We start from the raw sequence: 60,948 nt of genomic DNA, 5'->3' as shown, positions 1-60,948 counted from the left end.
CGGGGAGACCCTTCCTCCGGGAGCAGGGGGGTCCGCCGTGGGGGGGGTCCCCGCGCTGCGTTGGTGCTTTAAGAGGCTGGCAAAGCCGGCGGCGGGCTTCCCAGCTCCTCTTCATGCAAAACTTCCCCGGCCCAGGCTCTCCTCCTCCTCTTTTTCCCCCCTCCTCCTCCCCCTTCTCCACCTCTTCCTCCTCCTCCTCCTCCTCGCCGCGGCTGCGGTGCGCGGAGAGCGGCGGGTCCCGCCCGGCTGCGGCTCGCTCGGCTCCCGGGCCGGGCCGGGGCTGGGGGGCCCGGGGCCTCCCCCGCCGCTCGCCGCAGGGCCCCCCCGGGCTGCCCGCGCCCCCGGGCCGGGGGCGAATCGCGGCACCGGGCACCGGGCGGAGACGGGGCCGGCGGCGCCGCCAACTTGGCACTGCCCGCGGGTAAGTGCGGGCGCCGAGGGGGGAGCATCCCCGGGACGCCCGGTGCCCCCGCACCTTCCCCCGGGGCTGGAGTGCCCCCCGCTCCCCCCGCGCAGCCTCGCCGCTCCCCCCCATCCACAACGCTCCGGCGAATTTTCCGCCTTTCCTTCTTATTTTTGGGTTGGGGGGGGCTGCGACAGCGGGGGCTGCAGCCCGGAACCCCCGGCGCTCCCCCCCTCTCCCACTCATGGCATTATTCATTGTCGGGGACTGCGGAGCGCTGCCCCCTCCTCGCCCCGCTGCTCCCCACCGCGAGGAGGGCGCCACTTGTCCCGGTCCCCAGCCTGCCACCTTTGTCCCCAGAGGTGCCCACTGCCCGGCGAGGGCTCCGGGAAGGGAGCCGGTGGGCTCGTCCGGACGGAGGGGGCTGGCAGGTGTTAGGGCAGGAGGCAGCGGGCAGGGGAGGGGGCCGTGACCGTGGCCGAGCTGCCGGCGGGGGCTGCCCTCGCCTCGCCGCAGCGGGCAGCGCCCGCAGAGCCGCCGCAGGGCAGGGCAGGGGGACAGGAGAGCGGCGGAGGGCTGAAGGCGCTTCCCCTGCCTGCTCGGAGGGGCTGTGGGGGCACGACCCTTCCTCGGCACAGGAGCGATCGCTCGGAGACACCCCTGGGCCGGGCAGAGCCCCTCTCCAGCACGGGGTCGGTTTCCCCTCCCGAACGCTCCCCGGGCGAGCGGATCTGAGGCGTCGGGAGCCGCTGGGGAAGTTGGCAGCCGTGAAAAAAAAAACGGAGAACTCTCCCACTGCCTGCCCGGGTGCAGCCCCGCCAGCCCTCCTCCTCCTCCTCCTCCTCCTCCTCTTCCTCCTCCTCCCCTCGGTGTGATGAGTTTGCCGTGCTCTGCCAGCCGAGTGATTTTCCGTGGGCTGCTCCGGCGCTGGGGGATGCCCGCTGCCTTCGGCGGCGGCTGCGACGGAGAGGCTGCGGGTGAGTCACTGCCTTTGCCATCGCCATCGCGCTGCAGGTGACCTGTGGCTCGGGGCTCGGCGGGGGCGGCACGAGGCAGGGCTGGCGGTCACCCAGGAAGCCACCGGCAGTGCCCGTGTGCCCCGGGCAGGGCTCGGAGAGGGACGGGAGGGATGGAAGGATGAAGGGAAGGAGCAGAGCTGATCTGTTGAATGCAGCGAGGAGCTCGGGAAAACGCCACGAGAACTGCCAAAAGAAAAAGCTCGTTTCCTTCAATGCCTTTGTGCCCTGTAAGCAGCGTTTATCGGCGCCAGGCAGCGGGGGATGCGCTGGGCACGGCTGCGGGGGAGGAGAGCTGGGACAAGACCCTTTTCCCTGTGACCTCCCAGCACTGCACCGGGAGGCTCGGTCCGATGGGATGTGCAGAGATCCCGCCTGATTTTGGCCAGCCTGGCCGAGATGGAGGGGCAGGGCTGGGGCCCTGGTGAGGGTGGTCCCCCTCTGATGGCAGAGGGTCCCCATGGGCAGCGGTGGCTGCAGCTGCCCCAGGCTGAGGGGCTGCAGGCAAAGCCATTTTGAGGACGGCATCTGGCACCGGGTTAGGGGTGCTGAGCTACACCCCGGGGTGTCGGAGCAGCATCAAGGGGATTTTCCTGTGGGAACCCAAGCTCGAGTGGAGCCATGGCCTGGCCCCACATCCCAGGGGCCAGCATCGCCCTGCGGAGGAGCCTAACGGCTCCCCGAAAAAGAGCATCACGTGCTTCAACTTTGGCATCAGGCAGGAGGAGGATGGATTTGTCAGCTCAGCCACCCCCTTCCAGCTCTTCCCAGAAAGGCAACGGCTTGAAGAAGTGGCAGCTCCTAATTATAACATATGTGAACCTGCGCCCGCCGTCGTCCCCGGCTTCACGCCCGCTGCGGGCACCGCCGGCTCTTCCTCCCTGGCGCTGCATCTCACTGAGTGTTTCCTCCCTGCAGCTCCCTGGATGGCCCCGCACCGAGCCCGGCTCAGGATGGGGGTCTCTGGAGTCACTGCCAGGGACGTGTGGGCAGGGGCTGGCACTGCCAGGACTGCAGTGTCGGGGTGTTGGTGTGATGGGGAGCGGGGACACTGCGCGCTGCCGGGGGCACTGCCGGGCACCGGCAGTCAGGCCGTGCTCTCGCTCGGAGCCAGAGCCGTCCCAAATTGCAGATGGCGATAAAAAATTAATTGCGGGATTCTGCTGCACGTGGCAGGAGCGGGGACGAGCGGTGGCTCCTTCCCTCCCCTCCAGCCGCTCCCGCTGGAGCTCTGTGCTGGCTGCCGGCAGAGACCTCGCGCCGCCTGCCCGCAAGGTGAGCTGCTGTTCTCTCTCCGCTTGTTCCGGGGCTGGATCCTGCTTGTCTTCCCCCCCTGCCGCGCCATCCCATCCTTCAAAGTGAAGGATTAGCCCTGGCCCGCTTGGCAGCGGGAGGGAGGCGGAAGGAGAGGGCTCGCTGCAGTTAAGGACATATATAAATATGGTTTGATAAATATTCCCTGGATCTCATCTGCGCCCTTTGGGAGCACTTTTGTTTGGACTTCAGCATCCTTCAGGAGATGCTCCAGGGCACTGAGGTGGGTGGTCGTACCCAGCTTTTCCCCACCGTGGGGCTCTGAGCCGGGTGCTGGCAAGACCTGGTTGCAGAGAGGACGAGCTGGCACCTTGGTGATGGGCTCGGGCTTGTGTGAGCGTTGATGTTGGTTCATGCATCAATCGAGGGGTTGCTGGGGCAGGGGCTGCACTTTGGCGCTCACTGGGGGGATTTGGATGGCACAAGCCGGGGTCTCTGCTCACAGCTGCCTGCTGAGCCGTGGCCTTGTCTCTCCGAGTGAACACCAGGGTACTGGACCTGAATACTTAAGGTTTTGCCTGTCAGGAGAGAACTTAACCTGGCGTCCCCTCCCTCTGTCCACATCTCAATTCTGCTCTACTTCATGGAGCTTTTGCAATTAAAAAGACCAGGAGCCAAGCGAAGTACCCTGTTAGCTGCTTGCAAGCGGGAAGAGTGAGTGTACACTAATTGGGATATTGTGCTGCCTGCTGCCTGGCCCTGCTTGCCGGAGGAAGAGCAGGTGGGGAAAGAAATAGCCTTGATTTTCAAAAAGATACTGTGGAGCTGGTAGGAGTGAGTGTGGCTTAAGCTGGCACAGCCCTCCCAGTGCCAGGGCTGGGCTGGAGTGTCTGGTGCTGGTGGAGCTGGGTTCTTTGGCAGCTGGAGATGGGGATGTGCAGGTGAGTGCTGGGTGCTCTTGGCTGATTATTGCTGCTTCTCCTGTGCTGTGTAACCAGCTCAGCCTCTGCCAGGTTTAACGAGCCCCAGAAGATACTCTGGCTCTGAACTGGGAGATGATGGATCCTGATGCAGGCAGAGCTCTGGGAAGTGGGGTCTGCTTGGTGAGGGGTCTGTCCAGAGCATGTCCCACCACAGTCCAGCCAGGGCAGTGCTTGCGGGGACGAGCAGAAGGAGCCACAGAAGTGACGCCTGGGGTGGCCAGTTGCTCCTCAGGGCAATGGAGAGGGATTTGCAGCAGGAGATCTCTGTGGTGTGGAGGAATTTTTAGTCAGAGTTTGATTTCACGGAATCACGAAATAGTTCGGGTTAGAAGGGACCTGAACGCTCATCCAGTTCCAACCCTTGGAATGGGCAGGGACGCTTTTCAGGGACACTTTTCACTAGACCAGGTAGCCCCAAGAGGGGCTCACTTGCCCAGCTGAGCCCTCTCCTGTTCCTTCCAGAGCCCTCCGTGGCCGGCGATGCTGGTGGCCCAGTGGCCACCACTAGAGGGGGGCAGGATGCCACCGTGCTGCCCGGCCCCATGTCCGGGGTGCCGGGACCCGCAGGGTCCAGCAGCAGCACCCAGCACCGTCTCCCTCCGCCCTGGTTCGGGCAGGGGGTGACCCGCGCCCGGGCTCTGGAGAACTCGATTTGGTTGGTACTTGTGCCACTTCCCGGATCCGGATCGGGCTGCGGCATAGCCGGGATGAGGGTGATGGGAGGGCTCCGTCCTCGTCGATGCTGCACTGGTGGAAGTAGGAGATGCAGAACTGCTCCTTCCTTGGGGGCTGGGGTAAGCACCACGCTGAGTGATGATCCCACCCTGTTCTTCCCTCCCTCGGAGTGCCCCTGTGGAGCTGTGCAGGTGGAGCAGGAGCCATGCAGGTGGAGCAGGGGGTTGGCTCTGGCCCCTCGCTGCCTGGAGCCTGTGGATAAGGCTGTTCCCTGCTCCATGAGCACCTGCTGTAGGCAGGTGTCTTCTTCCAGATGTGCACCTCCCTCCAGATGTGCCCCTGGTGGAGCAGCTGCTTTGGGGAGGCTCAGGCATGGTGGAACCTAAGTCTGGGCTGTGTGGCAGCAGTGACTTGTGTGTGGCTTGGAGGTTGCTGGGGGCAGATGGAGGGGACAGGGATGCTCATCTGTCACCCTTTCCTGGGCCGTTTGCAGCAGGGGCTCATCGGGAAACTCCAGCTCCATCTCCCCTGGTGATTCTGTGAGGGATCCGAACCAGCTCCCTCCTCCTTTCCCCATTATTTGCGCTTTCTTCTTGCCTGCCGTGATATTTTTACCTTCAGTTCGTTCAGATTATATGATCAAAGGAGCCACAAAGGGGAGAGAACAGAGAGGGAAAAAGCTTAAAAGAAGAAAGGGAAAAGCAACGGGCTCTGGGGGCACTGCCAGCTCTGCGGGAGCTGCCGCGGGCTCTGAGGGTTTTCCTGGGAGCAGGTCCGTGGTGTGAGCATCCCACCTTTGATGGGCAGAAATGTTGCAGCTCCAGGGATGAGGGTGGGAGAGGTGACCTGCTTTCGGCTGGTGCGGGGCTGTGGAGGCAGCTGTGGTGTCTGAGCATCCCTTCGTCTCCCCATCCTCCTTCTCCCCAGCACTGGCAGAGCCTGACCCACTCCCAGGCCGTGCCAGGAGCCACATTCCCCTGCTCCGTGCCCACTGGTGATGCGTGGGGTGGTCCTTGCAGCGGGGACAGGAGCGTGCAGAGGGCTGATCCCTGTCCCTGATCCCTGGATCCGAGCAGGGCCGCACTCCCAGGGGCTCTCCCAGCAGACTGGGGTGGGGGTTTTGCTGCAGCATTCCCAACCTCCTGCCTTTGGATGCACAGAGCTGGGCACCTGGTAATTCTGGTTCCTTAAAAGCCTGGGCTGTCAGAATCGCTTTAGAGATGGGCCTTCAAGAGGCTTCGGCGGGCGGGGAGGTGCATAATTTATGGAGGAGAGTTGAAGCCAGGGTCCTCCCGGGTGGGATGGAGCGGGAGCACCCGCGGGGCCGGTGAGGTTCTGTCCAGCACCATGGGCTTGGGTGCCAGCTCTGGGCTTGAGCTGGGATTAATTTAAGCTGTTTCCTTGGTCTCACTGTTGCTGCCCGTCCTGCCTGGGGAATGCATTTGCCTGCTCGGCTCCGTGCTGCTTTTGGTGTCTGCATTAATCACGCGCTGCCCTCAGCAACCATCAGCAGCTGCTGGGAGGTGGTGGGGATGGGCATGAGGGGGAACCTGCCTCGGGGGGAAACTGAGGCACGGCCCATGCTGCTGGGGTAGCTCAGGTGCTGTCGATATCTGCTGCTGGAAGCCATCAATAACGGAAGCAGCTGCTGGTTCAGGAATCAGTGGCCTGAAGGGAGAGCGGCAGGAGCACAGGGCTTTGGGTTGTGACTCGGACCTGGAACGCTGGGTTTTGGCTCTAGCTGAGGATGCAGACCTCAGCCTGTGGGGCTGAAGACAAGTGGGCTTGTAGGAGGTGACTGAAAAATCTGTTGGGAAAAGTAGCGGTGTTTTAGGATAGGCAGGGACCAGGGCTGGGGGTGTGTGTGGGGTTTGCCCTGCTCTGAGCACTGTCTTGGCACTTGTCCCACCCTCACAGTTCCCTTAGGAAGGGACAGGTTGGGACAACATCTCAGGGTCTCCTCTGAGCTGGTCACTGACCTTTCCTCCGTGGGGCACAGTGTCCCCAAGCCCTGACCAGCCCCTCTGCCTGGATGCAATTTGGGCTAAGCCCAAACCTCTAGAATGAATCAAAGAACCAGTGAATCCCAAATCTATTTTTTGAAATAACCCCTGGTACTAATTTCCGCCAGCTCTCTGATGAAAGCCTGGAATAGCTGATGTCCTCTTCCTGCTCCTGCCTAATTTTCTCTCTCCCCTTTCCCCCTGTCCCTCCAAGGTCTCTGGAGGAAGGACCCGAAGCTTTGCGTGGGCTCGTGTCTCTGCTGCCGCTTCTCCTCCCTGGTGTAGCCATGCAGATCCTGGCACCTTCCTGCTTCCTGACCTCCCGCTGTTCCCCTGGGGCCGGCAGCAGCGCGAGGAGCCGCTGACGGTGCCGGAGCGGGATCCCTCCGGAGCCATGCCACCCGCCCGGCCCTGCCCGGCCCCCTGAGCGCCGCGTTCCCAGCCCGAGCTCTGCCCCAGCACGGCGTTGGCGATGAGCGGGGGTCACTTTTGCATGGAGCGTTTGTCCTTCTGCCTCCTCCTGAGTGCCTGGAGCTGGGGGTGGGCGCCCGGGGGTGCTGCCAAGCCCAAAGGCCAGGGCTACCCGCACATGAACTCCATCCGCATCGACGGTGACATCACGCTCGGGGGGCTCTTCCCTGTCCACGGTCGGGGCGCCGAGGGCAAAGCCTGCGGGGAGCTGAAGAAGGAGAAGGGCATCCATCGCCTGGAGGCCATGCTCTTCGCCCTGGACCGCATCAACAACGACCCCGACCTGCTGCCCAACATCACGCTGGGCGCCCGCATCCTGGACACGTGCTCGCGGGACACGCATGCCCTGGAGCAGTCGCTGACCTTTGTGCAGGCCCTCATCGAGAAGGACAGCACTGAGGTGCGCTGTGTCAGCGGGGGGCCCCCCATCATCACCAAGCCAGAGCGGGTGGTTGGCGTCATCGGCGCCTCGGGCAGCTCTGTGTCCATCATGGTGGCCAACATCCTGCGGCTCTTCAAGGTAGGGCTCTGCCAAGTGAAGAGAACCCCTCGGCAAATCCCCTGCGGGTGCTTTGGCAGCGTTTCTCCACAAGTGCCTCTTCCTCCACAGCTGGGGGGAGGCAGAGCCACTGTTGTTAAAATGCTTCTCCTGCCTCCCCCAGGATCCCTGGGGATCCCTTCCTCCATCCCCCTCCAGTGACGACACTCGGAGCAGGAGGATTTTTGTCTCATCTCCCCTGGCTTCGTGGCGCTGCTGCGCCCGCCCTGTGGCGGGGGCTGGAGGGGAGGTGCCTGAGAATGGGTGGGTATGGTGCTGGTTCTGAGGGATGCTCCCTCAGGGGTGTGGGTTATACCTCAAAATGTAAACCACACCTGAGCCAGGCTGCTGGGCGGCCACAGGGTGGTGGCAGGGGTCAGCTGGGGCCTCTCTGCTCCAATCCAAGGGGACATTGGCCAGGCTGGGGACGCTTGTCCAGTGCCACCGACCCCAGGGGTGCACAGGCTGTGGTGGGATGAGTAGGGGTCTTCCTCCTGCTCTGTGCCAGCCACAGGAATGCGGAGGAGTTGATAATTCCTTTCCCCCTCGTTGTACATTTATTTATCCACAGCCATGTCCCTGGGCTGTGGAGTGTGTGAACGAGGGCCCCTCTGCAGAAATGAGGGAGAAATGTAAATATTATGCATCTCCAGTGGTAATAGGGACCCCATCCCATCTTGGCCTTCTCCCAGCACCCTGAAACCCCTGTGCTCCGCAGGATTGGTGCTGTTTCCCCCCCTCTCTTCTCCCTCCTCCTCCTCTGCCAGCCCAGCGTGCTGAGAGCCAGGTGCCCTCCTGGGAGGGCTGGAAGCTGTTAGTGAAGACGGAAAAACCAGATCGCTGATGGAGTTTGATTTTTCTGGGTCCCTTTTTTAAAAAAACGTGTTAATGTTCCAGGCGACGAGTGAGAGGACTATTCAATAATTAAAATAATATAAATTAGAGGGAGTGGGAGGAACTAAAAAGCTATTTGCCAAGACAAAAAAGATTGAATGCTAGCTCTGGAGAGGAGGAGGGAGACTGGCAGTCGGGAAGGAGGCAGGAGAGTGACAGTCAGAATAGTTGGGGGCAACTGAAACCTTTATAGATTCTTTTTTTATTATTTTTTCCCCTCACCCTTCTCCTCCAGTTTTGGTCCTTGGGCAAAGAGCTGTGACTTGTTCAGAAGGATGGCACTGAGCTCAGGAGCAGCCCTGCCCCAGCTGAGCAGCCAGGTGCTGCTGCTGGTGCATCCTGAGCCCCAGAAACTTTAATCCAGAGCTGATACCAGCCCAGCAGGACAGGGAGGAAATGCAAGTGTGGGGATGAGCAGGTGGAAACCTCAAAACCCCTTGGGAGAGGAGAATAAGGAAAATCCCAGCCTTTCCTAGACAGCAGTGAATCCCAGTGAGGGGGTTGGTGCCCTCCTCAGTGGCCTCAGCACAGGGACACTATTCCCATGGGATTGGGATCTCGTCCCACCTGTCTGGGCACAGCCATTCCTGCAGCAGGCAGGGGCTGGGGGTCTGAGGGTTCCGAAGGCTCTTCCCCCCACCACGACCCAAGTGCTGCTGCTGCTCTTTGTTATTCAAACACTGCTTTTATGGCAGGGACATGCTTAAAATGAGAATAAGGCGACTTCCATTTCGCGCCGCCACTGACCTTTAAGCGTGGGTGACTCTGCTCCGAGGTTCAGCAAAGCGTTGGCTGCCTCGGGCACAGGCAGCTGCCTCTGCCCATTCTCTGGGGCATGGCACTTGCGGGGGCTCTGCTCCCGTTTGGCCCCGTGTTGCTGTGTCACTCCTGTCCCCCTCGGTGCCCCCCCAGCACGGGGACGCTGGAAAGTGCTGGGAGCTGGGGCAGAGGGACCTTCCCTGTGGGGTGTTCCAAGTGTCCTCCGAGTGCTCTGGTTTCTCAAGTGCTCAAGTGGTTCTCAGGGAGGGCTCCAGCACATCTGGAGGGCTCCAAAACATCTGGGAGGGCTGTAGCATCTCCAGCAAGCAGCATGGAATGAATTAGAGTCCACCAAGGCAAGGAGTCCACGCAAGTCCTGCAGAGCCCTGGCTGGGATGGGAGCACAGCAGCCCCCCCAGTTTTCTCCCTTCTCTCCTGTGACCATGAGCGCACTGCAGCTGTTCCTGGCTCAAAATGATGCTCTCCCTGCTGTGGTCCCTTTTCCCATTCCACACTCCCTCCTGTGCACTCTCCCTGCTCCATCCCCTCCACAGCCCCCAGCCCTCCCTGCTAGGCCGGCCTTGCTCCTCCCTGCCAGGGCTTTTGTCGCTCCTGCACTACATAAATAAATAACGGGTCCTTCGTTAGCTGCCGCCTCCTAATTAAAGCTGTACATCAGTGGAACAACTTGCAGATGCGGCATCCTCTGTCCAAGCCGGTTTCATCACTCCTCGTCGCTCTGCCTGCAGAAAATCCTTTCCCCACATCCATGCTCTCGGCTCCGTGTGATAGCATCTCTCTGGCGTCACTGCCAGAGCGCTCTGGCACGTTTCAGCTCCTTCCCACCCCTTGCTGCTGCCTCTCCAGCCCCAGCTCTACCCACTGGCTCCTGCACTGCCACAGCAGTGATGGCATCAAGGAAACCAGGCCCTTCTCCTGCAAATGGGATCCTCTAAAAGCTGCTTTGGGGTCTGAGGTGTGTTTTTTTCATCGCCACCCAGAAAGAGCCGTGTGTTGAGGTGGAGCTCAAGCACTCAGCGTGGGGTGAACAGCCAGAGGATGGGTTTGACACGTGCCAGGCACTTTGAGGCGACTGTTTCCTCCATGGCAGCTAGTGCAGCCGCTCTCTGCAGCGCAGGGCTGGTGTACAACATGAATAATTCACCTGAGGACGGCGCTGCCCGCCCTGCAGCCGGGCACTCGGCACCTGCAGGCCCACGAGGCTGCGCTGCCTGGGGCTGGCGGGTGCAGAGCTGGGTCAGCCCCTGGTTCTGAGCCCCCCTGGCAGTGTTGAACCCCCTGGCTCGGATCAGGGTGCCCCGAGGCCTTGGGGGCAACGGGATGGAACGATTCAGCACACGCTTCCCCACTTAGCGGGTAAATAACCTTCACCAAGCGGCCGGGGGACGCTCTGATTAATCACCCGCTGCTGCCACTTCATCTCCGTGCTCTTCACTGGGCTTATTGGAACAAATTGCAGCTGCCTGGCTCCCCTGGGCTGCCCCCCGCTGTGAGGGGTCCCTGGGCACGGCTCGTCGAGGATGAGTGGGACGGGTGGTTGCAGGTCTGGTAGGGATCAGGGACAACCTGCACCTGCTGGGCCTCCTGGAGTTTTATTTCTGCCTTTTCCCTCTCTGGGGAAATGCTGAAGGCTGGATCCTGGCCCTGACCCCGTGCCCAGGGAAGGGGCAGCAGGATGGGGCTGCAGCTCGTTCCATCCTGACACCGAGTTCCGAGCAGCCCCGCTCAGCCCCTCACTGCTCCAGCCCCTGCGGTGCTTTACGCTCTCCCTAATTAAAAGCTGCCATCCAAACGGCTCAATGATGGAAATTCTAATTAAATCAATTCCATCTTGTTGGCGAACCGGGGGTTTGCATAAGATATGCATGAAATTAATAATTATGGGGAGGGAATTAGCTGCTCTCGACCCTATTTCTGGCATGGGGGGGGGTTGGTGCAGGAGCCCCTGCTCATGGGGTGCTCCTGACCAGTGTGCCCAGCTCTGGCTCTGCAGTGGTTTTGGGGTTTTATGTTGGTTTTTGGTTCTTCCTTCCTGCCTGCTCAGGCTGATGTTGACATCAATGGTTTAAGCTTGAGCTGGGATGTGCTGAAATCACCACCTTTGCCTAATTCTTCCCAGTCTGGGGGGAATTCTGTCTCCTATCAGTGGAGAAAACTGTGAAACCACAGCAGCTCCTGAGCCCATTAATGATGGGTACCAAATGCAGCTTTCCCAGTGCATTTGAAATCAATCCCAGCAATCTGTTGACCCTGGAGGAGCAGGATGACACCCCCAGCCTGGATCCCACCATCTCTCTTACCTCCAGGGATGTTTCTCCAGGCTGGGGTGCTTCTAGACAATAGTTTTTGATTCAAAACAAGAGAAGGAAGAAGGTTTTACCCCCTGCCCTGGGATCACTCCCCACTCTTGGTGGGACAAGGAACTCTTGGGGTGCAGGAGAGCTGGCCCTACTAAATTCCTCAACACAGTGTTTGTCCCAGGCTGGAGATGAGCCAGACAAGGGACCACCAGTGCCCAAATTTGCAGCTGAGATATGTTTCCGGCTCCCTCTTCTCACTGCATCCTTCTTTCTAAGAACCTTGAATTCCCTGCTTGCATTTTGCTTTTATGTACCTAAAAGAACTTTTGTCTTTTATCTGAGAAAATAGCTGGTGCCAGGAGTTGGGCTATCAAAAAGGCAGAGAGGGGAAAAGGCAGAAGAAATCTATGAAATGGTCATTTGGGAACTGGTATTTTATTTTCACTTTTATCCAAGGTAGAGGAGCAAGAGAAAAAAGCCCTTTCCTTTTGTTTATTAAAATATAGCTTCCAGTCCATAGCCTGTGGATCAACAGGTATTTTCTGGGCTTTGTTTTCCAACTGAGGCTAGAGCAGGATGGGCAGGCCAGGGCAGGCTGTTGGAACTTGGGTGGGACAGCGGTGCCGTGGGGAATAGCTGGGAAGTCTCCATCGCCAGTGCCCTGTGGAACAGGTGAAACCAAAACACTTGGCAGGGGGAAAGTCATTGGGAAAGGACCCTCTGGGAGGGCAGGGGTGCATCCCTGCTCCCAGATGGCCTTTGCCCTCATGGGCTCAATCCCGAGTATCCATCCTGCAGGCTCGGCAGGGAAGAGGAGGGATTGTGCTGGGAGCAGCCCCCCTGCTCCCCCCGGGATGAGCGATTGCCAGGCGAGCGCCTCACCTGCTGAGCAGAATTTTAATGGAGTCTCATGCACCGGCTCCAGTCAGAGATCCCCAACGCGCAGATCAGAGCCCCTCGGAACGGAGCACAAAGCAGATTGTCACGGGGAGTAATCCTATTTGTGCCTTGATAAAGATTCCTTCCTCTCCCTCTCCCACTCCTGCTCCATCTCTCCCTTTTTTCATCTCCTATTTCGCAGGCAGGTAGAAAGGTGGCTGCTCCTTTCCAGGGGCCTTTTAGCATTCAGGTGCAGTCGTGGGTTTATAACACCGGAATCGCATTTAATAGAGAGAGGCAGGAGTGGGAGAGGGGAAATCACAGGGAAACAAAGGAGGAACTGGGAGATGCAGGACTTGAGGAGGATGGAGTGAGGCCAGGAGGGTTGGGACACCCAGGCCTGGTGCACATCTTGTCCCTGGGATGCAGCTCCCAGAGGTGGCTGGGGCTTGCTGCACCGACTGCGATTCCCACAGCTGGTGGGGAGAACCTGGGCTTGATAATTTAATAAGCCTTTTCCATCTTTAAGATAAATGAGGATCTGTGGTTCGTTTTGGAGATGGAAAGTGCTGCGTAAGTGTTAAACATCTCCTGATTCTGCGGCGCTAAATCATCCCAGTGTGCTGGGAGAGCTGTGGCAGCTCTGGTTAATTTAAGGGGCTTATTTAGGGCTGGGTGGGGGGCAGGATGGGTTGGATCTGTCCTTCCTGGGGAAGGAGCCAAAGGAAGACCCTGGAAGTGCTGGCCAGAGCAGAATTATATTTTTTTCCTTTGGTCTCTCCCACACTGGATGCTCCAGAAACCCTTTTGGGGTCCTGCTGGGTGTCCCTGAGCTGACAGTGGTCCCCAAGCCCCGATGCATGCTGGAGGACCTGATTGTGGCACATTCTCCACCTGCCCCATGCTGATCCTCCATTCCCACCTCCCTCTGCCCCAGAGCAGGGCTTTGGGAGCGTGGGCATGGCTGTGGGGTGGAGATCATCCCCTCCTTGCCCTGATTCTATGCCTTTCCTTCCTCCTCCCCAGATCCCCCAGATCAGCTACGCCTCCACAGCGCCGGACCTGAGTGACAACAGCCGCTATGACTTCTTCTCCCGCGTTGTCCCCTCGGACACCTACCAGGCCCAGGCCATGGTGGACATTGTCAAAGCCCTCAAGTGGAATTATGTCTCCACCTTGGCCTCCGAGGGCAGCTACGGTGAAAGCGGGGTGGAGGCCTTCATCCAGAAGTCCAGGGAGGATGGTGAGTGGATCTCTGCCGGGATGGGAACAGCTGGGACAGGAGGAGAAAAGGATGGGATGGAGGGATGCGTCTGGTCGGGCTCCTTGGCTGAGCTGGGATGTGGGCAAGGTGATGGATGGTGAGGTTTGGGGCATGGCCCCGGAGCAGTGTGGGTTTTGGGGCTGCCCAAACAAGGATCCAAGTTTTCCAGCAAGGCTTGGGACCAGCAGTCCTGGGCTGCCTCCACTCTGCAGGGCAGGCTGCTTTTGGGAAGCATCTCAAGATCCCATTTTCTGCTACCCAGCTCCGCCGAGCTGGTCTCACCCCTCCTTTTGTGCCTGAGCCACGGCGCTGGGCACCTTCCAGAAGACAAGGCTTTTACAAATACTCCCAGGTTTTAACAGAAAATCAAGTTGGCACCACCATGAGCTGCACCCAATTTTAGTGGAATTATCCCCCAGGGCAGGTGCTTTAATTTGTCTATGGGCTTTGGACAGGCAGAAAGTCCGTGCTCAGCAAAACTCTTTGGGAGGATTTGTCTGGAGGCAGAAAACGTTTTGCTGACGGGAGCTCTGCGATGCTTAGGGGGGATTAGCGGCCTCGGGAGCAGCGCAGAAGCTTGTGGGGACCCAAACATCAACCCTGGGATGGGTGAGGAGCCCTGGGTGCTGCTGTGGGTGCTGCTACCACCAACTCAGAGCTGCCCCAGGACCCCACGGAGGGGCTTGCACAGCCCTGGGTACCCTCCTGGCTCTGGCATCACCTCAGCCCCCCAGCACGGGGTGGGAGGGGAGCTAAAGGGTTTTTTTGAGACAGTTAAACCCCTGCAGGGCACAAGCTGCTGCTTATTACAGGCTTAAGTGTGTCTGAATGGCACATTAGGCTCTGGCAAAGTCGGTGGGACACCGGCCTATCTGGAGCCAGTCAAACTGTGTTATGGCCTTATAAATGGATAAAGGGAATAAAAACTTTGAGGTGATGAGCTCCTAATCAAAGCCCTATAAATAGGAGCAGTGTTAATTCTGTCTCTCCCGCGTGTGCCCTGGCACCAGAGCTGGCTGTGCTTTTAGTGTGCAGAGAAACCCATCTGGGGATCCAACTTGGGAGCTGCTCTTCAGGATTTTCACTTGAAAAGTGGAATATTTTTCATGGGGCTGTGGCTTCTCAAGGAGCAGAGCATGGGGATGCTCCTGAGTGGCAGCTGCAGGGGATGTGTGGAGCTGCAGGTGCAAAGGGTCTGTGCTGGGGGTGTGTAACAGAGCCTGGCAGGTTTGGGGAGGGGCTGGGGGATGCTCTGCTGCCCCATGCATGGGTGCATAGGCACATTCAAACCCACGCTCCTCCTCCACTAAGCACCAGTAAAGAGAGGTGGTTGTGACTGGTGGTCCTGCTGCGGCATGAGCTCTTCTCCTTTGAGATACTTATGGTTACCATGAGCTCCTCTAACCAGATGTTACCGAGCTGACAGTGTAATTGCAGAGTAAAGGAGAGCACACAGAGCCAAAACGGCCGCGTGTTAATCCAGGGCTCCGGCAGTCCTGTAATTTGGGTACCCACATAACCTGACGATTATGTGCATTAGTGATGATTTAGTTATCAAAGAGCAGATTTCCACGGTGCCTGCAGTGAGGGCAGCCCGTGTGGCTGCAGGAACATGGAGCTTTGTGGGAGCTGTCTGTGCCAGCCCCAGCGTGGGGCTCCAGGTGGGCTCTGAGCTATTCTCTGGAGCATCTCCCTTGGGAGCGAGTGTGCGGTGTCAGCCACACTGCTTTGCCCGTGGAACAGAGCCACAGCCATGAATAATGGTGAGGATGGACCAAAAACATGCTTTTTCTTTTTTTCCCCTTTATTTTATGTATTTAAATTCTTCTCCCCCTCCCCAGCTGTGCCATCTGTGGTCGAGGAACACCCAGGCTCTGCCCACTTCACCTGTTGGTCTTCCCCTGTGCGAAGGGCTCTGCTGGCACCAAACACTTTTACACAAGCACAGATCCATTGGGAAGGGGTGAAGGATCTGGTCCCTCTGTGGGATATTCGTGGCTCTCAGTTGCATTTCTCCAGCAGCCTAAAGGATCCTTTGATTTGTCGCTGCTCCCCCAGGCCTCCAGCCTGTCAGAGGGACAGCCAGGGCTGTCAGCTGAGTGAGGATCTGGCCTGTGCCAGGGGCTGGTCAGCTGTTGGGCAAGCGGTGGAGATTCCCCGTGGGGGTGTTTATGCCGGGGGAATGGCCAGGCACAACCCCATCCCCACGCTGGCTCTGCCCAGGGGGTTCCTCACCCACCAAGCTCCAGGTGAGCAGCTCCCACTCTCCTCCCCACAGCTCTCTGCTTCATTTCTCATGCCAAGCCTGAGCCTTCAGAGTCGGGTTTTATTTCCATCAGGCAATAATGCTCATTGCTGTCGTTAGCAGCTCGCACTCAAGCTGTTTGCTTTCTGATGCATTATCAACTTGACCTTCAGTTTCAATTTTTAGCAGAGCCTCATGTTGAAGCTTTGCAGCTCAGTGGAAAACGGTTCTGCTTGAGGCACAAAGCGACCTCCGACAGCGATGCGGGGAGGAAACTCGCCCTGGAGATGGGTTATTTTTGCAGCTGGGACTGGCCCTGGGCTACTAAGACAGACTGACCTGGGTGGCTGTTACATCTTTATTCATTTATCTTTTTATCTTTATCAATATTTACAGTCGCTCTGGTGATGGTGCTGTTGGCCCCTGGAGGTTGCTGGTGGCTGCACTGGTGGCTGGAGAGTCCTTGTTCACCAGAGTGCTGCTTTTTGGGTTTTAGCATTGCAGAGATGTTCAGTCTGCAAAGGATGTGTTTTCTTCAGCCATTTTAAAGTGTTTTAAGTGCTTTCTGCTCCCAAAATCCATCCCACTCCCCCAGAGCATCCTGCAGTGGCTGTCAGCTGGATTTCCACTGCACACCAAGATGCTGGCAGGGCCAGCATCGAGGTGTCCCTGATGTCCCCACCTCCAGCCCCTCTGTCCAGCATTTCCCCATGCCCCTGACCTGTGGCATCATTTTGGTGGTCAGACAGACCCACCCAGGGCCCTCTGGCTCTGCGTCGTTGAGGTCTCTGCTGTCTCCAGGCTCTTGGAGATGAATATTCCCAGCCATGACCAAGGACTCCTTAGTCATGTACCTGGATCAATTTTGCTGCCGTTTCCCCTCCTCTATTGTTTCATCCTTCACTAAGTTTTCCGTATTTTTAGTTAAGAGCCTGATGTATATTTGTGATGCATTTGCTCATCCCCATGTGACATCCCTGGCTGTCTCTTTCTGGTTCCAGCCGGGTTCATTACTCGCGGTGGCTGCACCAGGAGGTTGCCCCCAAAAAGCCACTCCCAAATCTTGAAGCAGGAGGTTTGACCGCAGCACTTCAGCCTCACCACGCGCAGGAGCGGGTGCAGATCTCTGTCCCTGATGGCTTCTGCCATCAGTTCCTTCCTGGAGGCTCTGAAGTGACACAAACAATGAGTCCCGGGGCGTGGGAGCTCCCAGTTGAGGCTCTGGGCTCGGGAATTTCATGGAAAGGCTGGAATTAGGATGGGAGCTGGGAGTGGGAATGCTCTGCTGGGCTGTGCAGAGCCTGATCCCTCTGCGGGGTGGGGGGAAAATGGACATTACTGTTCCCAGCACAGCTGAGCCAGATCCCTGCTGTATCCCCCGAGCCAGGTCCCTGCTGTATCCCCCGAGCCTGGTCCTTGCCGTACCCCCGGAGATGGGTCCCTGCTGTACCCCCCGAGCCTGGTCCCTGCTTGCTGTGGGCCTGGCAGGCTCTGCGGGAGCCCTGGCAGAGCCCCAGAGCCACGAGCTCATTAAACACCGGCAATCAAGAGGGGAAGCCCGAGTGGCTGCGCTCCCACCGAGCCGTAATGGTTCAGATTAAACCCTGACCCGTGTTTGCCAACAGGCGTCAGCCCCAGCGGCATCAGGAGAGTCCCCGGGGCCCTGGCGGTGCCGGGGGAGGCAGATCCCGGCGGGATGGGAGGGATACAGCCGCGTGCCTGAGGATGGCGCAGGCAGCGTCGGAAGGGGAGGTTTGGAAGTGGGCTCAGGCTGGTTTTTCCAGGCTGTTTTTTTTGCCGAGGGCCCTGCGCCACCAGTGACAAAACGTGCGGGATCCCCTCTGAGCATCCTCCGACTGCCTGGCCTCAAACTGCCCCCAGCAGCTGCCTGTGGGGCGTTCCCCCTATCCCAAATATTCCTGCTGCTCTTTGGTCTCCCGGGCTGGGGGAGGAGGAGAGGGGTCCCCATGCCTCAGCTGCCGCCTTCTCCTGGAGTCTTGTCCCAAGCCAGGGAGCAGTGCTGTGACATCCTACTGGAATAGAGAGAGCGGTCACCTCCTCCCCATAGCTGCCACCTCCTCACTTTGATTCCTGGCTTTAGAGGAGTGTTTTGACTAAATGGATTTTTGTGCGAAGACAAGTGGGAGCATCACTTGGCAAATCCCCTTTGCCTGCGGTGCCAGGGTGCGAATAATGCAGGTGCCAAGAGACAGAGCTCCCCAAAACGCAGCCACTGCCCCCCTGACACCCTACATTTCTTGCTGTTGGTGATTACATTTTCATAAATTAAGAAGATAAAATACATTGTCAGCATCTGCTGTGGGAACTGGGGGCTCCCTGGCCCTGCAGGCTGTCACCTGGAGGAGCTGCGTTCCTCGTTAGTTTGATTTAATGAAGCAGCCATGGTCATCTCTGAACTGCCATCGATTTAACCTCTTTTCTTGTTTATTTATGGGCCCAGCTCCTCTGCCACGTGTGCAGGGAGATGTGCCCTAGCACAAGTGCCTGGTGGCACTCAGGTGTGTGCCCGTGCCAGCCCCCAGCTGCCACTCGCATGTGTGCACTCCCGCCCGGCCGTGCCAGGGCTTTTGGAAGGCTCTCAGTGTTTGCAAACTGCCGCTTTTGTTGGATTTTCTCCATTGATTGCCATGGAAACTGTAATTAAGCTGCACGGTGGCCCCTGGCAGTGTGCTGTGACACCCTGGTCTGGCCAGGGGCCCGGTGGTGACCAGGGTGAATGTCCCCAGGCTGGGACATTCCTGTCCTGCTGGCGCTGCCGGCTGCTGCCCGCCTCGCCTGGCTGATCTGTCTGTTTATCCAACTCCCTCCTCTCCATCCATCTGGCTCCCCATATGGGAACCAAACAGCAAATTGGCCCAATTTCATACCACAGGGAAACAACCCCCCAAAAAACCCCCTGGAAAGCCCTGGCCAGTGAGTACAGGGTGGGGATGCTGTGCCCCATTCCTGCAGCCCTCCCCTGCCTGCTCAGCACCCAGCACATCTCTCTTCTCTTGGGTTTTGGCTGTGAGGGGCCAAATTTTCCCAGTTTTCCTGCAGCCCCATGTAGGGAGTGAAGTCTTCTGGAGCCTGTCCCTACCCTGTCCTGTCCTGCTGCTCTCCAGGGCCGTGCTCTGGGAGTCTCTCCCAGCCCTGGGTGGTAATTATGCTGACCTTTGCTTAAGCTGCGATCTGTTAGTGGCAGGAGGCATCAACCGTGTCATTTACTATGCAAATTGAGACCATCAATTACATCCAGAAGGTCTTGAAATGTTTAATTTTCTCTCTCGTCTCTCTCTTTATTGGCATCGGCAGAAAAGCAGGAGCAGGAAGGCTCTGGCTTTTTGGAGCTGGAGGTTGGGAGCTCAGCAGTGAAGTGTGGGGGCTCTTCCAATTGCTCTTCCAATTGTCTCTTTTAATTTTAATTACCTGCTTTTGCAATGGCTCCTTGGAAAGCTGAGCTGGAACTTGACCAGTGCCATAGGGATGGGAATAAACCCCTCTGCAGGGCCTGGCTACTCTTCCTATGGGATGGTTTTGCCAGAGTTTGACCATTCCGTGTGCAGAACCCTTTGCAAATCCTCGGCTGGGAAGGGGCTGGTGCTTGGAACTGGCTGGAAAATCCTCACTGAGCTGCTGGGATGGGATGTCCTGGGGACATTTGGAGCATGGTGTGGTGGTGGCTGAAGGTGACAGGTACCAGGGGAGTGGGTGGGAGGCAGAGGAGCTGTGGAGATACAGGGTGGAAAGGAATGTGGTGCAGAAGGGCTGAGCTGGAGGAAGAGGAGGGGTGAGGACAGAGACCTGGGAGAGGAAGGGTGAGGGGAGGGCTGGGGGACACGTCCCAGGGGGTTGGGTGGTGGCCAGGAGGTCTGGGCTGTGGAGATGGTGAAGTGCTCAGCCCCTCAGTGGGAGCACTGGAGAGACCCCCTTTGCCTGTTGGGCTGAGGAGCCCTGCGAGAGCTCCCCAGAGGACAGGGATTTGTGGGGTGTCTCAGTGCCAGGGCTCTCTCTGCCACAGGTGGGGTCTGCGTGGCCCAGTCCGTGAAGATCCCGAGGGAGCCGAAGCCAGGGGAGTTTGACAAGATCATCCGCCGGCTCCTGGAGACCTCCCATGCCCGTGCCGTCATAATCTTTGCCAACGAGGACGATATCAGGTGTGGAGGGGCTGGCCTGGCTGGGAGCGGGGTCTGGGCAGGGATGCACTGGGATGCACTGGGATGCACTGGGATGCACTGGGGTTCACTGGGATATGTCTGCAGCAGGCAGAGGATGCACCGTGCAGTGTGGCAGGGAATATCTGTAGTGGGGACCCTCTCAGGACCCACCTGGCAAGTGGCTGCCATCCAACCACAGCCACACAGAGCCCACTGGGGGAAAATCCCACTTTCCATCAGTTTTGGAAGCCCTGGATATTGTGACCTGCTGCTTCACACCATGCAGGGGCCACTCCGAGCTGGCCAGGGCAGGAGTCAGGCACTGGCTGTGCTCTGCAGAGCCCAGCGTGGCAGAGGAACAGATCTAGGGGACCTTTCAGGAACCTTTTGGGGACCTCTCCAGCACTCTGTGCCCAGCAGGGCTGGGGATGTGGCTGCACTTGAGGGTGATGAGCTGCTCTGCGGGCGAAGCGGCGGCTGCAGCTCCGTTGTTTATGGAGCAGAATGATTCACATGGAGCTACCCCTGATTTCCTAAGTGTCTAATTTATTAATCAGCAAACATTATGTAAATGTGGGTAAACTGCAAGTTTAAATCAGTTTACATCAGATGTGCAAACTCTCCCAGTTTCTTTTTTCTTTCCGTAATAGAAATGTCTGCGGAGCTGACATCGGGTGGGGGTGAGAGGGAAAAGGAATTTACTTTGCAGGATAAACAGCAGGCCCTGTTATCAGGCCTCTGGAAACATTTACCCATCCAAATGGGATTGCAGCCCTGGGCAGTGGGGTTCTGGAACCTCCTTTATCCCAGGATGGGGTTCTCCATGATCCAGCCCTTTGTGCCAGCCTGGATTGTGGAGCCTGGAAGATGGGAAGGACAGACTGGGACAGCTGTAGCTGGAATTCTTGCCTGGCTCAGTTTGGGTGCAAATCACTGATCCCACAGGAATGTCCTGGGTTTGCCCTGGGGAGATCCTGCCCCACTCAGTGGCCAGGGGCAGCTGGAGGTGCTGCTCCCACAGAGTGGGACACGGGCTTTACCTGTCCTGGGGAGGGATGTGCCGGAGCCCAGGGCAGCAATGAGCATGGAGCAGCTTGCACAGCTCCTGCTGCACGCCTGCCTCTTCCCATCTCGTCTGCACTCTGCTGGATTTCTATGGGTTTTTTCCCTTATTACATGTTTCAAACACCATCTGGACTTGAAATGATCAGCTCCGACGCAGGGGGTGAGTCACAACCTGCCTTGGCTCTGCATGGGGAGACGGAGCTGTCCTGGTCCCGCTCCCACATGGTTGGGGACCCACAGGAGCCTTGAGGGGACAGTGAGCCCTGAGAGGCAGAGCCTGCAGGGTCAGATCCAGGAGTGCTCCGTTCCCATCCTCCCAGTGAGTTTCTGACCTGGCTGGCACTGCAGGCGTGTCTGAGTGTCTGGCACCAGCAGGGATGCTCAGCAGGACTGATGGCATCTTCGCTCCCAGACACTGCTCAGCTGCCCAGCTGAGCCCAGCAGAGCCCAGTTGAGCCCAGCAGAGCCCAGCAGAGCCCAGTTGAGCCCATCAGCACCCAGTTTGGCTCCATGCTGGGTGCTGGCAGCACTGGCTGCTCCTCTCCCGGGGCTGGCCATGCTGGGAGCACGTGTTCTCCATGCTGCTGCTTTCCCTGCCTGCTGCGGCATAACCTGGTTCTTTTATTTCTTTCTTAATGTTGGGTAATTAAGGGGAAATTCAATTACCAGTCAGCAAATATGCAAATGAAGTGGGAGAAGCAGCCTGTGTGCCCAGGCTGGGAGGACAGAGGGTGCGGGAGCTGAGTGACACCGTTGGATTTTGTGTGTCTGTGTACACCAGGTTGTGCCTGGTGCCAAACTTCTGCCTGGAGCAGGAGATGCCACCAGCACTGTGCCAGCGTCCCCACTTCCCTGGGGCCACAGAGCTGGTAGCCCAACCTCTGCTGCTTCTTCCCACAGAAGGGTGCTGGAGGCAGCCAAGAGGGCGAACCAGACGGGGCACTTCATCTGGATGGGCTCGGACAGCTGGGGCTCCAAAATTGCCCCAGTCCTGCACCTGGAGGAGGTGGCCGAGGGCTCTGTCACCATCTTGCCCAAGCGGGTCTCAGTCAGAGGTATGGGCTGCGTTCTGTGGATCCCCCAAGCTTGCCCTCCTTAACTGCAGGTTTTGGCTGTGAAACCATCATGGAATCACAGAGTGGTTGGGGTTTGAAGGGACCTTAAAGGCCTCCACCAATCCCCTCGTTATTTTCCACATGCCACGTTTTCCCTACTCTCCCTTTATCACCAATGTACTTTGAGAGGTGTTTCCAGTTGCTCTCAAAGTCACAGAAAGTCTCTGCTTTTTCCCTGAGTGGATTTTCCACTTGCATCTCTGCACAAGTGGCACTTTGGACACAATCCCACCACACTCTGATGTGTCCCCATCGCTCCTAACAGCTGCCTTCCTCTCTTCCTGGTGAAATTTGGGAACATGTGATGCATCTCCCTGTCATCCCCAGGATTTATTCTCTCCATCCCCTTTCACCCTGGGCAGGTTTCGACCGCTACTTCTCGAGCAGGACCCTGGACAACAACCGCCGGAACATCTGGTTTGCTGAGTTCTGGGAGGAGAATTTCCACTGCAAGCTGAGCCGGCATGCACTGAGGAAGGGCAGCAGCATCAAGAAATGCACCAGTAAGAGCTAGGGGGCTGCTGTGGGAGGATGGGGGCTCATGGGGGGTTCTGCTGGTGAGCATGGAGTTTTGCCTGGTGGGGATCCCAGCACAGCTCAATTTCAGGTTCCCAACTGCTTCCTCAAGTCCCACTGTGCATTTTGAGACATTTCCAGCCAACAGAGGTTTTAGGGATGGGTGCAGTAAACAAGGCAGCTGGGGATCTGTCTTGCTGACAGCGCTGCTGTCAGGTGATGGTTGGAGTCTCGGGGAGGTGACATGTTTACTGAGAGATGGGAGAGATTTACTGCCTGCCTGGCACCGGCTGAAGACAGATGACGGCGCCGTGGCTTGCGGGCTGCGACGTGGCAGGACTTGGGGACGTTGGCGTGTCCCTTCATCCCCTTGGGAGGGATGTCTTTTGAAGCCATTGTGTGCTGTCACACAGAAGGACCTGGCTGTGCCTGCAAAGTTGGATCGTGAAGGTTTTGTTTTTCCCCCTGCCTTCACCACTGAGGAGGATCTGGATGGTGCTTCTGTTGTGCTGTGTTAGGAATGGGGAAGTGACGACACAGACTCTCAAGCTCAGTTGCCAAAGAGACGGTGTTTTATTCTTCCAGATCCTTTTTTATAGACAGTTCTGAAAAGGTCCAAAAGGGTAAAACTTTCATTGGCCATCAAACCAACACATCACCATCCTTGGACAGCTGGGAACAACACCCCTCAACCATTTCTGACAAGTAAACAAGGAGACAACATCTGCAAAGATTGTTTTCCTTCTTCAACGGCTGTTTGAGTTCCTACTCAGAATTTCTCAGGCCAGTGTGAGAAGGTTCTGTGACTTGATTCCACACAGACACAGACACACACACAGACACAGACACTGTGCTACCTGCCTGATTTCTCACATTCAGCATCCACAGCGCTTCCACATCCCTGTCCTTGCAGACATTCCCCAAAGGTTCAGCTGATGATCTGTGTGGGTGGGAGCTGGAAAATCAGCAAGGGCATGCCAGGAAAGTGGCCCACGGCCACGGCCTGGGGTAGCCAAGAGCTGCTCATCCTTCCCACGGAAGCCTCAGCACCAGGAGATGCATGGGCAGGCCCTGCAAGCGCTGATCTCCTCATCTCCCCTGTGATGTAGCTTTTAAACAGGTGATATTTCAGGGCCAAGGTGTCAGTGGAAGCAGCTGAAACTACGACATGGCAAATGTCCTAGGAGCTGTCTTTAAATCATCGGAATTTGTCAGCAAATAAACCATCCCCCGAGTGATTGCTTGGCAGATAGAGCAGGGAACTAAAGCCTGGTGAAGCAAATCACCTGCCCCAGCAGATGCATGAGCTCCTGCCTTGCAGGGCTGATGCAAATGCCCAGTTTGGGGCTCTTTTCCTCGGGTTTGGGTATGCTCAAGAAATGCCAGCTCGGTGTTTTTCCAACCCAAAAACCAAACTGAAGGATCCCACCCTGAACCAGACAGCTCCTGGCTCCTGTTCCTGATGGGAGGGCTGGGAGGAAGGTGGGGGCTGAGCTGATGGAATTCCTGATGGCAGCTGCCCCTGAGACCAGCCTTACACACATCAGTTGCTTGCCACGAGCATCCCACATGGAGGGACCATCCCTGCTCCTGGATGGGCTCACCCAGCCCAAAAACACAGCAAGGGGTGCTGGGTGCTGCCACCAACACGCCCAGGATTTGGAGATTCTCCATCCCCAGCTCCCCACAGATGTGCTGGAAGTTATTCTGATTAACACTTGCCAAAAGCCAGGACCATTGGTGTGCTGGGAATTGATTCTAATCCCGTCTCATCCGCCACTGGGGAAGAGCTGCGTCCCTCCTCTGAGGGGGCCGCCAAGCCTCGTCACGCTCTTGAAAATTAATTACCAGCCCTGTAGAACGATGCACGACCCTGCTATTATAATCAGCAGGTCACCTCCCTTCCGTGGCCCTCATCTATTGGAGCTTGGCAGAGATTTATTGTCTCCAGGTTGGGAACAAGCCTCGGCTGTCTGCTCCACATTGCCCCTCTGTGCACTGGCCTAATTCCGTCTGGAAAAAAGCAGCTGGGGCCTGGGGCAGCTGACAGACAGAGGGACAGCCCCGGGGGTGTCTCCTTATCTGCACTGCTCAGCCTTGCCACGGCGATGAAAATCCAGCCCCCACAGCCTGTTATTGCAGCGGGTTGGATTTTGGGATGCATGCAGGATGGAGGTGGCTGAGGGAAGCTGAGGAGCTGTAAGGGACCAGCCTGGGGACAGGACAGGGCTGTGCATGGTGGCAGGACTGTGACATCCCCATGGGCTCAGCTCCCCTGGACAGTCTATTACAGCTCCTCTTTTAATGGGTAATTATCTTGACAAGACAGAGTGGCCTGTCTGCACCTACTGAGATGAATATGGGGAAGGGCCTGAAGTTAAGGGAGAAGATTAATGGCTCCTGTCAATAATTTGGAAGGAGGGATCACCTGCCGGGCTTTGCATGAGTAATCTCCACGTTCCAAAAGTGTTTCTATAACTTTGAAGGATGGGCTCTGCATTCACCTCCCTGATATCATCTTTTCCTGTCGGTCAGTTCGTTATCAATTCGCTTTAGTGTCATGTCAGTGGCGCAGGTCCCGGCACAGGGACCTCCAGCATGGCTCCCAGGGCTGTCCCCTCTCACTGGAGCTTCATCCCACTCCTCCACGGCAGGGAAGGAAGGGATCAGCACCTGGTGATTGGTCCCCTGCAGTCCCCGTGAATCCCACCTTGCATCAGGGGGCGTCACTGTGTGGTAGAGCTGGAGTTAATTTTGGGCACCCTGGCTTGGCTTTCTAGGATGTGCTGCCTCTCCAGAGGAGGGAGGTGGTGCCCTCGGCTCCCTGACAAGCCCTCCTTGCCACTGGAGGCCTGGCAGGATGCCCGAGCAGGCCATGCCTCAGGCAGGGATGGAGGGGCAGAGGTCGGGGCTCTCCATAGCGGCGGTGCCCCTTGGGAGCTTTCTTAGCTGTAATTAACAGTGTGCTGCGCTAATCGGTGTCTTCTGCTAAGTGATTAACATGTTTGTGGTCCCATTAAGGGCGGTTATGACAGGGGGGAAGGCAGCTGTCACTGGTAATTGCCAGATCCTTGCAGGATTCTGCCAGCCGGGGAGGCTGCGGGGTCAGCAAGGCGGAGGGGTGGCAGAGGGTGATGAGGGGAGTGGGGTGACAGGAGGCTTTGGGAGTGACATGGGGAACGGGCAGACAGTGATGGATGCTGCCTGGGCGGGCCTTGACACCACTGGTGGAGCCTGAGCTGGTGGAAGCTCCTGGGAGATGAAGGAGGGATGAAACATGCAGGGGTGAGGGTGGGATGTCGGCCACAGCCCAGCCCATGTCCTGCTGGGGGATCTAGGAGTTCAGGGATGTCCCAAGACACAGAGATGTGATATCCCGAGGGCTCTTGGAAGCACAGCAGTGTGCCAGCACCCACATTTTCAGAACCACGAGACAGGGAGGTTGGCTGGGTATTGGGTATTCCCCAGGGAATGTTCCTTGGCTGCATGTCCCCTGGGTGTGCAGCTTTGGGAATGGTGTTGGAATTTCCAGCTGCTCCAGTCCAGGGTGGGCTCATTTGCAAGGGTTTGGGTGCAGCAGACACATCCTGGGGGGGGGGGGAACAGCTGGGGCACAGGAGGTGGAACCCCCTTCCCCTGTCCCCACAGACCGGGAGAGGATCGGCCAGGACTCCTCGTACGAGCAGGAGGGGAAGGTGCAGTTCGTCATCGATGCCGTCTACGCCATGGGACATGCCCTGCACAACATGCACAAGAACCTGTGCCCTGGCAAGGTGGGGCTGTGCCCCCGCATGGACCCGGTGGATGGCGTGGAGCTGCTCAAGTACATCCGCAATGTCAACTTCTCAGGTCTGCTGTGCCCCTGGGGCACTGGGAGGAGCGGCCCTGGGGGGCTCTGCTTGTCCCGTTGCTCTGGTTGTTCCCAGTGTGGGTCACACAGCAGCACCCACAGTTTATTGGTGGCAGCTGCTGTGCTGTGAATGCAGTGTGGAGGGAGGGCAGTAGATCAGTGGGTGAGGAGGTCTGAGCTTCCACATCTCCTGAGAGCCTTTGGAGCATAAATCCGGCAGCAATCCTGCCTTCACCCTGCCCTCACCTGCTGCCCTGCTCTCACCTGCTGCCCTGCCCTCACCTGCTGCCCTGCCCTCACCCTGCTCTCACCTGCTGCCCTGCCCTCACCTGCTGCCCTGCCTTCACCCTCCTCTCACCTGCTGCCCTGCCCTCACCCTGCCCTCACCTGCTCCCCTGCCCAGCCTCTCCTCCTGCTCGCTCCCCCTGCCTGCTCCTGCCCCGCAGCTGGCAGAGGTCCCAGTGCCTCCTGCTGCTCTGCCCTTGTCTGTCTCAGATCTCCTCTGGAAGTGAATTTTTTCCTCTGTCCTGTCTCCTTAATAAACATTTTCTGTCTGGTCCCCTTATTATTTCTATTTATCTCCACCCTCTGATCTCCTCCACAGTGTCTCTTTTATTTATTTTCCCCTCTCGCTTGATTCTTCTCTTCTTTCCTTTCATTAGTGTTTATCTCCAGAATTCACTTGATTTGACCTTTAAAACTGCTTTTCCCCCTTTCTTGAAAGAAGCAGTGAGAGGGGAACATCAAGCCAGAGCCCCCTGGGACCCCATCAGCAGGGTGGGGGTTGCTGAGGGTGCTGTGGGTGCTGAGCCCCCTGTTTCCTGCAGGCATCGCTGGGACTCCTGTGACATTCAATGAGAACGGAGATGCTCCGGGGCGTTACGACATCTACCAGTACCAGATCAGGAACTCCACCCCTGAGTACAAAGTCATTGGGCAGTGGACAGACCACCTGCACCTCAAGGTAAGGCCGTGGTCCAAGGGGAAGGTCCTGCAGGTATTTCTTCTCACCACGTAGAGTCTGGGAGGCCCTGGGTGCAAAGCCAGGCAGCCAAAGGTGGTGGGGGCAGAGGGGAAGATGTCCCCAGGTACACACTTCAGCACGTGTGACTCACACCCAGGGACTCTGGCTATGGGACAGGATCCAGGAGCCACACCAGAGCAGATGGGGTTTCCTCAGGGAAGGAGGGGCTTCATTTTGAGTTCCTGGCATTGAATCTGCCCAAAAGGCCAATGGAGAGCTTCACCAGCTCCCTGTCTCCAAGCTAGGTTGGGCTGGGACCCTTTGTAGGATGTGCTGATGGGTTTAGGGTCCAGATCCAAGCGGGGTAGCGCAGGACATCCCCTGTGCCGGTGCCCGCTGTGCCCTCAGCATGGCTGGTGCCATCTACCCTGCAGGTGGAGAACATGCTGTGGCCGGGGGGCGGGAGCCAGCAGCCCAGCTCCATCTGCAGCCTGCCCTGCAAGCCAGGTGAGAGGAAGAAGCTGGTGAAAGGCATCCCCTGCTGCTGGCACTGCGAGCGCTGTGACGGCTACCAGTACCAGCTGGACGAGTTCCACTGCAAGCGCTGCCACTTCAACGAGCGGCCCAACGAGAACCACACCAGCTGCACGCCCATCCCCATCATCAAGCTGGAGTGGAGCTCTCCCTGGGCCGTGGTGCCCGTGTTCATTGCCATTGTGGGCATCATCGCCACCCTGTTCGTGGTGATCACCTTCGTGCGCTACAACGACACGCCCATCGTCAAGGCGTCGGGGCGGGAGCTCAGCTACGTCCTGCTCACGGGCATCTTCCTCTGCTACGCCACCACCTTCCTGATGATCGCTGAGCCCGACCTGAGCACTTGCTCCCTGCGGCGCATCTTCCTGGGGCTGGGCATGAGCATCAGCTACGCTGCGCTGCTCACCAAGACCAACCGCATCTACCGCATCTTCGAGCAGGGCAAGAAGTCGGTGAGCGCCCCGCGCTTCATCAGCCCTGCGTCGCAGCTAGTAATCACCTTCAGCCTCATCTCCCTGCAGCTCGTCGGCGTCTGCGTCTGGTTCATCGTGGACCCGTCCCACTCTGTCATTGACTACGAGGACCAGCGGACTACAAACCCCCACTTTGCCCGGGGCATCCTCAAATGTGACATTTCGGACCTGTCCCTCATCTGTTTGCTCGGGTACAGCATGCTCCTCATGGTCACCTGCACTGTGTACGCCATTAAGACCCGCGGGGTCCCGGAGACCTTTAACGAAGCCAAACCCATTGGGTTCACCATGTACACGACTTGCATTGTGTGGTTAGCCTTCATCCCGATATTTTTTGGGACGTCACAGTCGGCGGAAAAGGTAAGGGAGGAGGGGAGAGGCCTGGCTGGTGTTCAGTGTGCAGGGCTGGGAGAGGCTGTGGTGTCTCAAGCAAGAGGAGCCTTTCCCTGTGACTTGGTCAGCTTGGGAATTGGGGTGGGAAGTTTTCTGTGCTCTGTTTGCCCCACTGCCCCTTGTGGATGGGGGCAGTGGGCAGCACAGGCTGCTGCTGTGTGGGCTGGGGGAGGATGAGCCCCCAGGGCAGGTCCCTGGTGTCACAGACACAATTTCTGCATGGAAAGGGACGCGGTGCTGCCCAGCCAGCCCCTGTTCCCAGTGCTGAGTTCCCATGGGACCAAGGCCATCCTGGATGAGGCTCTGTGCTCAAGTGTGAGGGATTAAGAACAAAGAATAAAAATCTCATGAATGAGACCCAAATCCCTTTGCCTGCCAGCCAAAACAGGACTCATCGCATTTCTGTCAAACACAAACAGCTCCCGCCTGCCAGCCCAGCGCTGCTCTGACGAACAAACCTTGGAGCTGCTGTTCCCTGGAAATCCCTGGGGTGTCCCAGTGCCTGGATCCTTCTCTGGATCCCCTGGGTGTGTCTCCATGCTGCTGAAGCCATCGCTTTAGGACAAAACGGTTGCAGAGGTTTGCTGAGGGAGCTTTTGCTGTGGACACCTGAGTTTGTCATGTCCTGGAACATCCCAGAGAATCCATACCTCAAGGAGGCCGAGTCTGCCCAGCCACCTCTGACCTTGGCTCAACCAGAAAGTCCCACCAGGCCTTCTCTGTCTGGAAGTGTGAAGGAGAATTAAAGGAAATAAATGGAGCCTTTTGCAGCATTTCCATTTTGATGAGATGGCAGGGGAGATACTAACAAGAAAGCAGGTTTTTAAAGAAATTATTGCAAAACAAAAGCTCCCCGAAAGCCTCCTTAATGTGCTTGGCATACTGTGGGTAATAAAGATGGAAATGATAATGATTGTAGATTATGCGCAAGGTTGCTCACCTCTTCACTGCAGCTTGTCACGGGATAATTTAGGGCTGCTGAACACTGCCTGTCAGGCAGCAGCTCCACAATAGGCTGTGCCTCTCGTTGGGGGTTGTAATGCACAGGCCTGCTCTGTTATTAGGCTGCTAACAAGCTGATTAGAGGCGGAAAAAGTGATGTTCTCAACTCCCCTTGGACGCAGAGCTCTGTCTCACAGCCCAGCCCTGCCTCTAGCCGGCTGAGCCAACCCTGGAGGGGCTTTGGGATTCCAGCTTGGTGTTCTGCTCTGCCAATGTGGGAATGGGCTCTGAGTGTCCCCAGGCCATGGGAGTGGGTTCTGAGTGTCCCTGGGCAGTAGGAATGGGCTCTGAGTGTCCCTGGGCCAGATCTGAGAGATGATGGATGTGCTCAAATGAGGCTGGAGGGAGCAGAATATTGGGGCTCCCTCAGTGCTTTGGTTGTTGGTTTGCACTCTTGGGGAGAAAAAGGTCAAAAAGGAGCTGTTGCACAGCCTGCAGGGAGGGTCTGGCTCTGACAGTGTCCTTGGGGTGACAGCTGGGGGCACTGGCATTGACATCAGCCACAAGGGGTCTGGGACACTCCACGGGACACTCCCAGCTCATTGTGGGGAGAGATCCCATCACCTTCACCCCACTGCTGCTGGGACTGAGGGCCTCTTGGGCTCCATGGAGTGTCTGCACCCTTGGGAATAGGAAATCCAGGGGCATTGTCTGGGCTGTTCTCTCATGGCTGAGGTCCTGAGGATGCCACAGGGCAAACCCAAACCTGTGAACCCCTGGCACTTCTGCCCTGATCCCAGCAGTGGCTGCAGAGCCACAGCCCAAGCTGCCTCGTGGTCAGGAGGAGTTGGACAATAATCCTCGTTTTTACTTTAATTTGCTTTACCTCGTACCCACAACTTTGCATGGAGGTGGCATATTACTGTAACAAGTCCCCCAAGCCTTTTCTGAAAAGAACCTCTTATCCCTGCCGATCCCGGCGGATTACAGAAATAGCAATAACAGAGGATCTAAAGAAAGAGACAATTTCCTGCACTGATAAGGTGGCAGCAGAACAGTGGAGTCATTGTCTGCTTCCCTGTTTCTCACATTCGCTTTTAGCCAGGGAAAAGAGGGAGAGGGAAGGAGTGATAGGGACTGTCCAGTGGTGTTTGGAGTGCTGGAGGAGCACTGAGCAGGTTTGCCCTTCCCCAGCAGCCACCTCAGTGCAAAACCCCTTGTAGTGGGGCCAGGTGTGGATTTAGAGTGGGGACAGCTTCCCATTAATGCAGAAATTTGCTGTGGGACAGGCTCAAGCCTGGGCTGCTCCCTCGGGCTCACCCAGCCATGGGCAAAGTTGGGCACAGTGCTGGGTTTGGAGGCTGGTGTGGGGGCATTTTTGGTTACTCTGCTGTCCCTCAGCGTCATCGCCCTGAGCCAGGGCTGACTGTGCTCTTTGATCCAGCCCACGAGGCAGCAGGAGCTGGAACTTCCTCAATAAGCACAGCTCACACCTCCCAGAGCTCTGGAGGAAGCTCCAGTGTCGATATCGGAGGGGCAAAGCAGGATGCTGGGCTGGAAGCCAATTAAGAGAGTAGGAAGTGAAACTGTGAGAAATGGTCATTTTTTGCAGTGGCAAAAGGTTAACTGAGCAGAGCTCCACGGCTGTGTGGAGGCTCCGGACTAAAAATATTCCTGTCTGAGCTGGTGAGGGGTTTGCTGCGGCAAGACGTGGCTGCGGAGGCAGGGGTGGGCAGGAAAACACTTCCTGCAAACGCAGCATTGGGGGGAAGGTTGCCACAGTGATCCTGTGAGACCCCAAAAGTGTTGCAGGAGGCAGAGAGTGGGGTGGGGAGCTGGGGCTGGTGCCAGCGGGGTCTCAGCATGAGGGAGTCTCTGGCAGCACTGGGAGAACTGGCCCAGGAGCGAGATGGGAGCACGCACAGACGTCTCAGCTCAGCTCAGCTCAGCTCAGCTCAGCTCAGCTCAGCTCAGCTCAGCTCAGCTGCTCTCTCCCTCCTCGCTGAAACGCCCCCAAGCCCCAAGGCACAGGAAGGGGGGACTCTGCAGAAGCACAAAATATGGAAATTGCTGGATTGGCAAGGGTAGGCAGGGAGCCAGGGAGATGAGGGGTGCTGAGCTCATCTGTGCCCCACTGGGGTCATGCTGTGCTGGTTCCCAGGCAGGGCTTGGGGTGCCTGGAGTTGGGGTCCCAGTGTTTCCCTCATTCCTGGCCAGTCCAGGACACCCATGGCAGAGTCTGGAGAGTTGGAGTGGAATAAAAAAAAGAAAAAAGAAGAAATAAAAAAGCGCACATATTCTGGCACAGAGATGTGTTTTGACTTTGCTTGATGAAATGACATTTTTATTTCCAAAAACTGCCTAGAGAGAGAAGGTGGAACAAACAAACCAGCGCGTGTGACAGCAGGAGGTTTTATTCTGGGGACAAACCGAAGTTTTTCAGTTGACTCAGAACAAGCTTGGTGGCATTTTCACTTCAGGGCTGAGTGGGAGCACTCTGGCCCAGGTGCTGGTTGGCTTTGCAGGGTCACAGGTGGGATCTGTGGGTCCTGGGGGGGTGTCCTGGAGCAGCTGTGTCCCACCAGCTGTCTCACTCTTGGGGTGAGCTGCCTCCCAGAGAGCCATGCAGAGCCTCAGCCTCAGAGTGTGCTCTCCATCCCCTTCTCACTTCAGAAGCCCTCAGGTGAAATGTGTGCCCTGGGGACATGGGAAACCTTGCTCTGGCTGCTGCTGCAGCTACCAGGCTTCCCTGGCTCCTCCAGATGCTCTTTCCTAACAGGGCATGAAATCCCACCTGTGAAACACCTGCAGGGGAATCCCTGGACATTGAGTGAAGTTCAGAAACTGCTTTAAGGCTCCTTGTAAACCCTCATTGGTGACCTCCACATAGATGTGTGCAATGCCATCTGGAGACCCAGAGCCCCTCCCTGTTCATCCCCAGAGCCTCAGAGCTGCCTGGTGGAGAAGAGGATGCTGGAGAGGAAGGAGCCAGATGCTGGCAGAGCAGGGATGCCCAAGGAGCAGGGACTTGCCCTCCCAGCCTCCCTAAGAGGTGGGATGGGCAGAGGGAGGGGGGTCTCTGCTGCCAGTTGCCACCTGCTTCAGATGCTCCGGCTTGAGAGGAGCCTGCCAACTGCTCTCCATAGAAAAATGGATTATTCTACAGTCAGATTAATGGGCTTTCATTTTGCAAAACATCTGTCACTGTTAGTCCTGGACAGTGAGCGTGAAATTAGTTTTGACTGCAAAAAGGCAGCGTCGGTGTGTAATATGTGACTTACATGACAAGAGCCCAGGAGTCAGCTGGGGAATGGGAATTACCTGTTGAAGGGAGAAGGGCAGTGGGGTGTGCCCTGGGAATGGGGTGTGCCCTGGAATTGGAGTGTGCCCTGGGAATGGGGGGGTCCTTGCTGGCTTTGCAGCTCCTGCCCTGAGGTTGGTGGACATCAAACTTCACGCTGACCACCCAGCACTACTAACATTCCAACGCTGCCTTCCCACTCCATTCACTTAACCCCCACTTTCCCTCCTTTTTCTGTTTCCTCCTTTCCCTTTTGGATCCCGCAGGAGCTCGGGGCGGGTCTCAGCTAGTGGCCTTGTGTCTTGCAGATGTACATCCAGACCACGACGCTCACCATCTCGGTGAGTCTGAGTGCCTCGGTGTCCCTGGGCATGCTCTACATGCCCAAGGTGTACATCATCCTCTTCCACCCGGAGCAGAACGTCCCCAAGCGCAAGCGGAGCCTCAAGGCGGTGGTGACAGCGGCCACCATGTCCAACAAGTTCTCTCAGAAGGGAGGGTTCCGCCCCAACGGAGAGGCCAAATCAGAGCTCTGCGAAAACCTGGAAACACAAGGTGAGGTGGCTCCCGCAGGGGCTCATGGCGGGACCCTCTGAGGATCATAAATGCTGGGAATGGGGAGAGCTGAACCTCATCTGCACATCCCTGAGTGCAGCATGGGGCACATGGGGCTGGGGGAGCTCGGAGTGAGCAGGGCTGGCAGCTCCCATGGTGCCCAGGGAGGGATGGGCACAGCAGCAGCGCCGGGGGCGGGAGGCTCAGGGGGACTTCAGCGCAGCACCGAGGGGACATTTTTCACTCTGTCACTGCTGGGTCACGTATCCTTAAATAAACAACAGAATAAATAATTCACAGGGCTTTGATATGGGCAGATCAGCTACGAAAACATCGCAGCTAACAAATAGCTCTGTCAGCTCCAATTCCTTCTGCTCTATCTAATTGTTATCTGGGAACACCAGTTGGAAACCTGCAGCAAGGTTCTGCTGCTGGCCAGGCACCGTGAGCTGCTGGCATCTCCTCCCTCTGAGCTCTTTGGGGACACATTTGGGTTGCTCAGGGTGTCTCAGGCTGTGCCATCTGTGCCAGCCCTTGGCTGGAGGGTGTCCCTGTGCCTGCTGACCCTGTGCTATCTGGGGAACCTCGTGGGGGTCTCAGCAGAGTGTTGTCCCCACTGAGGGCAGTGGCACAGCGCTGCATGGAGTGGGAGGTTCATTGCTCTGTGGCTTTTGCTGTGATTCTCCAGTGCCACTCTGGGATGTGTGGTGGCTTTGGAGCCATTGCTGCCTCCTCTCCTGGGGCGTCTGAGGGCTGGGGAAGCTGGGGGATGGCAGTAGGGTTGTCCCTGTGGCACCCTCTGGCTGAGGGGACAGCCAGGGTGGTTGATTCTGTGCCCTGCTGCTCTGCTTCCAGCTGCCATGGAGTGGTGGACAGGGGTGTAGGACACCCAGCTGGGACCCCAAAACCCCCTGGGACCCTGTGATTTGGGACAAGCAGGGCTGGCTGGGACAAGCTGAGCTCGGGGAAGGTGCAGCACCCCTGGGTCTGTCTGTAGGAGGTTGCTGAGGGAAGTGGGTGGGAAGCTGAGATCACATTCCCACTGCTCACAGCACATCCTGGGGGCTCTCTTTGGGGTGAATCGTCCTTCAGGAGCACCCACAGCTGCTGTGGGGCTCAGGGAAGGATCCCAAGCGCCAGCACTGATCCCTGAGCAAACCCTGTCACATCCCTGCTGGCACCTCATGGCACGACGGCTGGGTCAGAGGGATGGGACAGGAGCCAGGAGGGGAATTTGGCCTCTGCTTGTGACCCACGTGAGCTCTGTGTCTCCTTCCAGCACTGGCCACCAAGCAGACCTACGTCAGCTACAGCAACCACGCCATTTAGTTCCAGGAGCAGGGACTGGGGAGCTCCTCGCAGGGACACACAGAACAGGGAGGTGGCAGCCGGGGGACACGCCCCAGGGAGCAGCTCCTGCGGAAAAATGCCATCAACAGCAGCAAAAAAATCCATAAAGAAACACTAAAACTCTTCCAGCGCCCACGGTGGCGATGCATGGCTCCCATGGAGGGACAGCGGTGCGCGGGGACGGAGCACGGGCAAGAGGGGACGGACTTCAGCAAGTCTTTGGGTTTTTTTTTCCTGTATTTTGACAAAAAAAAAGAAGAGAAAAAAATAAGAGCCCAAACATTTTCCCTTTTCTGGAATTTGTGAGATTGTTTGTGGTTGTGCAGAACCTTCTGTTTTTTTATTTTTTTTTTAATCCTCCATTTTCTTTCATTCCTGTCTTCCTCCGTCCCTCTTAACTCTCTACCCCATATCCTACCAAATTCTGTATGTTGAAAAAAAGGAAAAAGAAATAAAAATACTTAAAATTTACATTAAATAAAAAACAGACAGCAAAATAAAATAAAATAAAACCTAGACTGTGTTCAAAGTGCTGATTTCTATAGGTGGTTCCTTAATGTATGTGATGACCATATGGATTGAAATATGTCTGCTTTATGTACTGACCAGTCAAAAAACAAAAACATACAAAAAAAAACAAAGTTCAGTGCCTGGATGTTTATGAATTATTCGATGACTGTGTAGAGCATGATCATTTTTATACGAGGAGATTTCTAATAAAAGACCCTGGTTTTGCACTCGGCGTTTGCTGTCTCTTGGTGACTTGGTTTCAGGAGGTGCCAGGGAAGGTTTTGGGTGGCAAAACCCTCTGGGAATGCTCAGGGCTTGGTGTCCTTCCTCTCCAGGCATTCCTGGAGATCCCAGGCACTGCAAGTGGGTCCTTGTGAGAGGGGGTGGGACAGGGAGAGGGGAGCTCAGTGTGTCCCTGGCACGGGGCACTGGGGCAGGTTTGGGATGGAAAGGGCTGAATCCTCCTTGTTTTCCCTGAGCTGCTGAGGGGATGGAGCAGAGGGGACGAGATTCCCCAGGGCATCCTGTAGCTTCAGGCAGTGCTGGAGTCCCCATGCCTGGAGGGATTTGTTTAAAAAAAGCACAGATGTGGCACTTGGGGACACGGTGGCCTTGGCATTGGGGTGGACTGGAGGATCTCAGAGGGCTTTTCCAGCCTAAAGGATCCTGGGTTAACAAGAACTAGGAAAAGCAGCTCTGCCCTGTGGAGAGGGTTCCTTTTCCTGGCTCCAGCCTGTCCTTGGGATGGCACAGCCATATGTCAGGGACGTGCTTGTTCCCAGAGTCTGGGCTGTGCCTTTTTGGGGCATTTTGGTGCATTGGCTGCTGCTGTTTCTGTCTCTGGCCTGGGCATTCCAAATGTTTCCCTCTTGGATTGGGGCTGGCTGTGCTGGTTGGCTGCTGGATCACGAGAGGAGGACCCAAACGTCTCTTTTTTGGGAGAGGGGGAAAGGAAGCAGAGAGGTGCAGGGTGCCTCCAGCTTCTGGACAAGCTTTGTTTCAGCTGCCCAATAAAATGCTGGACCTGGCCTGGGAGGGGGGGCTGGGATGGCTCCCTGCCCCTTTGTGCCTGTTCTCCCAACCCCAAAGTGCTGCTATTTCCCCCTCTCTGAGCCTGTGTGATGTCACCCCTGTATTTTGCACATTTCTGGGGCTGACTGTGTGTTAATCACAGCTCTGCTCTCACTCTGGGGTGTGTGGGGGGCACCTGGGTGCCCTGAGCCCCACAGGAGCTTCAGCCAGGAATTGGTGCCAGGGGGAAATGCGGCCGCTCCCTGCCTGTGCACAGAGAACAGAGCCTGGCCTGAAGGCAGGAGTTAAAAAAGGAAAAAAAAGCAGCGTAATGAAAAGCTCAAAACTTTGATAAGATCATACTTGTCAAAAGAGCTTCTCAGGAGAAAAAAACTGCTCCGTTCCCAGCGCATCCATCACTGTCGGATCGGATGTGAGGCACTGCCTGGTTCAGAGGGCTCTGAGAAAACCCGAGTTGATGTCTCTGGTGCAGCTTCTGGCTCGGGGATTCTGCTCTCATGGTGTCACCAGCAGCTTTCACCCTGAATTCTGCCTGATAATGAGTGGAAAGGCCGATTCTGACTTAATTACTGCCTCCCCTTGCCCTGCCTGTGAGGGGGGTGTGCTAAGCCTTCCAGAGAAGCCCCATTTTTGTCACCCCAAACCTGAGCTGCTGAAGGACACCTGTTCCTCCTGGCCCATTCCAGTGGTGGATGCAGTGACCTCCCAACACAGCTGGCTGACTTTATCCAGCACCTCCTGACACAGTGCTGTTTAATTCTGAACACTTCTTTGATTATGGGAACTAATTAAAAGGGAGCAGTCTGTGAGCCATTGAGATGGATGGGGATCTAGCCAGGCTCTGCTGTGGATGTTGCAGCAGAGACCTATGAGGACCCAGATTCAGCTTTTCTGCTTTGCTTAGTATTTTTAAGGGTAGCTCTGCCTGTGCCTGGGGAGAAGAGCAGAGTGGATGCTGATTCCTGGATATCAGATTCCTAGTTTTTGGTATTTTGGGTATTGGTTGTTATTTTTTTTTTAAATGAGGTATCTGGAAATTGTTGCCATCTTTTCTCCTCCTCCCTTAGAGCCTTTAAAAGCCTCCCTTAGAGCTTTAAAAGCACTTGTCTGATTTTCCTCTTATTTCTGTGAATGGCTGTTGAATTTAAACAATGGTAATTGCCTGAGTTCCCTGAGTGCTTGACCTGCAGATTTTTCACTTTTGCTGGGACTTTGAGAAGTGGTGAGGAAAAAACCTGGGTGGGTGCCAGCTCCCTCCATCCCCTGCTTGTGTCTTCCTGCCTCCTGGAACTTTCTGTTGTCCTTGGCTGCTGCTCCCAATCGCCAGCTCTTCTGAGCTCGCTTCTCTAGGGACAAACAGGAACTTTCGGGGTCCCAGGGCACAGCTGGGGGCTGGAGTGGGAGCTGTGCCCCCGCCTGGAGCAGCAGCAGCCTGGAACCAGTCATTAACTCTCTTCTGTGAGAGGCAAATTACAGACTTCAGTGGCATAATTAGGCCAACTCGATGGGAAATGGAAAAACAAGATAATTTCTCTGCGAATTCTCCAGCCTGCCTGCCACCCCGTGCCTCCCTTTCCTTGTCTTGAGGAAAATCAGCCCCCTGTCCCTCTGGGCCTGGAGATCTCCTGTTGCAGCTCCCTGGGGAGGAAATCAGGAGGAAGGGGAAGGGAAGAACAGGGTTGGAGCAGAATTTAGCTTGGGCAGGACAGGAGGACAGGGCTCCCTTCAGCTCCTCTCCCATAGGGAGAGCCTCAAGGACCCATTATCACCCCAGGAGAGCTGAGTGGTGCTCAGAGCAAGGCAGGACTCGGGTTCAGAGCAGAGGGCAGCAAAGCTGAGGTGGGTGCTGTGGTTCTGTTCACAGTGCAGGACCAGCTCTGGGAGAAACTGGAGCTCATTTCTCTGCTCCAAAGCACTGCAGGAGCCGTGATGAGCCCGTCAGTGCTGCTGGGAAGGTGGGCAGCACCTCTGAGTCGGGCTGAGGGGACAGTGGGTGCCCTGGAGGGAGTGGCAGCACCTGGACCCGTGGCTGAGGAAGGTCCAGCAGCTGTGGAACCTTTGGAGCTCCCTTTGGAGCAGTCCCTGTAGCTGGAGGCATGGATGGGGGCATGGCTTGTGCATCTGGGGGTCTCTCCCCAGCCCCAGTGTTCTCTTGTAGGGCCCAGTGAGTCAATGGTGGTCTGTCTTGAAATCTCACTTCAGTGGTGAAAGCGGCAATTAGCATTTAATGAAGCTTCTTGCTTTTATTTTTAGGTAACCTCCGATTCCCTGACTGTGTAATTTAGTCCTCCATTGCTTGGAGATAATTAAAGTATGTCACTATAATTTGCTTTTTTTAAAAGCCTGTAATTATGTTTTTATTGAGAATAAAAAACGGGGGGGAGGGGGAAACGAAAACAATGTTAGGGGAGGAGAAAGCTTTGGATGGGCAAGGGGACTTCTTCCAGCTTGATGAGTTTGGAGCTCGTTCCAGGATGCTGGGTGGGCTGGGGACAGAGGAAAAGCTCCTGGTTTGAGTGGGAAATAGTGAGGTGAGCTGTTTGAAGCAGAGGGGTGAGAGCTCTGGGGCTCCTCAAGCCTTGAGGGTGGAGAAAAGACCATCTGGGCTTCCTCTGCTGCCTCACTGCTGGTCCTTGTCATTGTCCTCCTCCCTCATCTGCCCCCCAAACTCCAGGCTCTGGAATTGTGGTTGGCTGAGCCTGGGGCAGCACAGCCGAGGTCTCATCCCTGCCCTCCCCGCTCCCAAAACTGCCCTGCCCTGCCCAGCCCAGCCATCATCTGTGGGCACGCAGGGCTTCATCCAGCCGCAGCATCTGCCCCCAGCCACCAAACGCCGTTCTTGGAGCAGCTCTGCCCTCCCTGCGCAGCCACGAATTAGCAGGGAGGAATTAAATGTCTCTTCCCAGGCTTGACAGCGCCGCGCAGCCCTCGGGGGGATGCCCGGGCTCTATTTGCATCTGTAAACGCTGCTGCTGGATGTCAAACAGGCGCTGTCCCTCCAGTCCCCCCGGGGCTGTCTGATGCTGAACGTGCCAGCCGGAGTGTCCTGCCCCGCTGCTGGCCCCGGGCCAGGCGCTGCTCCTGGGCAGCCCAGTGAAACCAGTGCCTGCAAACTGGTCTGGAGGGAGAGCGCAGAGCGGCCGCAGGAGCCGCTCACCTGCAACTCACAGCCTGGAAGCTGGCTGTAGGAGGGAAGTTGAATAACGAATAAATTCGAGATAATTGATTGGCCTGTGGCCAGTTCACAGCCGGGGAGAGCTGAAATGGGTTGGATTGTTGGCTTTTTCCTTAAGTTAGTCTCACTCAAAAATGTGAACGCTAAGAGGTTACATTTAGTTTGGAATATATTTAATTCATTAAAATGTTGATCTCTGCTGCAGAGTTCAGATCTGATTCCAGGCTTTATTCCTTATCTAAATGCAAAGGTTTCTTGCCAGAAATACAAAGCAGAAAAGAAATCTTGGTGCTTAGGAAAAGTGACATGATGGAAGGAGCCGGGGCTGGACTGAGCCGCACTGCGGGGAACCTGCTGGGACTTGAGCTGACACCCTCACCTGGCCAGTCCTGGTTTCCTCCTTCCCACACTGGGGTGCAGCATCTGGGGTCCCATCCCACAGTGTCCCCATGTCCCGGGAGCTGCAGGTGTCACCCCGAGCTCCCTGCAGCCAGTCCCTCCTCAGGGCTCTGGAATGCTGCGGGATTTGCTGCAGTGCCCTGCAAAACTTCCCTCTGGAGCTGTCGCCTCCTCACGGGGCCGAGGCCAAAGTGACTCAGGGAACTTTCGGATAGAGCAGTATCAGGCCAGGGATTTCTGTTCAAGGGTGTCCTCAGCCCCCACATCCCTGCTGCCCTCTCAGGTACCTGAGAGGTGGCACTGGGAGCGGGGCTCAGCCCCCTGCTACGTTCGCAGCTCGTTTGTCCCCCACCCTTGCTGTGCAGAAATGTCCCTCCCCAGCCCGGTGTCACCGCACCTTCCTCGCGGAGCCTTTGTGATCTGCAGGGGATGACAAAGGGAAGGAGCAGCACTTAAAACCCACTAAAACCCACACACCATCACCAGCTTTTGTACCGGTTGCTATGGGAACTCCATACGTGCACCGGAAACGCTGGAGTATGCAAATGAGCTTCTTAATTAGTTCTCCTCAGCCTTTCATGCTCGTGGTGCAGCAATTTGATCATTAGATGAACATGCCACTTCATTATCGGCAGCTTAACCAAACACGAGCCGGGGTGACCTTTGGGGAGGGCCGGGTGCCTTGGGAGCCGGCAGAGGAGAGGGATGGCGAGGCCCAGAGGCTGCAGGGATCTGGGAACCTTCTCCAACAGCTTCCAGGCCGCTGGGAGCTGCTGGTGTGGGTCCTGCTGCCTCTGGAGAGGAGCAGGGAGGCGGGGGCTGTGTCTCCATACAGGGATCTGGTGCTGCTCGGCTCCAGCTGCAGGACTGAGCTCCTGGAGAGGAGGCACAGCTGGAAAAGCCAAGCCCTGAGCCCCCCCCACCCCCCCGAGCCTCGCGGGGCCGGTGTCGGTGTCACCGTCACCCTGCTCTGCTGGCCTTGGGGACAGGCGCTGGACGTGCCCATGCGGAGCCAGATGCCAGCCGGCTGCACGCGTGAGCTCGCGCTGTAAATGCTATGAGTTTTTCACCAAACAAGCTTCATTAATCGTCTAATAACCGGATTAATTAAGGACACTGAAAGTAAACAGCAAGAATGTAATTTGCCTCTGATTGCCATGTAATTGCGGGAGTATGGTCCTATTTGCATATGCAGAAAGTGTTGTTGACAGTGGTGCTGGGACAGAGGAAACAATGGATGGAGGGCAAACGAGCCCTTGGGGTGTCCAGATCCCCTCAGCCTTGCTCTTCCCTGCCTTTGGTGCTGCCTGCATGTGTTTTGCTCTGTGGTTCTCTGCCTTCTTCCCAATTAACCAGCCCTCCTGCTATTTGTGGAGCTTTCCGAGCTATTTGCTTAGGCAAACATTGATACTCCAAATAGACTGACAGATCCGCTTGGGAACACTCCCGTGTCCTGGGAGACAGCAGAAATAGCTGGGGAGGAGCCCCTCTCTGTCTGTCCTGGTTGGGGTTAGCACCAGTTCTTCTTTTGACCCTGAGGAGACTCGGGGAATTTGGGTTGTGCTTGCCCTTGGCAAACCCCAGAGAGCTCCCAGCGCCCCGAGAGGAGCGGGGGAGCAGGAGGTGAATCAGGACATGCAGAGAGGGAAGCAGAGGCTGTGTGGATTTGGGCCAAAGCCAGAGCCTGAATTCCAGCACGGAATCCCACACCGTCCTGCATCTCTCATGTCCTGCACCCCTTGTCAGCTGGTTTATTTCCCAGGAAATGCGGATCTCTGGATGGTGACTAATCTTCTGACTCTCTGCCTCCTGTTAGCCCAGGGTGAGTTTTCTTCTTGCTGCTGACCTTGTCAGCACCAGCTGTACTCAAGGAGGCAGCACACGGCGCTCTGCCAAGGTGACAGCGCGCTCCCTCCACTCACACGTGCCTGTGCCCACAGGGGAGAATTCAGAGGACTAATTCCGTCTTGGAGAGCCACAGGCCTGAGCTTTTCTCTTTCCCTGACAGCCAAGACTTGGATTAAACCCACAATAAGGAGAGATGTGACCTTTCAGGAGCAACTCGGGGTGTCTGTGGCAGGCAGGATTTTGAAGTGGATCCGTTTGCTTTCCTGGTGGTAGTGACGAGCTCTGTAGGCTCCAGCTCTTCCCCCTTGTTCTCCACATGCAGATGGACTTGGATTAAACCATTGTGCTCTGTTGGCTCCAGACAGGCACCTGCTGCTCACTTATGTGTCCTCCTGCTCAGGCAGGATAACAAACGGTGAGGATCATCCTCGGAGCAATTGTTTTGCAGCAGAGCTGGCAGGCAGGATGGACGGGGGCCTGTTGGCCAGCAGAATGTTGCTGACAAATCTCTGTGAAGAAAAACGGGGGCTTGGGACCCCCCTGCCTGTCTGTGGGCATCCTTCCCATCAGCTTTTTTGTTTCCTTGTGGTGCCTGAACGTTTTGGGCCGGTTTCCCACGGCTTGAAGTGCGGTACCTGTCCCTGCCAGCTGCCAACCTCCATTCATCACAGGCAGCGTTTTGTTTTCCTCTTCTAGAAACTTGAAACGTTTAGAAGGGAAATCAAGTTTTCCCTTGAAAATCCGGGCGGGAGAGGGGTGGAAGGCAGGTAGCCTCCTGTTTATTTTGCACTGCCTTTCTGTAAGCTGCTATAAACAACCTGTCAGCGTTCCTGCAGTGAGGCTGCTGAACGGGCTCCCCCGGTGCTGGGCTTGGTTCCTTGCCATGCAAGGTCTCGTTAGAGGTGCTGTTTGCTGCTGCTTAGCCATGGACTCCCTTTGAGCTTGAAGAGCAAGACAGGGAAACAGCAACGATTATGATTAGGAGTTTATTTGGAGCTCCTAAACGCTCCGTTTCCCGCGGTGAACAACATCCTCAAGCGGCGGGAGGCTGCGCCCCACCACTGCTTCACGGTGAATTTTTTCCGAGATAAACAAGGGAAGCAATCAGCCCCTCTGGAATGCCGAGGGGTGTGGGTGGTGCTGCCTGCTGTGCCTTTGAGACCTCTCCCGTTGTGGCTTCAGAAGCCGAGGCCAACGCGAGGGTTCTGCCCCTGCCGGTGCCAGGTTGAAGCTGTGCCTGAGTGTCTCCAGAGCTTCCCTGGAAGAACCTGGGCTTGCTCCTGGAGAAGAATTGTTGTTCCTGTCTTGGGTGAGCCAGTGCATCCCAGTTTTGAGCTTCAGCCTTTGCTCCCTGTGCATCTTGGCTCCTGAACACCAAGTGTCTTGTGGGTCTTGAAATTTCTGACCCTCAGCTGCTCTTTGAGGCTCTTCCCTGCCGTGTTCCTCCTTCCCTTGTGCTCCGGAGTAGGTGTGAGGGAACTGCAAGAACTTGGCCCTGGTGAGCCCCAGGAATGGTTGTGCAGCCACATCGCTGTGGCCTGGTTAGAGCAGCCTCTGGCTTTAAGGATATCGAGATTCCGATTCCATTCCCACATGTCCTTGGCATGAACAATTAATTTTTCCCTATCTCACCCTGAAATCCCTCTCCTCCCAGGCAGGCTCTGTATTCCAATGCTGTTTTTCAAGGCTGATGGGGAAGCTGCCTCTGCTCTGATTGTCAGTGCTGCTGTTTTTCTGTTATTTTTCAGATGCCTTGTGTTTTGGGGGGGGGGTGGGGGGAAAGTCCCAAACCCTGCTTTGTGATTTTTCTCTTCTCTGTAATTAGATGGAGCAGTGATCAAAATATGTTGCATTGCACTGCAAGCTTCTCCAGGCAGATGTTTCATCACCGGAGGAGAGATGACTTCCTCATTTACATTTGGGGAAAATTAAAGGAGAGGAAGAAAGAAGGCGAAGGGGAATGTTGGATTTCCTGTTGTGTGAATATATCTTGCAAGGCTTTGGGAGAGTGACGTGTGAGAGAAGAGCCAGGGCCAGGAGGGAGAGGGAGACCAGACTTTTTTTACCCTGCTGACATTCAGATCTCGAGTCGTGCACCCCTTGGTGTTTATTTTGCTGCAAACCCCAGGGATGCTGGCTGGGGCTCATCCTGCTGCTTCCTTGGAGAAGGGTTTTGAGCCCAAGGCTGTCTGTTATCCCCACATTTGGAGTTTCTGGGGAGAGCTCCTCAGCTGCTGCCTCCCCTCTCCAGCTCTTTCAAAGGAACTTTCAGAGCTGCTTGGGGCGGGGGGGAGGTACAAGGGTGACACCAAATCCACCTTCTGTCATTATCTGGAGCTCTTTGGTGCACAGGGCTTTGTGCTGGTCATCAGAATGGATTAATTCCCCAAATATGACCAGTGGGGGAGGGTGAAGCAGAGGAGAAGATGGGAAAATGCTCATTTCGGGGAACTCTGGTACCAAACACCACCAGCTCTGGGGCAGAGACTCAGACCTGGCTAGGGAGAGGCTGAGGGAGCAGGGAAAGCCTCCCCCACACTGGGAACATGGAACACAATTCCTCACACTCAGCTCAATAAGAGAGCCATCAAAAGTAAAAATGACAGCAATTCTGCAGTCAATATAATGTGGCTGTGGGTTAAATAAATAATGTTTGAATGATAATAATTGCAAAATGATACTATTTCATCCACCACAAACATGTGGTTAAGCTCTCATTAGCTGAGGCTGGAGCTTTGCAGGAAGCAGAGGCTCTTTGAAAGCAGATCTTTGGATTATGCTGCTATAGAAATTCCTGGACTGCTCCTGCAAGTGTTTAATAAGGCCTGTGAGTTCGTTTGTGGGACTGAGAGGAGAACTGGGAAAGGTGGCACCCCAAAGTGAAGCTGGATTTTTATTTATTTATTGGAGAATTCTCAGGGGGGCTGCAAACAACGGATTTTTAATTAACAGGCTCTATTATAATCCTTGAGCTCTGTGGGGGAAAATGTTTTTATTTTTATGTGGATTTTTTAAACATATAGAGGGTTTTATTTATAAATACGTGTGTACAGGCAAGTCCTCCCACACCTGGCAGAGTTTTGTCTGAACTTCAAATTCAGTTAAAAGCTGCTCTGTCCTCTCCCACCTCCTTCCTCCATCCCCATCCTGGAGCAGTGCTGTGAATACCCCCCAGAAATGTTGCTCAACCCCAAACTGGGGAAACTGGTGTGCTCAGCACCTCGCCAGACAGGGCTGATTTCAGACTTGGCTGCGATATTGATCCTCACTTAACATAGTAATGAGAATCTGCTTCCCTAATCAGCAAGGGAAAAATCTTATTTTCCAGCGGCTGCAAGGAAATGAGCTTTGCTGGGTTGTGGTGGCTGTGGGGTGGCACGGGGAGGAGGTGACACTGCCTGGGCTTCACCTCAGCACCGTGGGTCGTGTGTCCTTCTCTCTTTGCTCCCCTTGTGCACCCCAGAATTTGGGGACAGCCTCCACCCTGCTCGCCCCCGTGCCCTGCTTTGGTTTTTGGGGTGAACTCCGCCAAAATTGCTCCTTGAACCCCCTGCTCCTTTCCAGCCATCGTTCCCACAAGCAGCCGTGTCCATGCCAGCCCCTCAAAGCCCAGCCTTGTGCCTCACCTTCCTCATCCAGTGCGTTTTTGAGGAGGAAAAGCCGTATTTCCCCGTGGCTCCCGTCTCGGATCTCCCGATCCGCGGGCGCTGCTCCCGGCCGGGCTCCTCTCCGGCCCGTCTGCCTGACGGCAAATTGTTTTTTGATGGCTGACTCGGTATAACCGAACTCAATTTGCCTTTCAAAAGCAGCTAATAGTCGCATTAAAAAATCCATTTTCACTTGTGATTGAATTTGACGGCGGCTCAATCAATAAGCGAATGGAGTGTTTCACACGCTGTACCCAGCGCCCGTCGCCATGGGAACGCTGGAAGCGGCGCTGGTGAATCCCCTCCGATCGCTGTCACCCGGAGCTGTCACCTCGAACAGGCTCCCTGCTGCCGAGGGAGACCCTCTCTGCCCTCCTGCAAGTGATGCCAGAGGAATTTTCTTCCTTCTCCTCCTCCTTGGGTGGGGGGACGAGAGCTTCTCCCCGGCTCCGGCATGACACAGGTGGCCCTTTGGTGGCGCTGGGAATGGTGGCTCTGGAAAGCCCCTTTCCTTCCCAAATCTCCCAATCCGGGGAGGAAGGTGGGAAAGAAGAAGCCTGAGCAGGTCTGAGGTTGTGGGCGAGGGCAGCAGGGCTGGGAAGAGCTGCAATGAGCTGTCCTGAGAAGCTGGTTTTGTTGGTTTTTTTTTGGGGGGGGGGGGGGTAAGATAATGAAGTGAGGAAATGGATATATTTATATTTTAATTTTTTTTTAAATGGGGTTCACCCACATTTGATGAAAAACGTGCGTGGTGCCACTTTGTCTCCCCACAATCAGGCTGCCTCCTCTCAGCCATTGTTTGCTCTCTTCCTATTGTGGTGCAAAATGGAAACGAAACTGCTCAGGCAGGAACTTTGCAATTGAGATATGGTTGGGCTTTTTCTTTTTTTCCCTAATTATTTTTTTTCCTTTAAATTATTTCTTTCCAAAGCAGCTTTCTGAGATTTTTTAATTAGAAACCCTCCCTCTGCATGCTCTGCTGTTGAGGCAGAGGAGCTCACCTGCAGATTGAGGCTGTGGTGGTGATGCCAGCGTGGGACAGTGCCCCCTGCACGGTGCCCACCTGCCCTCACCTCCTGGCTCCCCTCAGCAGAGGGGGCCCAAAATAAAAGGAAAAAGCTTCTTTGCACCACGTTGGTGTTTTCTCTGCAGGGAGCTTGCCTGGGGCTCCAGGATGCCGTTGGTTTCCTTAAACTGCATCTCTAATCATTTTCCAACAATGTGCCCCGTCTTGGAGCTCATTTCCGTGGATTGATCCATGCTAGAGGAAGAAGGGAGAAGTCTGCTGAGTTTGAGCTAAAAGAGGGAAGCCAGGCACCCTGGGCTCAAGGTGAGCTGGTGACTGGAGCTCACCCCCACTGAGCACTGGATGTGACTGAATTTTGCCACCTGCCTGGGTTAAATCTGAGTCCTTTGGCTACCTTGGGTTAGATCCTTTCCCTGCCCAGCTCACCTTCCCAGCCCCCATGGCCGCTCTGTGAGACCCCGGCGTTTGCCCTGGGCCAGGGAGGGCTCTTGGCCATGGCCTTGCATTTCTCACCTTCCTCTCCCCTGGGGTGTGAGCTTGGTCCTGGGGGCACCTCAGGGCTGTGGGTCAGAAGTGTGGGTCAGCTGAGGCTGGGCCATCCCAGCCTCTCGAGGCAGGAGAGGCTGTGCATTCCCAGCCTTTTTGCCAGAGGCTCCTTGAGGAGGAGCAGAGCCATTTCCATTAATCTCACGGGCTGTTTCCACCACGGCTCTGCTGGCAGAGCTGAGAAGTGAGGAGCTCAGGTGGCTGAGGAGGATTCTCCCTGCCCACATCCCCAAACCCTGCACCAGCACTGCCCGAGCCACCTGCAGAGCTCTGGGGACAGCCTCAGGGGCTGGGCTTTGTCTCCTGACAGTCTCAGGGTTCCCCTAAACTGCAATTTCGGTGTCACCAGGAGCTGACATCCATGTTTTGTGTACTGGAATGGTTTGGGAGTGGGGAGGGAGCTGCGGCCTCTTCCACCTGAGTGAGCGTGGTGGGTGAGGGGCCTGCTCCTGCTCCTGCCACCTCTGCTCTGCTGCCAAACTGCTGTGCACCTTTCCTTGGGATCTCCAGGGTTAAGAAGAGTCTCCCCTTGTTCCCACACTTCCCTGAAAGCTGAGGATGTAACTTCACCCCCGCACAAATCCTTCTGTTCCTCTGGAATGCCGGCACACTGTGCCAGAGGGTGCTGGCTGCTCCTGGGGTGCTGGGGCAGAGGCTGCTGACCCCACTCAGGCTACTGACGGACACCTGCCTTTTCTCCTGGGAATAAGAACCTTCTCCCAGTGGAAAGCTGCCAGAACAGAGCCTGAGTGGCCTGGTGAGATACCTGTGGGCTCCTGCCCTGCCCGCACAGACCCCTCAGGGAGATAAAAAGCCCCTGACAAAGCGAGGCCTGTGTTTATCTCAGCCCTCTGCTCTCAAAGGCGCGCGGGCCCTGCTCGAGCGCTGGTGCTGAGATGGGTTCCTGGTGTTCCTTTTTCCCAGATACAAAAGCTGCCGAGGTGTAATAAGCCGGGGGGAAGGCGATAAGCTGCTCGGTCAGCTCCGCGTGCCGCGGCAGCACGTGTGCTGTCAGCAGCCTTCGGGAGCCGCAGCTCAGGGAGAGCTCACTGGGGAATTAATCCTCGGCTGCTGCGGCTCCGGTGGGGAGCATCTGAATCTCCATCACGGTGATGCCTTTTCGGGGCTACCTAAAAACAGAGGCCAGACAAAATTAAGGGAAGCAGTTCTATTTATTGATGCGCCTCCAGGTACATTTTGGGCAGATGAAGCCCCCCAGGGCCTACACCCAAAAAATGGACAATGGGTCGTGGGTTTTCATGCTTTTGTAAGTTTGTTCCATTTGAATATTGGGGGTTAATCTTACAATTCCAGCTTCAGATAATGAAGGAATTTACCCCAAGTTTGGTTCCCACAAGTCACTTTTGTTTCCATCTCTTGGGGCCTGAGACAGTGAGGTGTCCTTGATTCCCAGGCCTGGAGAGGAATTGTTTTGTCAAAATGGGAAAGCAGCAGCTAACACTGTATATGGAATTTAAAGTATACACTAAAGAATTGCAGGATACAAATATATGAAAAATAGAATAGCTAAAGCTAAGGCATCAACAGCTGGGCCCCACCTGCCTGGCTGGGGAGCCCCAGTGCCAGCCACTAAATCTGGGGTTGGTCTTTATCCCAGGGATTGAGGAATAGAGGAGGAATGATCCCTTAGAGGAAATGAGGTGCAGGGATTAAATGATTTGCTGGAGTCGTGCAGAGATCTCCCAACGCTTGGGTGGCGAGCTCGGGGCAGTGGTGGAACCCAGGGTTGAGGTTTACAGCTTGTGATGAGGCTTAATAAGCTCGGCTGGAAGAGCTCAGAGGAAGGAAATGGCATCAGAGAGGGTGCAAGTGTGGAGCTCTGAGCTAAATCCAGTCAGACTGAGCTGTGCCACGTTCTGGGCCACGCCATGCCAGGCCAGAGGCTCCTGAAGCTGAGAACTGGCCCAGGTCTGCTGAATCCACTTAAAGAGACTTTGCTCCTGGGCCTGAGTGTTCCCAGCGCTGCTGTCGAGCTCTGCAGAGGAGCTGTGTGACAAGGGATAAATCTTCCCTGATGCCAGCTGGCATCTCTCCATCAAAGTCAGCCAGAATAAAGGATGTTCTTCCCAAAGCAGAGGTTCCAGCAGCCGTGTCTGGGGCTCCCTGGAATACCTGCCTCCCACCTCTGGCATCCATCCTGCAGCCAATTGATTTGTGTGTGTTTACATGATCAAAGCGAGCCTCAGGACCTGATGTGGGAAATGATTTCCTGTCTTACACAGCTCTGGGATAACTTCCAGATCATTCCCCTTTGCAGTTGCTTGGAGAGAAGTTAACTCATGGGTCTGGCAATAATGCACCAATAAATTAAATAAATTAACGTGGGAGGAGTGGGAAAGGTTGGGCAGTGTTGGCATTGGGATTAATTAGCGGTCAGCTGTTGCTGTGTGTGACAGAGCTGTCCCCTCGCTGTGTGAATGCTGATGCAGGGAAGGCCTGGGACAAGGTGCCAGTGGAACAGGAAAGCATCAACCCCAGCAGGCATTTTGCTTCTGTCTCCCTTGCTGCTACCCTCTGCCTGGGACTTATCTATGTGACAAAGGGCTCCTTGTCCATTAATAGAGCTTCCAGGAGAAATGAGGCCCTGGTGATTGCATTCCTCCATCTCCCCTGCCCTTTCCACCCCAGTAATCTCCTAATACATTAGCCAATTTGAGCCACGTTTGAGGAAAGAATCTTGGGAATGTGCAAATGGTAACTTAGCTCAGTCTTTCTGTTGACAGCAGAGAAAGTGGAGTTGATCTCGGAGGTCACTGGGCCAGGAGCAGTTTCCGTGCTTTAGAGCTGTTCCACAGCCAGGGATAAGGAGTGCAAGTTGTCTGCTGATATCCGTGGCCATATCTCAAAGCAATTGATAGCAAAAGGCTATGAAATAAGATAATCTAGAAATTAAGAGTATTTTTCTATCCCCTGCTTTTTTTTCCTTAGAGATCTCTCTCCTGACAATCCCTGCCACAATCCTTCCAGCCTAAATCTGCTGACGACTCCTGACCAGGCAGCCTTTTGCCCCCGTGTTTGTAGGATGAATGCCTGGCTTCAGAGCCCTTTTCCCTGGAGTTGCAGCCTGTCCTTTTGCCAGCAGAGCCCTCCCAAAAACACAGAGAAAAGCATATTTTTGGCAATTCCTTCAGGACATCCTTGCTGAGGAGGAAGAGCTGCTCCTGAGAGTGTCTTATTCCTCCCTGGAACGCGTCAGCCTTCAGCAAGTGGGTTGGAGATGACGTCTGGATGCTGAGGAGCAGTGAGCACACATGGAGACTGCTCCTTCCCTTGTGCCCAGCTCTCAGGGATGTGCCAGGCTCTGGCAGGGCTCTGAGCCTGGTGACTCAAGGCTTTGGCACCTGCCTCCTGCTCCAAGCCTGGCTGCAGGGCCATGCCAGGCTGGCAGAGAGGACACACTTGGAGAGGAGACCTTGCAGAGGAGGAAGGGAGACATCTCTTGTGAGGGATGCTCAGCCAGCCCTGCTGGACCTGCAGGCTCTCCTACAGCTGAGTCAGGAGAGCTCTTGTACTTTCTGTCCTTTTGTTTTGGCCTTTTGTGGCTGCTGTCCGTGGGGTGGTGAGATCAGAAATATTTTCCTGGGACAGGGCAAAGCCTGGTGCTGACTGAGATTTCTGGACAGCCAGATGGATCCTGCTGCCCATCACACCCATTACCCAAACCCCAGTAAACTTGGGGACTCAGCTTCCTGCAGCCCTCCCCAGACAGGAGACCCACACACAGATGTTTGCCAGCTGTGTTAAAGCACCACAGCTCTGTGGTTTATCTCGTGGCTGGCTGCAGAGCTGTGGAAGTGTCTGCTGCTGGTGCCTGCTGTGCCTTTGCCTTGGGTTTTCTGCGTAAGTGCTGGGAAAGGAGCTGGGATGAGCTGAGGATGGAGGGTGTTTGTGCGGGGAGAGCTGGCTGAGGCCTCGAAGCTCTAATTGTGCTGTAAATGGTGAGGGAAAGAAAACATTGCCGGGGACCTTTTCAGTAAAATAAACACGGGAGAATTTATCTCTGCTACTAAATGCCTTAAACCGGGTCTGGGGGAGGAGGAAGAGCAGGAGGAGGAGGAGTAGGCAGCAGGGCAGTTCCAAATGGCAGTGCTGGCATGTCCAGCCGCTGGCCGGGAGCGTGGCAGGGGCTGTGCCATAGCTTCAGATGATGTTCTGTACTGCAGCTTCGGCTGCTGGAGCTGAACAGCTCTGAGCAATTCATGAAGCACTGTTGGCTGCGTGTCTGTGCCGGGTATAAACTCTCCCCAGGGGCAGCAGAGTGTGTTTGAATGCCTTGTTTTGATAGGTTTTAGCATGCACAGAGCCACAGCCTGTGCCTGGGATCTGCCTTTGTGTGAGGATCAAGAGACCTGAACCACCCTCTTTTGTGAGCTCCAGGAAAATGGGCCTGCCTGGTTTCGTGCTTCTGTGTGTGCCCTGTGTGTGTGGGAAGGGATTGTTGTTATTTTTATTTACTATCCCTGGTTAAGCACCGGTCAAAGATCTGGTTCTTTTTTTGCATGCCTAGTCCTAATTACAGCACGGGCATGTTTGTTTTCTGCGAGAGGCTAAGCTCTAAAGCAATTTTCATCTGTGCCTTTGTTTTCATCACCCTGCAATGTGAGAGATCTGAGCAGCTGTCTCGGGTGTTTTGCTCAAAGTGAAGAACAAGCCCTAGTGAGAAGGGCAGCTGGAAAGAGAGATTAATTAACCTGGCCTTAGTTGGCCTTGTAAACAGGGGGAGAAATCTCTCTCAAACTGCTTGTTGCTTATTTAGCTTGTAAAAAGCTGCCTGATCTCACACTCAGTCTTAATCCAATCCTTCTTCCCACAAAGCTAATTTCCAGGAATGTGCCTGCACATCTCTGGTGTCCTCTTCCTGGCCAGCTTTGCCAGCTGTTGTGGGCCAAGGTGATGGAGAAGTCCCTGTGTCCTTTCCTTGGCTGCAGAGCAGACAGCAAAACTTTGCCCATCAAGGCCATTTATCTTGATAATCCTGGGAAGATACTCGTGCAAAACTGGGACAGGAGCACGGAGCAGAGGTGGTGGTGGAGAATGTCCCCTCTCTGCTCCCGCCGGATTTACAGCGTGATGTAATTAAATGAAGGCTGGGTAGTCAGAGCCATTGATTTTCATCAGAGGCAACCTTGCTGTGTTATCAGAAGTGAGTAATCCCTCCTCTGGAGAGCAGACATTGATAGATCAATAGGAGAGAACATGCTGTACCTCCTGGCAGCTCCATCAACCTTGGAGCCAGAGCTATCAAGGGCACCAGCATTCCTGTTCTCCTGCTCCCAAAGCCTCATTGCTTCCTTCCCTGCAGCTCCTGCACCATCTCCATCCTTGGGCCAAGGTTCTCATCAGCCCTAGCCTGAGATTCCTCATCTCCCTAGAAGTTCTGGTGTTTCCTTCCTATCCCATGGAACAATCTGCTGTTAAAATAATCTCCCTCTTGGTTTGACTGCAGTAATTACTGTGTTGGAGCTCTTATTTCCAAGGGCCTGGCACAGGAGAGTTCCTTCTAGACATGGACACGCTTTATAAAGCAGGTGTTTGGTTTTTTGGACAAGATCCATGGGAAAAAGGAGGGAGGACCTCAAGAAAGACCTGGACCAGGGTGTTTTACCCATGAAAAGACTTTGGAAGACGCGGAAGGCACGGATTTTTTATATGGTTTGAGTACATTTTGTCATCCTCCTGGAAAACGGGGCTCTGGATGTTTGGCTGAGACTGAAGGCTTGTAGAACAGCGAGCTGAGATGGTTATTGATTTTGATTTTTAGTAAACAAACCTAAAGAACAAGTTTTTATCTAAAGATGGGCGTCAGCAGAAGTTTTAATGCCATTAATCGCTGGATACACAACTCGGCTGCAGCAACGCTCAACCACATCTCCCAGAGGAAGGCACTTGGGACAGGAAGAAAAGGCGGTGGGGTGAGAAGAATTAAAGACTATCAAGGCTGTTACAACCCCCTCCGAGCTCTGCTGTTGAGACTTGTGATAACAGAGTTGTTTTTGAAGATTTCATGCAAAGCTGCTCCTGGCTGGGGAGTGAGAAGATGCTACGCTGGCTGCAAATTGTCTTGATGGAAAATAGTGGTACTTTGGCCATTAGCTGCATGAACAACCACTTTGTTCTGCTCTCTAATCGCTTTGCCTATACATAATTTGGTGCCTAACACACCACTGCAAATACTGTGATTATTCTTAACAGTCATATACAGTACATATAATTTGAGGGTGAATGTGGGAGCTGTCAGAAGGAAATGTCTGGGCTGTGAGCAGCTGAAGGTCATGTCACTGCAGTGGTAACTCTTCCTTGTGCTGGGTGTTGGGAATGAGAGCAAATCCTCTGTGCCAGGAGGTGTTGATCCATGTGGGGAAAACAGGGAGGAAAAGGGAGAACATGTGTGGCAGGAGCCATGGGATGTGAGTGTTTGCTTCCATGTGTGTCTGCTTTGGAGAAAGTTTTGTCCTGGGAAATGTCAGCTGTGGCTTTCTGGCAGGATGTGTTTGACCAGGCTATAAGGGCAGCTCTGTCCCCCTCATGGGTGGCATTTCCCTGTCCCACTGTGCTTCCACAGTGTGGGATTCTGTCACAAGTGCGGGCAGCTGGAGCTTCCCTCTGCCACAGGAGAGGAGGAGAGGTTGTTTAAGCCTCTCCTGGAATTAAAACTTGACAAAGAATCAGCTTTGCCTCATCCTCACAAAATCAATGAGGTTGAAAAGGACCTCCAAGATCATTGAGTAAACCTTGAGTTTATAGGAGACTCTATTCCCTCTTGTGTTACAACAGGGCTTGCTGTATCTATCCCCCAGTCCAAACTTTCTGGCCAATATTCCTCCCTCTGTTCATGGAGCAGATGAATTAAATGCTGCCATCCAGGGGGTAGAGTCCTGGGAAGCATTAAAACCCTGACAACAACTTCAAAGCCAGTGCCATGCTCAGGTTGCAGTCTGACACTGTCCCCCTGCAGAGGGTACAAAAGAGCCTGGAGTAGCTCTCTGGCTCAGTGACATTTTTTCCCTTGCTTTGAAGCTTTCCAGCAGGGACTGAGCAGCTGGTGGGACTCGCTGGGATGTCACACAGAGCCCATCCCCCCTAACTCCTGCCTCTGGGAAACCTGGCAGGGACCAAACATCACCAGCAACCTACTTGGGATGAAAATCCAGCCTTTTGCCTTGGCTCAGTCACGGCTGGATAATGAAACTTTGGGAAGTTACCTGATCCTGTGGCTCCTGGAGGACTGGAGGGGTGTGTGGGAGAAGGGTGGGAGAGGAGGCTTCCACTAGGATTGATTGACTCCTTGGTGTTTCTGCAGCAGGTGCTGAAGGTTCAGTACAACCAACAAGTTCCTGTGGCTTCCTTGTTCAGCCCAGAGCTTCAGCCTGAGCCCTCAAAATATCACCCATGGTGTTAGGGAGCTGTGACAGGGAAGAAATATCCCCACACCTCTGTGCACCCCCCTCCTCTCCTCAGTCTGGCTGTCCCTTGCTCCCAAAAGAGCTCTGCAGGCAAAGTCCTTTCTGTGCTGGGGTTTTGCATCCCTCTCTGGCCTCATTGGCTGTGCAGGGTGGGATTCTGCATTGAACAGTGCTCCTTCAGCATCAGGTGTGCCTGGTGAAGGTGAGATCTGGAAAGGGTGGATGTAGAGAGTGAGTAATTGGAGGCCAAGAGGCAAAAAAGTGTCTGACAGAACAGGATTGATTTGAAGCTTTTCAGTGGAACACTTGGAAAAAAAAAAAAATCAATGCTTATTCCCTGGACTTGAGAGTGTGTTTACTGTATTCAGCAGCCAGCATTAAAAGTGAATTCCAGCAATTGCAATTACAGCTTTCTCCTTCGTTGCCATCCCCCCTCTCCCCCCCAGTCCCTCTTTCCCCCCCTCGCTGCTTGGCTTTCGTCGTGTTTTGGAGCCTAAGGCAAAGCTAATGCAGTCAAACTGAGAGTGGTTTTATAAATTGTAAAGCCCACCTTCCCCCTTCCTTCCATTCCCCTGGGGATTTGCTTTTCCCAAGCACTGTCAGAGCCGATTCAGCTTGGAGCGCTGGAGGTGCCTGGCCGCGAGGATGGCCCGGCTGGAGCCCAGCTCGGGGATGAGGAACGGGCTCGTTCCTGTGCTCCCGGTGCTCCCTGAGGGACATTTCCATCCCGGAGCCTGGAACGCGGAGCGCTGGGGCTGGGGGAGCCCTGAGGGGCAGAGCCGGGGACAGGGACAGGGATTGGGATGGGATGGAGACAGGGACAGTGACAGGGACAGGGACAGGGACAGGGACAGGGATTGGGATGGGGATGGAGACAGGGACAGGGACAGGGACAGGGACAGGGATTGGGATGGGGATGGAGACAGGGACAGGGACAGGGACAGGGACAGGGACAGGGACAGGGACAGGGATTGGGATGGGGATGGAGACAGGGACAGGGACAGGGAGAGGGACAGGGACAGGGACAGGGACAGGGACAGGGACAGGGACAAGGACAGGTTCAGGGATGTGAACGGGGATGGGATGAGGATGGGATGGGGATGGAGGAGCCTGTGCGGGAAGGACTCACCTCAGCGGGTACCGCACCTCTCCGCGCCCAGCAGGGCTTCCCCCACCAGGGCACATCCACCCACGCATGGTGCCCAGTGCTCCCCCACAGACCCTTCTGACTGGTCCCAGTAGAGGGCACTGATGTCTGTGCTCTGAGATGCGTTCATTAACCTTTAATTAACGCGCCGAGTCCCGCGCTGGTGGCAGCTCTGAGCGCGGAGCGGGTGAATGCGCTGGGGAAAGCATCGGGTGCGGTGGTGGCTGCCGGAGTCCCCGGGACAGGCTCCAGAGCCGGCACCTTGGGGCATTGTCCCAGGCCCTAGAAATAGACTTGGCTGCGTTTTGGTTTCTATTCCTGCTGCAGGAGGAACCCGAGGAGGGAACCAGAGCCGCCCTGCCCAGTTCGGGCATGGAGCCATCGCAGATCTGGGGTGGGGGCTCGTGCTGGGCTCGGGCTGTGAAATCAAAGAGCTCAGAGTGAGCTGGGTGGGCAAAGAGCCCTCGCTGGGGCTTGGAAAGTGAGTGGGTTTGATCTGGAAGTTGCTGGTGGGGAAAATAAAATATAGGAAATCAAGAAATCGTTGTTCCTGCTTTGCTTTTCTGACCATAATTTCTTTTGGTTTAGGCGACATTTTATTTTATTTTATTTTATTTTATTTTATTTTATTTTATTTTATTTTATTTTATTTTATTTTATTTTATTTTATTTTATTTTATTTTATTTTATTTTATTTTATTTTATTTTATTTTATTTTATTTTATTTTATTTTATTTTATTTTATTTTATTTTATTTTATTTTATTTTATTTTATTTTATTTTATTTTATTTTATTTTATTTTATTTTAGTGAGTCTATGTGGAATAAAACAAGGGACTGCTGCCTGTGTGCTGCCCGTGCTCTCCATCTCTGTATTGATCTAATCTGCCTTTCAGAAGTGCTTCCAAAAATGCATGAACCTGCTGCTTCTGGGTGTAACAGAAGCGTCTGATTTTTGTTGTTGTAGTTTTGGTCTTTGTTTTGTTTTTTGGTTTTTTTATTAATGTTCCTGCCAGTTTAATCCAAAGGCTTGAGCTGCTTCCCACCGAGCGCATGGATTGCCATGCACAGGGATTCCTGGGGGTGCAGCCAACACCCTGCTCAGCCCTTCAGGCAAACCTGCCAGGAGAGGTGGGAAATTCTGTTGGAAGGGAAGAATCTCTGGACAAAGAAGGGGAAGGAGCTGGGAAAGGCCAGGGAGCGGCTGCAAAAGTGTGCTCTGAAAGTGAGATGTGACCTGCAGCTCCCAGACAATTGGCGGGCAGGACTTTGGGAGCACAGGGAAGGCTCTGGCGGCCGGGAGCAGCCGGACTGAACGAGGCAGCCTTGGACAGGCAGCACTTGGAGCGTTCAGCCCCTTCCTTGTGTTTGCTATGAGCCCCGAGTGCTTTGTATGCACTTAATTCCAAACCCAGAGCTTGAGAGAAATGATTTTCCTCCTGATTTTGAGGGATTGCAGCCAGGCACTGGGAAACAGACTCGGTGATGGTCTGTCGTGAAAGAATTCCGTGCCTGTTTTCCTTGGGGAGGCCGCGGAGATGGAAAAATCCTGCTGAGCTTTCAGAAAGAGGCCGTGGTGCCTATTTGCATGTGTGAAGCATCGATCAGATGAGACTGCTGGGTTAAATTGCCAGTCCTGAGCAGAGAAACACGTTGTGTTGATCTTGGTGACTTCAGGCAGGTCCCCATGCTGCTGGTGCCAGTGGCACATGCTCCAGAGCTTTCCAAGAGCAGCTCCAGCTCCAGAGCTTTCCCCGGGAAGTCACTGGAGGTGGTGCAAAGCCAAACCCTGCCTTTCCCAGGCACTGTGTGCAGTGTTTGTTTTCCTGAGTCCCTGACTAAAGTTGCCACTCAGCGAATAAATATTGACTTAAACACAGTTGCTGAGACAAGACCCTGGTGAAGCTGAGGAATTCCTTCTTCTAGCTGTTTGCAAGAGCAGGGAATGGATGTAGAGGAGGGGGAGCTGCTGCAGGAACTCCTTTTCAGTGCCCTCATAGGCCCTTTGGCTCTATTAGGCTGTGACAAAACAGTGCTGCAAGAAAAAAATCAGTCTAGTGGTCAAATCCCATTCCAGCTTGGAAAAACATCTTCATTTGCCTTGAGAGGAAAAAACAGATTTGGGTTTCAGTTTCTCAGCCAGGAACAAAACTCCCTGAGCATGGAGCAGGTACTGCCCACCTGCCACGGATCCTTCCCTTCCCAGGGATGCTCCTTCTTCCGTCCTAGAGAAGTTGTTTAGTGCCAGAGAGCACACAGAGCTGATCCCTGGAGTCTGAGCACACAGAAACTGATGTTTGCTGGCTCTGGAATGGATCAGGAAGGGATTTAGGGACTCAGAGATCCCCCTGCACGTCCGGCAGCCTCTTTGCTGACACCGCCTTTCTCTGCAGGTCGTGCTACTCCACCTCTGCGTCCGGAGACAAATCCCTTCCTGCTGTAATTACAGAAACTCATTTGCCTGTGATTAAGCAGTTTGGTGGAAGGTGTTGGAAAGGTGGGAGCTGAGCTCTGCCAGGTTGTGCTTTAATTAGGATAAAAGGGTTTCTCCCTCCCGCAGCTCCCCTGGCCCTGCTGTAGGTCTGATGGAGACAAGTTACTGTTGGCTTGACCCACTGGTGCTGACTTAAATGAGTTCATTCAGCGCAGTGCAAGCTGTGGGGTGTAAATTTGCTGTAATTATTGGTGTTGGTAGTGGCAGGATCACCCCGTGCCCACTGGGCAGCAGCTCCCTGCTGGTCACCTTTCCAGGAATGGAGGAAGGGCACAAACCGGCGGATTTAGGGGAAGAAAGGATGCCTAGGGCTTTGGGGTGCTGGTGAACTGCGAATGAAGGTTCAACTCTTCCCATGAATTGCTTGGACAAATTGCCCGGTTCTTTATGAAATCCTAAAGCCACGAGGGAAGCTGAGGGTGTTTGATCCCTGTGGGATCAATGGGAGTGGGTGTCTTGCTGAGGTCTGGGAGCACAGCTGGATTTTCTGAATGTCAGGGATGGGGACTGTCCTGCCTGCTCTCCTGGGGCGGATAGAGGCTGTGAGCATGCCTGGGCAGGGCTGGGAAACAAAGATCAGCCCCAGTTTGGCAAAATGGAGTGTGGAAAGAACCCGCTGAGAAGGACTCTGTGAACGGAGCAAACCCAGCTCCTTCAGGAGACTTCCCTGGGAAGTGGGAGCAGTTTCACGAGCAAGGAGAAAACACCGATCTGCTCGTGTCAACAAACTAATCGGAGTTTGTGTGGCTGCAGAGCTTGTTCCCTTTAATGTCCCCCACTCCCCGGTGGGAGCTCTGCGACGTTAATTGCTTGCGAAGGCTCTCTGAAGTGCTCTGCTGGGAGGATGTGTTTGCGTGATCTGCGAGCAGCACTTGTGAGAAGTGGCGATCCGAGCCGCCTGATTCATCCCCGATCGATGGGAACCTGCCGAGCCGGGAGCGGGGGAAGAGGACAGGATCGCTCCGGGATGGGCTGGGGAAGTTGTCGGTGCTCAGGAGCATCAGGAGGAAGCGAGGAGTTGAGGAGTTGTCGTGACTGCTCTGGGTCGCCTGGATTTTGTTTCACTCTCGGGTGTAAGGACACAGCCTGGGCACCCCTCTGGGACGGAGACTGCGTGATTGAAATGGAAAGGAGCTGTTGGGATGAGTAGAACGATGTTCTGCAGAGCTTCATCTCAGAGCATGAGCTGTATCTGCCTGGGAGGTGCTTTTGTGTCTCCTAATTCACATCTGGCCAACGTGGGCAGCTTTCCCTGGTGCTCATCCTCCTGCAAAGCCATTTGACTTTCCTAGCTAATAAAAGCCGTGTTTTACGAGAGGGAAGCAGTTGTTTGCCCTCCTCCCCGAGGCTGGAGCAGAGCCCTGGAGGGCTGTGCTGGCTGTGCTCTGCTGACGTGCGGGGGATGCTCCGTGCCACAGTCGCTGCTTCCTCTGCAGAGCTCATCTGCAAAGGGCTGGAGTTTGGACTTGTGCAGGTTGGGAGGTGCTGGGCAGTGCCCTGACAGACCCACTCCCAGCCTTTTGTGGGAAGCTCCAGACCTGGGCAGAGGTCCCTAAGGGGAGGAGAGATGGGATCGGCCCTGGGCAGAACAGCAGGACAATGTCCCAGCCAATGCAGGAACCTCGGGAGAGGCTTTTAATCTCTCTAGCTCTTAAATTTCCCTTCCCCTGCATGCTGGCCATGAGGGCAGGCTTTATCCAGTGTTTGAAAAGCTCTAGGATTGAGCTCTCTCCGAGAAGTTGACTCCAAACCCAGCCCCATGGTACTGTGGGCTCTGTGCCTGTGCTAGGGCTGGTGGCTGCAGCCTGCTGGTCCCGCTGGCCCTGCTGAGCCAGCTGTGGGGGCCAGGAATGGTTCTGGCTCCTCGGGAGCCTTTGGCAGAACAGCTGGAGCCCCCTGCATGGCAGGGGACCTGACAGGTGGCTGCTCAGAGCCTGTGGGATCAGCTCTTGGCTCTCAGCTCCCAGCAGGAGTGCAGGGCTGAAGCAGCCAGGCTTGGGAATGCACAAGGTTTTAAAGCAAACCTGGGCAAGGATGCCCATGGTGGCTCTGGCAAAACCACCCAAAGCTGGGCTGCTCCTGAGCACCAATTAGTCAGCAGCAGAGCCTCTTTCATCCCCTGACACACTTTTAGTAATTCGTGGTTAACTTCCAATTCATCTGAAGGCAGGAGTGCATTCTCTGTATCCTGGCGTGCCCTCGGAATCAGGCTGGGCTGCTGCGTGCTGCTGCTTCCCTGGGATTGGGAATTCTGGCTGCTCCTGGCTGCCTGCACAGGCCGGACCTGCAGCAAGACCCTGCCCCTGTGCCTGAGGCTGCCGGCTCTCGGGGATGGTGAGGAAACCACCCTAGGGAACGTTCTTGCCCTTTATTTTCCTTTTCATTTGTATTACCAATTCCATTGCAGAGATGAGATTCCCTCAGACTGGAGCTGTCCATGCTGGGGAGGCTGTGAGCTCTCAGTAGATGTGAAACATGCTGCAATCCAGAGGGACAAGGAGGGTAAAAGCAGGATGAGAGCAAAGCTAAGGGACCGCAGATCAGTGATAAGTGCATATTATATTATTGGCTTTTTGCAAATATTATAATGAATGTTATATGTATAAGGTTAGAAAATTTTATTGTACTAATATAGTTTCTTTTATTTTTGTTATTGATGAAGTTTAGAAATAGTGGTATAATACACATATATGTTAGGCTATAACATGATATTAAAGCACAAGATACTTTTTGTTCATATAACCCAGAGACTGAAAAGATAGTCAGAGATCCCCTC

General features: G+C 55.3%; 1 protein-coding gene and 1 long non-coding RNA gene across 4 annotated transcripts; one reads left to right on the top strand and one right to left on the bottom strand.

Moving 5' to 3' along the window:
• The first annotated feature begins 228 nt into the window (after positions 1 to 228).
• Positions 229 to 35,665, top strand: GRM4 (glutamate metabotropic receptor 4). Of its 3 annotated transcripts, none has more exons than XM_058855904.1 (11): positions 284 to 421; positions 6,549 to 7,325; positions 13,223 to 13,439; positions 19,727 to 19,862; positions 21,828 to 21,982; positions 22,405 to 22,545; positions 26,207 to 26,407; positions 27,236 to 27,372; positions 27,807 to 28,742; positions 33,327 to 33,573; positions 34,853 to 35,665. In XM_058855904.1, the coding sequence occupies exons 2-11, from the start codon at positions 6,807 to 6,809 to the stop codon at positions 34,900 to 34,902; spliced, it is 2,739 nt and encodes a 912-aa protein (XP_058711887.1). In that variant the 5' UTR covers positions 284 to 421; positions 6,549 to 6,806; the 3' UTR covers positions 34,903 to 35,665. The 3 variants fall into 3 exon arrangements, with proteins under 3 accessions (XP_058711888.1, XP_058711887.1, XP_058711886.1); XM_058855903.1 differs by lacking the exon at positions 284 to 421 and adding an exon at positions 1,307 to 1,380; XM_058855905.1 differs by lacking the exon at positions 6,549 to 7,325 and having other exon boundaries at positions 229 to 421.
• LOC131587859 (uncharacterized) lies at positions 11,893 to 13,400 on the bottom strand. Its single transcript, XR_009279454.1, has 3 exons — positions 13,316 to 13,400; positions 12,200 to 12,273; positions 11,893 to 11,978 (listed from the first exon to the last, which is right to left on the bottom strand). It is a non-coding gene; the product is annotated as an uncharacterized LOC131587859 (long non-coding RNA).
• Positions 35,666 to 60,948: the final 25,283 nt, after the last annotated feature.

Source organism: Poecile atricapillus, chromosome 23 (genome assembly GCF_030490865.1).
Source record: "Poecile atricapillus isolate bPoeAtr1 chromosome 23, bPoeAtr1.hap1, whole genome shotgun sequence".
NCBI lineage: Eukaryota > Metazoa > Chordata > Aves > Passeriformes > Paridae > Poecile > Poecile atricapillus.
This window is presented reverse-complemented; position numbering and strand designations above follow the sequence as displayed.

Coding starts and splice junctions, on each gene's coding strand:
- GRM4 (XM_058855904.1), top strand. CDS start 6,807: ATGAGCGGGGGTCACTTTTGCATGGAGCGTTTGTCCTTCTGCCTCCTC. Junction 22,546..26,206: donor CAGCATCAAGAAATGCACCA/GTAAGAGCTAGG, acceptor CTGTCCCCACAG/ACCGGGAGAGGATCGGCCAG. Junction 26,408..27,235: donor CCGCAATGTCAACTTCTCAG/GTCTGCTGTGCC, acceptor TGTTTCCTGCAG/GCATCGCTGGGACTCCTGTG.